Below are 66,241 nucleotides of genomic sequence, written 5' to 3' on the forward strand. Positions count from 1 at the left end.
CGAGGAACGGAAACGGAAACGGAAACGAAAACGAAATGGTCTTCAACTGTTCCGGAACAGAAACGTTATTCTGAAATCCACAAAACCGGTTAATAACGTTTTTTTTCGTTCTCTATATATTTTATCGAATTTCACAAATGTGTAGCCTTTGTCAGGGGAAAAAAAAAGATTACTTCCGGTTGTGCGTTCGCTGCCCGCTAGGCTCAATGCAGGCAGCTGTCACGAATCACTTCCTTTATCCACTACTTAGTCTAGTTATCCACTAGTTATCCACTAGTTAAAGTGATGGTTCGGAGTAGATTCACCCTAGGGTCATTTGAACCGTGATATCCAGCCAAGTAGCCCACCCAAAGTTTTTCCGATCTTGGCTGAACATCAGCTGAGTTACTGAGTTATCCCAAATAGCTTAGTACAAGCGCTAATGGAACCTGGCAGTATCTCCAAAATTACCACACTAAAATCACATGCCATGACACCAAACTTCTACAGTAGTACAAATATGGTCTGTACTCACCAAACGATGCATTTGGAAGTTTGTACATAGTCCAGGAGTTTATTATTATCAACACAAGCCTAATAGCTTCTCTGCTGCTAAAGCTGCGTCAACGTCACTTCCTTGATCTGGGAGCTTCAATGTAAGATGAGGGTTGATCTACTACTGTAGACAACAAAGCAAGGTTGCTCAATTTCTCCATTGATAAAATAAATCCACAACTCTACAACATAACAATTCATAAAAATTCATGTAGAATATAGCATATACTTTGTTGTCTACAGTAGAAGATCAACCCTCATCTTACATTGAAGCTCCCAGATCAAGGAAGTGACGTCGACGCAGCTTTAGCCCCTCTGATTGTTTTTGGATGCTGCCGGTGATTTATTATTTTTGGGCATAGAGCTACGGTGTAAATCAAGGGCAAATACTAATGAGTACGTCTATTCTAAGGTAAAGTCCACACACGTAGACTTGATAGGCCCGCCAAACACTGCCGGAACGATAAGAACGAACGATATTTTACGTTCCGAACCGGTTCAGGAACGATATGTTGGTGGCAGAACGCAAGAACGAAAACGTTAAACATGCCTGAACCGTTCGGAACGGAACGATTGAAAAATAATTTCGTTTTCAAGCCCTGATTTTCACAGAGGGCGCTGTGTTCAAGGCTACGTGAGTAGACACGGTTCATATCTTCTTCATAGAAACCTGTGCTTATTGACCATAAAATCTCACACTGAGACTCTGAAACTGAATAGAAAGAAATAGAAATGGATTCATTAGCCGCTTTCGGACAGACCGTTCTAAGAAAGTAGTTATCAGAACTACCCTCCTCGAATTTCGTTCTGATAACTATCCTTCCCCAGCGGAACTGTTTCAGTCTGCATTCGCACATGAGTCGGGACCTGATAGGGACTGATGCGCCGCGCGCAGCCGTCTGCGTCAGTGACGTGTTAGCCGTTAGCCGTTTAGCACTACATTCAAACACAAAACAAAACGGTAAAAGTAAGGAGAGTAGAAAAAACACCACCAAGAAGCTAATATGGAGAGTGGGGAGGCCACTGTGTTTATGGTCTGCATGATGGTGATATTAATCATGGACAATCACATCAGGCGTCTAATATGGAGGCTGGAAGAGCTCACAGAGAGAGTCAGGAGACGATACTTTTTCATTTCATGAAGGAAGAAAGGAGAGCAGAGCGCTGCAGACAAATGAGACCAGTGTAAGTTTAACTTATTAAACACCCGCCGGTTGTGTCCGTGTATGAGTAAACATTTCAGCCGTGATAGCATGACATGGGGCGTAGCTACCGACCACCACACACCTCCGTCAGATCGTTCTATAGAACCATGAAAAGACCCGACCTTGGAGAAGGAGCTAAATAGTTATAGGAACCAAAGGAGAAAGCCCCGAGTTCCTGTATGTCCGAACACGGGAGAAAACGGCCCCGCGGATTAAAAGGTTATTAGAACTACCAAAGGTTCCTACAGTCCGAAAGCGGCTATTGACAAATGTTGGCCACTCTTCAGCCTGCAGTCATTTCAGGATTATCGCTTTATGCTCAACAATATGTCTTAATCCAAAAGTTGCGAAAAAAAGACATTATTCAGTCTTTAGTTTGGAATGGCGCTCAAATATGTATTTTAAAAACAAACGCTAACAATTGGAATAGGAGCAATCTGCTTTGAACCCTTTATTTCTTGCTGGATACTTCTAAAAAGAAGTTCATTATTATTGAACCAACTGAAACAAATCAAAAGGGACTTGTGCTGAGGAGGACCTGAAAAGAATGACTCTTCAACGTGAGAATTTTGAGACCGCAGAAGCACAAATGTGAATCTCAAAACAAAACACAATGGAAACACTGAACGAAAGCGTGAAATGATGACCGACAAAAAGGAGACAAAGCTGTAAGCTTCCTCACATAAGCTGTGTTTCCTACATTCTTTATCATTTTAGTTGGGCTTGAACACTTTTCTGTAATCTTTTGATTAATTTGTACCAGCTGCTCCTTGTTTTAAGGATTAAACTCAAAATGCTGGGGCTGGAGCCCAGCTGTCATCGGGTGAGAGGCGGGGTGCACCCTGGACAGGTTGCCTGTCCGTCACAGGGCCACACAGAGACACACAACTATACACACTCACTCCAAGGGACAATTTAGAGTCACAACTAACCTAAGATGGTGGGAGGAGAAGAACCCATGCATACATGCAAACTCCACACAGAAAGGCCCCAGCTGGGGGTTGAACCTGTAAGGAGATGGTGCTAACCTCCACACCACTGAGCAGCCCCTGCTATCACTTGTTATCCATAATTACAAAATAAATGATAAAGCAGCTGGTTCCACCGACCACAACACAAGCATGTTTTGTTTGGGTTTGACCTGAAGGGACATCTGCTCAGTAACGTAACGTTGCGGTGCTTCCAGTCCAACCTTCGACATTCCTGCTGTTTGCAAACACCTTCGTGGTTCAAAGAGCTCTCACATCATTAGCAAGGCAGAAGTCTGGAGTCTCAGAAGCAACTGAAGCCGCTAATAGGCCCTCAGGCGAGTCAATAGTGTGCTTGAATACATAAATGATAAATCAGGTTTAATTATTTAAATTTATCTCTAATAATTTATATACAAACTTACATCTAAAGACTCTTAACTTGTCACATTCTCACTTTTCTTTCTAATACAGATCCTCTTTGACAGAACTGATCCCAATTCCAAGTGTTTCCAGAACCCTAAAAGACTTTTTGAACCAACTGGAATAACCCGTGCAGACCTGTGGCACCCTCTAAACTTGGGAACTGGTACTATTATGTGTTTAATCAGGCCTATATGGGTTAAAATAGTCCTACAAAAGTGACAACAGTGCAACAAAACAAGCAAAATTTACACTTTTCATCTTTAAAAAATACTGCTGATGGATGTCAAGGAAACTAATTAAAAGCTATATATAGTTTGAATGCTTAAAAAGCAACAGTTAAGCTCTTTCAGGGTTCAGATTGTCCAAAGTATCTTCACACAAGTAATACAAAGCAGTCAGAAAGACCCAAAGGGGACATCAGGGCTTAGGGTCTCTGTTTTGAAACATTTATGGCTACTGAGGCTCAGAGAGAAACTATATTAACAAAAGAGCTACAGTGAGGAGCATTTACATCCCGCATGTCGGTCCTTATGTTTCAATCAAACTCCTGTCGGCTTTCAATCCGTCACAGTACAAGCATTCTGGTTGGACTTTGATAACATTGTGGTTGAATCTTTTATCGAATCTCATTAAATTCTTTCATCATTTGCAGCTAAAGTCAAAAAAGGATAAGAGAGAAGAAGTGTGTGCTGTTCTTTGGGAAAAAAAGCTACAAATACAAATCAGTGTTAAGATCAATAAAGCTGGACTAACTGTTCCTATTCCTAAAATTACAATATAAACTAGTATTTTCTGACTTTTACAGTTTATGTTTTAGAAATTCAATGACTCATGATCGAGCACTGCAGCGAAGTGATTAATTAATCATTTTTTTCATTACTGTTGGGTCCGCTTTTAATTCCTAAATGTCAAAACTAGCAGGTTTAAGCTCCTCAGATTGTCTGCTTTTGTCTAAAATTTTGAGGTATTAGTCAGAAGCAATGCCAAAGGTGTTCTTGAATTGTAGGAATTTTTCAATACTTTCTGACTTGTTCTTTAAACTACATGTTTAACTCAGTATCAAAGATATTACCCATTTCAAACATCTTGATTTGATATAGTTTCGACCAAAATAAACAAACTAAGTCTGAATATCTTGAGATTCTAGGTTGACACAAAAAAATACTTCGGGCTTACACTGTAACAAGAATTTTAGTCTTTAAAGACTAAACTACTGATCAGGTCAAGGAAAAAATATCTGTAGATTAAAAATGAAAATAATCAAATCTTAAGGTCACAACTGTGATCTTAAAGCAGAACTTGGTAACCTTGAGAAGAAGGACTTTGGTTGAAAATTGGAACAAACTTTGAATGAAAACAAATGACAGGCCCCTCCCACTCCCTCTCTGCTGTGCTTCAGCTGTGCTTCTAAAGCCCCTCCCCCTGTCATGTATACACAGACACACCATGGCAACCCTAGTTGCGTGGGAGTAGATGGCATTTGGTTGGAGACTCCTCCTGGCTCTGATTGGTGGATTAATTTGGGCTTTTCCTGCAAATCACATTAGAAGCACAGGGAGGAACCAGGAGAAGCTGACTGTATTGTTTGTTTACTGACGGGGCAAAGGTACAGTTTCAGCTACTATCAGAACTTGTCAAGTTCTGCTTTAATGAACTCCAAATATAGATTTGAGTGTGGGATTCCTCTGACATTTCTAGTTTTTTGGTACAGAGTGAAGCATCCATTCATCAAAGGCTTTTGCTAATAATAAGAAATCTAACAGGTGTTCAATAAGAGATTCATCAGAGCTGAATCCTTATAAATTCAGGTTTGTTTTTAACAAGAAACCAGAGCCATGATGACATCAGCTACCAGAAAGCAACCAGGACTGGGGTACTCTACACAACCCTTAATAACAACTTAGCAGACACAGCTCAGCTTCCTCTGAGTGTCCCACTGATCCAGTTGAAGTTAAATTCAGGAAATATGCTGAAGTATCTCTCTACAGTGTTTCTGCTGAACTCAATAGGCAACAGGGTGGATCTACCCGCCATCTCACTTAATTTTTTCCCTGTTCAAAATCATACAAATCCCTCGTATCAGCAGTGAGCTGTGGGTGAAGTCCACTCAACCACCAGTATATCTAGATCCAAAGTGATTCCATGTTGTGTAAACAGATTTCTGCGCTTTCTTAGTGTTCTCGATCCCGCCGCCGCACCGGCACTGCAAACAGGGGCAAGGTCCTTGTTGGTGATGTCAGGTCAGGGTCAGAGTTTGTCGTCAGGGGGTCTCTGGCCTTGTTGCCAGTGGACAGATCCTGGCACACCTCGTAGGAACATTTCCTCTTCTGTAGGGCCTCGGCTCTAACAGCCAGAGAGCGGGCACACACTGTCAGAAGCACAATGAGCGTGCCCAGAAGAAGAGACACCATTGGCCAGAGGACGCAGTGCAGCAGGACGCTGGTGTCATGGGAACGGCGCCACAAAACGTCATCGGGCCTGAAATCACAAGAGGAAATGCACGAATAAAAAGCAAGAATTTATCCTGTTCCTTTGTCAATCAATACTTACCAATAATACCAATCATGTCTTTCTGATGACACTTTATCAGTTACTGTCAATGAAACTCAACACTTCCTGGTGATATTCAACATCACAAGTCTGAAAAATACGGAAAGGCAACAAATTCCACACATGGTAACTAATTTGAATTTCGACAGAAACTTGGTTAAAATTGCATCTCTTTTTTTTTTCCCAATGGCTTAGCAGTCATGTTCCATCTCTTTCGAGTCCCTTTACTGAACTTTTACTATGCTAATGGCTTTGGCCTCTGGGCTTGTGACCCTATTAAGACTATGAAAGTCAATGATATTTGTTCCTGCCCTGCATCCAAGACTTTTCCTCTTCAACTGTTAGCAGAGTTGAAATACCCAGCGGTACTTACATGAGTACCCAGTGCTAGACGAAATAATTATGGAGGAATAAATTCTCACCAAGACATCAGTTTGTGAACTGGAACTTCTTCACATCTCAACTTTATTGATTCGTGTCGATCTGTACAGACACAGCCCCATCATCAGCACGTCTCATTGGTTGTCACTGTTGTCACACATATCACGTGCACTGACTACAAATTATCTTACATCTATAAATGTTTCTTATTTCTCTAATACAATTGAGAACATTTTTCTCACATATGTCAACATCAACACATCTGGATTTGGGGTCTTATTCCAGGCATTACTTGAGCTTTGGAAAGCTCAGTGAGCTGCTCCTGCATTCAAACAACCTCCCCAACAGCATGGTACTGCATAAAATGCAAAAATACTATATTTATCCCAAAAGGAAATTGTTTTATGTATAAAAAATTAACAACAGAATACTCCTAGAAACACAGCTTCCAAACTAGTGTGTTTTATCAGAAAATAGCTAATTAAAAACTCATAAGAACATACAAAGAAAGACACATTATGTCCACAGCTACTGCAGCAGGCTGCCACTAGTGGCATTCTACAACTCAAGGGGGAAAACTGTAATAATCACTATTCCTCTTGAAGTCGTTACTAATTACGGCCATCCGACATAACATAACACTAACTTAATGTTAAAATGGTTTAGTTAACTGCAGTCAAACATCTGGGTGCAGATTGGAATCATAGCTAGCATCGCTATTAACAACCACATGAAAAAGCTAATGTTATTTTACTAGAGTTAAGCCACCTGCATTCTGTCAAACTTTTAATACAGCATTAGCATGTTCAATTCAATTCAATTCATTTTTATTTATATAGCGCCAAATACAACAAATGTCATCTCAAGGCACTTAGATAGTAAGTCCAATTCAAGCCAATTGGAATTCAATTAATGTATAAACTATTTGTAATCAATAATAATAAAACAAGTCTAGTCTAACAATAAAGAGCTAACTTACTCATTCCAACAACCCACGTTTTAAGAAATTATAACATTAGCATGGCGTAGCTAACTACAACCCAACCTTGGCAAATGAGTTGAAAACTTAATTTAGTATTATGGGTTAATCAACTATCTGTGTGCAATAGTTTTTGTATTCCAACATTTAAGCATAAAGTTAACAAAGAGTGGCATAGCCATGAGTAGTCAACAATAGCTGATAGCATTAGTTATTAGCAATAGCTATCCCAAATTAGCAGTAAGAACAAACAGTTAGCAAGATAGCAAGAAATTGTGCTAATCATCATATCATCATATATATTGTTCCATATGGTTAACTCAAGATGTTTTAAAAAGAGAAAGAAAAAAAGGAAATTAGTTACCAAGAATAAAACACACATCAGTACATCCACAGACTTAAGCCTGATTTATACTCGGAAACCAGGTCGTCTGCGTGTGTGTCGCAGTTAACGCAGACATGCCCCCGCCCCTACGCAGACACTACGCAGACACTCTGGTGCACCTCCTCAAAATTGTAAAGGGCGGATTATAGTTCTGCGTCTATTGTCTTGACGTGTTGCTTTGCTCTGGTCGCGAACCACTTTTCATGTTATGGTTCTGCAACCTCGGTCTGGAATTTCTCGGGACGCACAGCAGTTTCCCCTCGTGAGAATTTCGGTGGGCGGTGACGAGAACTTCGGGGGCGCCGGCGGAAGTGTTTATTTTTCAAAAAAAAAAAAGTGTATGCAAGATATGGATCTGGAGTTGCTCGACATCGAAGAAGAACAGCTTCTTTTATTGGAGTTGGCGAAAATGCAAAGGAGGAAGCCACACAGACAACCGGAAAGGCACACCGAGGACCAATCACAGCCGCTTTTGTCTGCGCACTTCCGTTGGTGGTCTGCGTGCGTCTGTCGCGTAGTCAGGATTTTTTTGAGGTGCACGAGAACGCGCGCAGAGCCTCTGCGTGGGGGAGTGGTCAAGATTTTGACGCTCGCAGAGGCTCTGCGTCCGAGCGTCAGAGGCTTTGCGTCTGAAGCATAAATCAGCCTTTACTCACCGCAGACAGTGCCGCAGACATCGCCGCAGGGAGGAGAGAAAGGAGGCCTCTGATTGGTCAACTCTACATCCGCTCTACACTATGCGTATTTCCGATTTGCTAACTGGCTGACGCTAACCGTGCTAACCGTGACGATTCTTTCCCTCTCTGCCAGCTCCAGTAGTAGCAATATTTCTTCTATTTCTAGATCGATCAGCTGCATCTCAATCAAAGTGCGTATTCGTCCAGTCGCCATTGTTGTTGAATGACCTCCGTAACCGTAACACCCACAATCCTAGCTTGTTCATGATTGTCCCTCTTGCGTTGTGGCGTGGGATTAACATAGCGCAGACAGCGATTCAAGGCATAAATCAAAAATAACTGCGTCGTGTCTGCGACAAGCTCACTGCGACACACTGCTGCGAAGTATACACGAGCCTTAAGTGGGTTTTTCTTTACTCAAATAAAGTCTATGAACTGTTCCAGTTTCTCCTCTAAATTTCTAAAGAACTGATGTGTAGCATCCACAAGCTCCCTCAGGGCCGTTATTCATGAAACAGAGTTTCCTTACTTTGGTGCAGAGATATAAATAAAATCTGTCAGGGTCACAGGTAAGCACTGTCTGTGAATAATATGAAGATTAAGCTGACACACTAAAGCACATCTTCCGTTTTTCTTTGTCTCATGAGTTTTTGGTCACAGCCTAAAAAAAGACTGACTCTAAGCAGGCCTAAAGTAGACCTCCAAACACTTGTTTTCTGCTCTACCATCACTGCATGGCCACTGCAGTGTTTATTTTCAGTTTTTCACCTTAACATCCTTCTTCTGTCAAGGTCTGTGTCTCCTGCTCACCTCAAGTGATCTCCAGGATCTTCCCTCATCATTCACCATCAGACCTACATTTCTCTCAGATCATGTCACCTGTACACCACAAAGGCTTATTCAAGGTAGTCATATTTCTTATTTCAAATTATGATCTCGTCAGGCATGACTTAGTTATTACACCTCTTTTAAGTTGGTAATTTGTGAAATAAATGGACGCAGACATGCTGACATAAAAGCCAGGCAGAAGTCACCTTAAATTGCACTGGTAACAGCTAAGGGCCGACGCAGAATAATCTCTGGCTCAAAAGACTACCGTTCAAATTATGTCAACTTCTGTAATGAAATACTGAGTTCTTCTGATTGGTGTCAGTCAGAGGAAACTTTGGAAATGCTTAATTTATTTAATAGACACCAGTCCTCAAAGATGAATACATTTACCCAAACAGCTTTCAAGGATTACTCTCCATCTCCTGTTCTGGTCTGACCTTTTTTCTCTGCCATGTTGAGTAAGTATCAAAAGAGGCTAACGTGGTAGATTTGTTCATATTGTACGTTCAGTGAGGCTGGCTGTCAAAAACAACCTAACTAATCCACCTGGGGCCTCACGTATAAACCATACGCACATACAAAAAGGTCACATACAGTCCACACACAGTTCGGGATATGTAAAAAGGAACACGGCGTAAGAATATGCAGGAGGAGCCGCCAAGTCTTGAGCAGTTTTGAAAACACACATACTTTTACTGATTGTTTGATCACTTGATCCTCTTCTTGTTTGCAGCAGGATTTGCTTTTGTTGATGGACACACTGTGAGAGGAGGGGTGTGTTTTTGTCCTTTATGTTGTCATTTTATTTCAGTAACGAAGGCAGAGTTATTGTGTGTATTCACTCATATCTGACCCATTAAGGTTTAATTTAGAAGCGCCCACATGTTGTAACTATAGAATAAATATCACCCCAGCTAATTTTCAAAGCACTCGTTTCTAGATGAGATGTCCTAATGACTATGGTGATTCTCGGATTTCTTCTACCACCTTCGTAAGGTTCACATCTGTGTTCTTCAGTGAAAATGTTAAACAAATCTCAGGTGGATTGCCTTCAAATTGGTTTCAGATATTGTTTTTTTCTCCCACAGGATCTCTACTATATTCACTTTGGTGGTGACTTTCCTAATGGTCTACTCTGTCTTTTAGCGCCATAAGATGATCATTTTAATCTGCTCAATGTTTTGATTTATGACCTAATACCACAGACGTTCACATCGGCCTATTTAGTTCTAATAAGTAAAGCTTAGCATTCTACACGAAATGATGAACATGATAAACATTGTACCTTACAAACTACTGTCACATGAGCATTTATGTTAGCATGGTATTATTGGTATTTGGATGAAATACTCCCTATGGATCCTATAATTTATGCAATTGAATACCTTTGAGATTTAGAAATGGTTCACGTCTAACAGATGTAGACATTCAGCAAGATAAAAGAAAATAAATACATCACCAAACCTGCCTGAAAATCATCACAATTTTAGGTTTTTATCAGTGTCCCAGTAATCCAGTAATCCAGGAATAACTGTTTATTCATCCGTGGATACATCACATACTGCTGCTACTACTGGGTAATTCTGCTTCTTATAAAAGCACCAATTTGGTCACATGTGAACAAATCCAATTCAAGAAAGGGCCATAAAAAGAAAATAAAGCAACCGATAGCTGACATTACAACAGTAAACTCATGAACATCCAGCATACAGCTTTAATTTCTTTCCGTTGCCATACAGGCTTCCAAACAGACTACCAAACAGGCCTAAATGTTGAGGCTAATGTGCCTCTACCAGATTGGTCAAAAAGTTTTCTCTGAAACACTGGAGGTAATTTAAGTGGAGTGGATTTAAACACCAACCAGGTCCGGTAATTCTAAAACCACCCCTCATTTCCCAGACACAATAATCACATCCAAATGGGGCGACTCTGGTTCTCAGCTTTGTGCTGTGCTTTGTTTTTGTGCTTTTTTTATATTATGTGGAGAAAACATGTGGTTTCAAATGCTGCTGATGATATTTTGCATCATTTGGCAATCGATTAAGGAGCTGCAAATCACAGTACTAATTCTTTGTTTTGCAGGGTGCTATGTTTTAATATTTAACACCATTGTATTTATGAGAGAAAGTGTGCTTCAATGAGTACTGCTGTGCAAAGTCACGCTAAAAATACAAAATAAATTTGTGTTTTTCTGTTGGAGAATGATGATGTCAGTGAAGTTTCTAATCTTCAGCAGCAAAAACATTTTTACATTTGTAAAGGGACTATAAGCTCTTGATGTATGAGGAACATAAATTGAGGTCAGGAGTCTGTTCAGTGGGGTCAAATATCAACGGCAGCAAATTAGAAAGCAGAAAAAGCTTTTGTCAAAATGCCGCTCAGTAAGGTCGGACATCTGCAACCTCCTGTGATAACATCGATCTGTCAGTAAGGCAAATTTCACAGCATCACACATCCTCCTGCTTCCAATTTATCTTTATCACACCTGGAAATAGATGTGTGTGTGTGTCTCACCTCCTCTGCTGGTTGAAGAAGCAGATGAAAGACCTGTTGGTGAACTCTTTGGTGAAGAACTCCTCCCACCACAGAACATTGTCTTTGTTCTTCTGGTTGTCTCTCTCACAGGGGGGGACGTATGAGCACTGAGAGACACAGAAAACAGACACTTACAAACCATTTAGATTTAATGTTGATGAAAAAAACGAGGTAAATAACCCGTTTTTGTGGGAATAAACCAATATGGGACTGTGTAGAGAGAAAAAATCCGATGCCACCTTTGCACACTGCTTCATAAGGTCTTTATGTTATGTCATGTTTTTATTCATGTTATACTGACACTGAATGATGTGCAAATTTACAGTTTCTAAAAAAGTGCCACTGATTACCCAGCAGGAGGCACCGTAATGAGGTCAAAACAGGCTGAAAAGTTCAACAGTGATTGGCTCAAAGGGGGTCCATTTTGCAGTCTTCCTCCTCAGTTTTAGTACCAGCAACTGAACACAACTTCTCACACATATTTCATAGCAGGAGGCTGATTGGTGCCTGGCTGATGGATCGAGTAGTTGCTATGACAATGATGTGATTGGTACAGAAGGGAGGGGGAAGAAGAAAAGGATGGGTGGAGGTCTCAGTCATGAAAGAAAATCATTTAAGCCATCTAAGGTTTGGAACTTTGAGCTGTGGCTCAGTGAATATGCTGTAACTACACTACAGTATGACAAAATGTTGAAAAACAATATTCTGGTTGGCTCGCCGGCATGGAGCATTGAGAGCTGCAGCCACACCAGTAAAAAGTTTGTGAACCATACAAAATGTATATGTTTTACCTCTTTAATATGCAAGTTTTTGCAGGAAGGCTCTCTAAAGTGTAACCTGACCCTTCTCTCCAGCCTAGGTATCAGCACCTACAGATGCTGCATCAGCCACTGATTGATTTTCAGAAAAGTACCTCAAACAAATTACTCGGACCTAACACAATATCCTGAGGTGCACTGTTTGGAAGCAATAGCTGTGATAAAGCTGAGGTGTGACACTGGGACCTTGAAAGACTCTGCCTGGTGTCAGTTTCCAAGGCAGCCTCATGACACACCTGAGCCTCATCTATGTGTCTTGGTGGGCGTGCTGTTTTCTTTCAAAGCTTCATTTTTTTCTTCAGGAAACACTGAACTGGTGTGACTGAATAAAATTGCTCTCTCTGACCTGCCAGAGGCTTTGTAACATGTCAACATTCATTTTAATAAACTCCATTTGGACTTTTTCATGTGTCTCTCTCAAACGTGGGGTCTTTTGCTCCCAGAACCTCTTAGAATTGGTGAATGATGTTTAAAGTTTCCCTTCGCTCTTTTTCCACCATTCAATTCAATTCAATTCATTTTTATTTATATAGCGCCAAATACAACAAATGTCATCTCAAGGCACTTAGATAGTAAGTCCAATTCAAGCCAATTGGAATTCAATTAATTAGTAATAATCATAATTCATAAAATAATCCAATTTGTTCATATAGAGCCAATTCAAAAACAATTTCCTAGCTAAGGAAACCAACAGATTGCACTGAAAACTTTTTGTTTTTCGGTCCAATCTCCCGGCCTGAGCGTGCCTGAGGCGACTGTGGAGAGAAACGACTCCCTTTTAACAGGAAGAAACCTCTGGCAGAACCAGACTCAGGAAGGGTGGCCATCCGCCTCCACCAGCTGGGGTTTGAGAAGACAGAAAGGGGGGGAGGGGGCGGCGGCGGCGGCGGCACTGTAACACCATTCAAAGGATATCTGTTGGAACAGGGAAACACGAGTTAATGACCATAATAATATCACATTTACATAAAGAGAGTAAAGTGAGGAAAGGTGTGACAGATGAGGCCCCCCAGCAGTCTAGGCCTATAGCAGCTTAACTATGGGATGTTTCAGGATCACCTGAGCCATCCCTAACTATAAGCTTTATCAAAAAGGAAAGTTTTAAGCCTGGTCTTAAAAGTGGAAAGGGTGTCTGCTTCCCGGACATTTACTGGCAGCTTATTCCACAATAGAGGGGCCTGATAACTGAAGGCTCTGCCTCCCATTCTACTTTTAGAAACTCTGGGAACCTCAAGTAAACCTGCAGTTTGGGAACGAAGTGCTCTGTTAGGAAAATATCTTACAATGAGATCTTTAAGATATGATGGAGCTCGGTCATTAAGAGCTTTATATGTAAGGAGAAGAATCTTAAATTCTATTCTGAATTTAACAGGGAGCCAATGAAGAGAAGCTAAAACTGGAGAAATATGATCTCTCCTGTTAGTTCTCATCAGAACTCTGGCTGCAGCATTTTGGATCAACTGAAGGCTTTTCAGAGAATATGTGGGACAGCCCAATAATAAAGAATTACAGTAGTCCAATCTTGAAGTAACAAATGCATGAATTAGTTTTTCTGCATCACTCTGAGACAAGATGTTCCTGATTTTAACAATATTACGAAGGTGAAAGAAGGCAGTCCTAGAAACCTGTTTTATATGCGAGTCAAATGATAAGTGCTGGTCAAAAATAACTCCAAGGTTCCTCACTGTAGAACTAGAAGCCAAGGAAATACCATCTAGAGTAACTATATAGCTAGACAATTTCTCCCTGAAACGCTCAGGTCCAAAGATAACGACTTCAGTTTTGTCTGAATTTAGAAGCAAACTGCTCAAACTGCTTTCTTTTGGAGTCACCCAAGACCTGCTGTTTTACTCTTTTTCATTCCTTTCATTATTTTTCAAATTTTCTTTGATTTACTATGACTACTATATAAGGCATTAAAGCTGCCGTCTGCAACTTTTTTTTAGTCATATTAGCTTGAACTGTCATGGGATTCTGGAAGTAGAATATTAAATAGGTTGTTTAGGGAAAATAACGAAATCTGTAGCTCCCTCTGAAGCCTGTAATCATGCTTGCAAAAACCGAGCGCTCCCGGCTGTTTTTAACCAATCACGTTAGGGTGGAGGAATCCTACCTGTCAATCACAGCTTGTGCACACGCTGCTGAGTGTGAGTCTGCCCCAGCTTGTGTGCGTTCACACTGGTGTGAACTCACGTGCACAACCTCGTCCACAGAGGGGGAAGGGTTTGGGGGGCGATTCGGAGCTTGGTAGAGGTTGGGGGAGGGACCTGAAAGTTGTATCAGTTTGAATATTCCGACTTTAGACTCAGAATTCTGAAAACCTGCCGACGGCAGCTTTAAAGTACTTGGTCAAGGTTAGGCAATACTTTAGTCATCAAAAGTACTTGGTTGGGTTCAGGTATTGAAAGTACCTAATATTTCATATTAATTTTATGCAATAAGAATATTTGATTAGGAATAGGTGATGCTCTCTCCGGGTCGGGAATGAGATCCTTCCCCAAGTGGAGGAGTTCAAGTATCTCGGGGTCTTGTTCACGAGTGAGGGACGAATGGAACAGGAGATTGACAGACGGATCGGTGCGGCGTCTGCAGTGATGCGGGCTCTGCACCGGCCCGTCGTGGTGAAGAAGGAGCTGAGCCAGAAGGCCAAGCTCTCGATTTACCGGTCAATCTATGTTCCTACCCTCACCTATGGTCACAAGCTGTGGGTAGTGACCGAAAGAACGAGATCGCGAATACAAGCGGCCGAAATGAGTTTCCTCCGCAGGGTGTCTTGGCTCTCCCTTAGATATAGGGTGAGAAGCTCGGTCATCCGGGAGGGGCTCAGAGTAGAACCGCTGCTCCTCTGCATCCAGAGGAGTCAGATGAGGTGGCTCGGGCATCTAGTGAGAATGTCTCCTGGATGCCTCCCCGGTGAGGTGTTCCGGGCCCGTCCCACTGGGAGGAGGCCCCGGGGAAGACCCAGGACACGTTGGAGAGACTATGTTTCTCGGCTGGCCTGGGAACGCCTCGGGGTCCCCCCAGAAGAGCTGGAGGAAGTGGCCGGGGACAGGGACGTCTGGGTCTCTTTGCTCAAGCTGCTACCCCTGCGACCCGATCCCCGGACCAGCGGAAGATGATGGATGGATGGATGGATGGATGGATTAGGAATAGGGGGGAGCCATGGTGAAAAGCACTGTGGATGAGTCGCCAGTCCTTCTGAGTTCACGTAGTAGAGAACAGTAACGCAACAGATTAGCACCTGGAACCTACAAGCTGTTCCATATGACCTTATTACGTAAGATATTTCTAGTCCATCATACTTCCTGCTTCTGAAGAGTGCAGACGTGTCTCTGCTTCCTCCTGCTTCCTCCTGCTGCTTATTGCTTTATTCGCTTTTAAATCATTCTACTTCTTTCCACAAGTCTTGGATATAATATAATTTTATTCTTTTATTCTTTTTCTTTTAATTGTATATTTGTAAACGGTATTAGCCCTCCTGTTTACAAAGAGAATCGGACAGAAAAAATGTCTCCTAACCCTGCAGTATCAGTGAGCTGCACACAGTGTGAGCTACTCTTTGCGAAGGTAGCACAGCTCGAGAAGAGGATTGAAACGCTGCAAGACATTCGTAACGACGAGGAATTTATTGACTCTATTATAGTTCCTGCGCAGGCTGTGGAGCCTTCATGTGCCAAAGGACTAACTCAGATCTTTCTACACAGGATCACAGCTGATGTGGAATCTCACACTGCAGCCCTGGCTGATACACTTCCCTGGATCTGTCCAAATGACACTGGAATATCTGGTGAAGCTTCCAAACCGGACGGTCCGACTGACATCTCACACTGGAACAGTGTTGGTGCCAAACCCAAATCATCAACCCCAGCCAGGATCTGGTCTCATGTTGTCCGTCGCAGAGGTAAATCCAGCACTAAACCTAAACCTCCAGCACTCACTCCGCCACCTGAAGTTCTATTGCACAATAGATACGATCCATTGACTCAAAATAGAGTGTGTGATGATGAATGTAACCCAAACATGAAGACAAACAAAATAAATGGCCCCAAACCTCAGCCTAGGGCTAACCAGATCATCAGGAGAAGCCCAAATCCCACAACCAAGGTGAGGACTACGGAAGTGATCGACACCTCCACACAAAAAGGAATAGACACCATTCTAATCGGGGACTCTATAACACAGCATGTCAGAATGGCAAAGACGGAAAATATAACTTTTTCTGATACATCAGTCAGGGAACTGATAGATATTTTGCCGACCATTCTGTCTACTCATCCAGATGGCACGAGGATCATTGTCCATACAGGGTCTTTTGATATTCTGAGAAGGAAGACTGGCTCTGAGATCTTGAAGAAGGATTTTTCTCTGCTGTTTGAGAGACTGTGTCACTATGGAGCACATAGGGTCTCCATTTCTGGCCCCATTCCTACTGTGGGTAAAGGAATTGAACTTTTCAGCAGACTTCTCGGCCTGAACACATGGTTGTCAAATGCATGCATCGCCCATGGGATTAAGTTCATTGATAACTTTAATATATTTTGGAACTGTAAGGAGCGTTTCAGACCTGATGGCGTGCATCCCAATCGAACTGGATGCAGATTACTTGGTGCACATTTACGTCATGCTGTTGGGACGGCAAACCCAAACATGACTGTACAGATTAGACTGAAGGACACAGCAGCGAGGCAAACAACCCCCAGCCCTCCCCCCTCACCAGACCCTTTACTCCACATCACCCAAGGTCTCAAAAGGATGTCTCTATCCCAGCCAGGACACCAGCGACCACCATCAACCGAGAAACGCAGGGCACCCCCTCCTCCTCCTCTTACATCATCTGTCCTGGCAGAGCAGGACACAAGGGGGGGTGCAGAATGTTCAAGGAGCAGCACAACACCCAGAGTTCAAAACAAAGATAGCACTGTTCAAACCAAAGATACCATGCCATGATGTGTTCAGGGTCCCTGCTATAGAAGTCCGACTTCTGACAGCTGTTCTGAGAACAAGCTGGGGCCCAATAGGATTCCTGTATTAGTTAGTAAAAGAAGGAATCGAAAACAGTCAACCTGCTGGGTGAATTTATCTAATCTGTTATCGGTACCACGTACAACTCAGAATACAACAGAGACCACTGTAAACTCCACAAAGCTAGCCTTACTTAATATTAGATCTCTGTCCAATAAGTCACTGTTAGTTAATGACTTCATAATTTCACACAATTTAGATTTTCTTTTTCTGACAGAAACATGGTTAACAGAGAGCACAAGTGCTACTGTTCTTAATGAAGCAGCTCCCCCAAACTTTAGTTTTATGGATAAATGCCGAAATGGGAGGAAAGGTGGGGGGGAGGCTGCCTTATTTAAAGATACATTCCAGTGTAAAGAGATCTCATTTGGTGATTTCTCTTCTTTTGAATATCTGAGTTTTATTTTAAAGGGTGTTCCTAAAATCCTGTTCTTAATCATTTACAGATCTCCAGGATACTGTGCAAGTTTTATTGATGATTTTTCTGAATTATTGTCTGTTATTTCGACTGATTTAAACCATTTTATCTTGACCAGGGATTTTAACATTCACATGGATAATATGACGGATGGTACTGCCAAAGAATTTTCTTCTGTGCTGGACATGTTTGGTTTGTGGCAACATGTAACAGAACCAACCCACCTTCGAGGTCACATACTGGACCTGGTCATTTCTAAAGGTGTTGATATTTCTTCTGTTGTTGTTACTGATTTGGCCTTGTCTGACCATTTTTGTATTTTATTTGATTTACATATTACTCAGAATGTTCAAACAACCAGCTTCTCAGTTAAGAAGAGGTATATCAATGAGAAAACAAGTGCTCAGTTTAGGGAGGCCATAGTTATGTTACCAACAATGAGCGCAGAGTCGGTTGAAGGAATGCTGGATCATTTTAACTTGAAAATTTTTAATGTAATGAAAGCTGTTGCACCGATAAGAATCAAGAGCACCTTGATCAAACAGAAAACCCCATGGAGAAACACCACTACGGTCAAAAACCTGAAAAGAGAATGCAGGAGAGCTGAACGTAAATGGAGGAAAACAAAGCTTCAGATTCACTATGAGCTGTACAAAGAAAGCCTGCGTAGTTATAACAATGAGCTGTGCAAAGCCAGACAGCTGCATTTATCTGAAATGATTAATAAGAATGTCAACAATTCTCGAACTCAGTTTGCTATGGTTGAAAAACTCACAAATCCTCCTAAACAGTCAAACCCAGACCTCCTCTCCACTGAGAAATGCAACGAATTTGCCCACTTTTTTAGCCAAAAAATCAAAACAATTAGACAAAACATTCACGCAACACAGACAAACAAGAAAACTAATCTGTGTCTAAAACCTAGAAAATAACTCTGACGTTATGTCACAATTTAATATTGTTAATTTAAAAATCCTAGAGGAAACAGTTCCGCAGCTGAAATCAACAACTTGTTCTCTGGACATAATACCATCCGACTTTTTAAAAACTGTTTTTACCTCAGTAGAAAGTGATCTCCTACGAATAGTTAACAGCTCACTGGCATCAGGCATTTTTCCCAAGTCACTAAAAACAGCTGCCATTAAGCCACTCCTAAAGAAGAGAACTCTAGATGCCTCTATGATGAACAACTACAGACCTGTCTCTAACCTCTCTTTTATATCCAAGATTATTGAGAAAGTTGTATTTAACCAGCTCAACGACTTTCTGAAGGAAAGTGGAAGTCTTGATAACTTTCAATCAGGCTTCAGACGTCATCACAGCACTGAAACAGCTCTGGTCAAAGTGTTAAACGACATCAGGTTGAATACTGATTCTGGTAATGTTTCAGTCCTGGTTCTGTTGGACCTCAGCGCTGCGTTTGATACTGTAGATCACAGAATCCTGTTGCACAGGCTGGAAAACTGGGTTGGACTTTCTGGAGCGGTCCTTAACTGGTTCAGGTCCTACTTAGAAGGCCGGAGTTATTTTGTTACTATTGGCAGCTATGAATCTGAGCGAGTGGCCATGACTTGTGGAGTCCCCCAGGGGTCAATTCTTGGACCTCTTCTGTTTAACTTGTATATGCTCCCTTTGGGTCAGATATTGCAGAATTTTAACATCAATTATCACAGTTATGCAGACGATACACAACTTTATGTGTCTCTGTCACCGGACGACTGCAGCCCAGCTGACGTTCTGTGTCAGTGTCTGGAGGAAGTAAACACCTGGATGAGAGAGAATTTTCTACAATTAAATGAAGACAAAACTGAGATCATTCTGTTTGGGAGCAAAGAGAAGAGGGTCAGCGTTGGTAAATATCTTGAGACTCGGGACCTTACAATCACTGACCAAGTTCGTAACCTCGGAGTGCTGATAGACTCAGATCTGACTTTCAGCAGCCACATCAAAGCTGTCACCAAGGCAGCTTTTTACCATCTCAGAAACATCAGCAGAATTAAAGGTTTCCTCTCCCAAAAAGACCAGGAGAAACTCATCCATGCATTCATCTCCAGTAGACTCCATTACTGTAATGCTCTTTTAACTGGACTTCCCAAAAAGAGCATTAAACATCTGCAGCTCATCCAGAACGCTGCTGCTAGAGTTTTAACCCGGACTAAGAGATCTGAACACATCACACCAGTTTCAAAATCTTTACACTGGCTTCCAGTCAGTCATAGAATAGATTTTAAAAGCCTGCTGATGGTTTACAAATCCCAGAATGGTTTAGGCCCAAAATACATCTGTGATATGTTCAGAGAATATAAAGCCAGCAGAGCTCTTAGATCCAAGGACTCAGGTCAGCTGGTCCAGTCCAGAGTCCAGACTAAACATGGAGAAGCAGCATTTAGCTGTTATGCTGCAAATAAGTGGAACAAACTGCCAGTGGAGAATAAACTTTCACCAAATGTAGACATTTTTAAATCCAGGTTAAAAACATTTCTTTTCTCATGTGTCAATGCATGAAATATCTTTTAACTTATCTAGACTGTTGCTTGATTTTAAATTCATTTAAATGATTTTATTTGTTTCTCTTTATATTATTTTATGTATTTTTAATGCTTCTTGCACTCTCTGCTGCAATGCTTTTATTTTATGTAAAGCACTTTGAACTGTTTGTACATGAAATGTGCTATTCAAATAAATTTGATTTGATTTGATTTGATAGTTTCCGCATCAAATTAATTTTTTGTTGTCCTCATCCAAAAGTGCATTAAAAAGCAACCCAGCAGGGTCCTGACCATCAGTCAGTATGTTATAAATTCGGAGTTACAATGGATTCATTTATGATCATCAAGATTAGCTCAAAAAAATGTTCTAAACTGGTCTGAAAGTGGGCTGCACCTATTGATCATTAAAGAAGATTCACTGTGTGGTTTATTCATAGTTCAGTGCACGTCTCTTTCAGAGCTTCGGGAGGTAAAGCATGTTGTAGGGCCGAAATCATTCCTTATGTAACTCCAATAACTTGATTGCAAAAAAAATGTTCGATGCAAATTATCTGCTTCGATGCTTCTTTTAACTCCCACCAACATGCTCTGCTCAGCGGTCGCCCTGTTTCACACGGACAGTTTTTAGTGTTAGCACGATAGTTCCACGTCAATGCTACAGCATCTCAGCAGAAACAACTTGGATTTTGTTCTGTCCGACCCTGAATTCGATAAAGCGGGAATGCGATTCATTACTCAAATTTGTTGCATTTTTTAAAAAATTAAACCAATGAATGGTTCATGTTAAGTCACCTGTCTTTTCTCTCTTTTAAATAGTTATTATTGCAAAAAAAATTCTTAACCGAGTAATCGATGTGATTATCAATGAAATACTCGATTTCCTAAATAATCGTTTGCTGCAGCCTGAGTATGTTGATTAAAACGAAAAGAATAGCGAGTTGCATAAAGGTGTGGTTTAAGTACAGCTGGGTGTTGTGTTTACGTCACTGCCGATCAGAAGTGGAGCAGATAAATACCTGCAACTACAGCAACTGACACAAGACCGAATGCAGAAAGTATTTCTTGTCCATTTGCAGACAAAAATCTAGATTTTGATGATTTTCTTTTTACACAAAAGTCTGTAAACTTCATAATCAGTATAAGAGAAAATGACACAGCTGTATGCATTCTGTAAGCAGCAAAGTGTCTCTATAAAGAAGGATATTATCTGTACAAAAGGCTTGGTGTGACGTCATCTGCTGAGGCCTCTTCTGCTGCTAAGATAATGTACTGAGAGAAGGCAAGAAAAGTCTGCCAGCTGTCTGCCTGGAGAACATCTGGAGTTAAATCTATGAGAAAAACATTTGTCTTATCTCCATTTCTCTAAATCAGCAGTCATGTCCTCATATTTGAAGTAAGAAATGTGACACCAATGAGTTTTAAAGCAGATCCTTGAGCTGATCCGGCTGATCAGACCTGAGCTGGATTTATTTCTGTCTGACTGCACGCTGCCCGGCTCGTTCTCTGTTTCAGGTAATTGTCAGATTACCAAGCAGCCATTCATCCTCAGCACCATTCATCACCCAGCCAATCACACACGCCTCGGCCTGTGACATCAGAGGTAGGCTGCCCTGCTGGATGATTGCGGTTGCTATGCCAACGGACATAGCAACCGCATAGGTTACAATTACATGAGTCTATTCATGTGTGTGTTTCAGTCTGTAATAAACGGGCTAAATGAGATCAATCTGGAGCGTGTGTGCTGACATGTGGAGGGCTTTGAGACGGCGGGCCTGCTGTTTACAGGAAGAGCCGTCACACACAGATCAGGATGTGGTGACAACGTGAAAACAGCAGCAACTCTCAGGTGCGGCTGTCGTTTCAGGGCCTTGAAATACAAGGGACTCACTGATGTTCAGTCTGTCAAGTTAAAAGAGGTCCTATCAATAAGTGCTCCCCTTGCACAATAAATGTCCCCGTCTCTTTTTATATTTGAACTTTTGATAAACAATACTGCTGCATGTATGTGAATGTGTCTTTCTTTCATCCATCAAGCTCTCACAAGTTTATGCTGTTTTCATTTTTTTGTTTTTTAATCATACACTTTAAAACAGCACAGAGAGAAATGTACCACCTAGGAAACAGAACTAACTTATAATTAATTCACAGAAATTCACAGTGTAAAACATTTTTCTAGTACGTCTCAGCTGGATGTGCACAGCTGCTGGTAATCAGTGAATCACAAGCCCCTTTCACACTGCGACCCGCTACCTTAAGCTGGGCATACACTGTGCGATTTCTGGCCCGATTTCGACAAGATTTTCACTCGTGCGACTATTTTGGAGATGGGGCCGAGTTTTGGCTCAATCGTGCGTCTCGCATCGTGTAGTATACATAGGGTAACGACAAACGATTAAGCCCTCCCGACCACCTCCCGATCGATCGGATGAAAATCAAACTTGTTTGAAATCCTGGTCGCTCCTCGTGGCTCTCGCACAGTTGAAGCAGCTGGACGAGACGATTGACCTCATCCTGTCACACTACGCATGCGCAAACATAGGCACGGAAGAGAAAATTGTCAACAGAAGAAGAAAAAGACAACAGAACAGCATGGCAGCGACCGCCGACCGAGTCCGACGTGTCGTGTAGTGTGAGCAGCCAGATCGCATCAGACCATCGGGTCGTACAGTGTGAGAACAGGAATCGTATTATATGTTTTGTGTCTGTCTGCGTCTGGAACTGTATGTAAGCTGCCATTTTGACCAGGACTCCCTGGCAGAAGAGACTCTTAGTCTCAATGGGACAATCCTGGCTAAATAAAGGAAAAATAAAAATAAAATAAATAAAATCGTGAGCTGTGACGTTTTAACCCTTGTGATTCACTCGTACAGTATGAGCAGCAGCTGAATCACGCGATTGAAAAAAATCGCACAGTGTATGCCCAGCTTTAGCGGGTCCAAATTGCACCTTCGACCCGCCTCGAGCAATGTGAACGCTTGGCGTGTTAAGGTGACCCGTGTCGCCTGAAGCCGAGTTCAGGGGGCGTGGCCTAGTGGCAGAGCGTCACACGAAACACATAAAATGCTGGGCGTGTACAATGACGTAGGCACAAGCCATGCGTCGGAGGTAGGGTTAAATACACCTTGAGGACTCGTTTTTGCAATTGTATATGCAGTTCATGGAGATGTTATTTTACGGGGTGTGGATGGTTACAACGTGGGATGCCGCCGAAGAACATATGCGGAGAATACAAGAGCACTATAGTCCCCGAAATGTGGCGGTAAATAACGTCCTCTGCTCGCAGGTTGAGGAGCTCGCGGACCTCCTTGTCTCCCCAGTTGGCCATATTAAAAAATGTCTCGAACTTAATGTAGGCTAAAACAGAGTAAAACTTGTCCTCACCTGTCGCTGTTGTTCTGAATCAGCTGTCCATTCTGTCTTTTAAACTCCTCACGTCACGCAACGCCCACGTCCGACCCGCGTCGATTGCGTTCACATCAAACTCGGCTCCGCAAAAAGACTAGGATCAGGACACGGGTCGAAAGGCGAGTCGAGTTGACGCAGCAGCCGGGTCGGCAGTGTGAACGCAACAGCGGACACACTAAATTCGCGGATTAAATGCGGGTTATTTGGCAGTGTGAAAGGGGCTACAGTGACCTGAATTCAGATAGCCAGCAGTAAATACAGAAGAATTAACCCCTTAAAACGTCTTTCTATGAACTGAAGCTTTGGGTAAAATCTACCCTTTAACATTATGAGTCTGCTGTAATTAACACTGGTTCCAAAACGGCCTAAATTTCCTCCTGCGTAGAAGAAGACTTTGAGCTATAGAGCTCCTTGTAGTAGTCTTCAAAAGTTTCATCAATATCAATAGTAGCAGTTAGTGTCTTGACAGTTGGGGATCTAACAGCTGGAGTGCTGCATGCTGGCTCACTTTGTTTAATATATCTGCCTGGTCCCCTGACTCAAAAAAGGTTGGTCTAGCCTTGAAGAACATAAAATCCATCTTCTGGGATAAGGAGTTGTTATATTGGTATTTTAATTGAGTTAAGTTCCTCAGAAGGTTGTGTGACATGTCTTTTCAGCTGTGTTTTCAATTCAATTAATTTTTTATTTATATAGCGCCAAATACAACAAATGTCATCTCAAGGCACTTAGATAATAAAGTCCAATTCAAGCCAATTGGAATTCAATTCATTGTAATCATAATTATTCATAAAATAATCCAATTCGTTCATATAGAGCCAATTCAAAAACAATTTCCTAGCTAAGGAAACCAACAGATTGCACTGAAAACTTTTTGTTTTTCGGTCCAATCTCCCGGCCTGAGCGTGCCTGAGGCGACTGTGGAGAGAAACGACTCCCTTTTAACAGGAAGAAACCTCTGGCAGAACCAGACTCAGGAAGGGTGGCCATCCGCCTCGACCAGCTGGGGTTTGAGAAGACAGAAAGGGGGGGAGGGTGGGAGGGGGCCTCGGCGGCACTGTAACACCATTCAAAGGATATCTGTTGGAACAGGGAAACACGAGTTAATGACCACAATAATGTCACATACACACAGAGAGAGTAAAGTGAGGAAAGGTGTGACAGATGAGGCCCCCCAGCAGTCTAGGCCTATAGCAGCTTAACTAAGGGATGTTTCAGGATCACCTGAGCCATCCCTAACTATAAGCTTTATAAAAAAGGAAAGTTTTAAGCCTGGTCTTAAAAGTGGAAAGGGTGTCTGCTTCCCGGACATTTACTGGCAGCTTATTCCACAAGAGAGGGGCCTGATAACTGAAGGCTCTGCCTCCCATTCTACTTTTAGAAACTCTGGGAACCTCAAGTAAACCTGCAGTTTGGGAACGAAGTGCTCTGTTAGGAAATACCATCTAGAGTAACTATATAGCTAGACAATTTCTTCCTGAAACGCTCAGGTCCAAAGATAACAACTTCAGTTTTGTCTGAATTTAGAAGCAGACAGTTCTGAGTCATCCAGGTCTTTATGTCTTTAAGACATGCTTGTAGTCTGACCAACCTATTGGGTTCATCTGGTTTTATAGATAAGTACAGCTGAGTATCATCAGCATAGCAATGGAAATTTATGTCATGCTGTCTAATAATGTTACCTAATGGAAGCATGTATAAAGTGAAAAGAATCGGTCCAAGCACAGAACCCTGGGGAACTCCATGACTTACTCTGGTGTGTGAGGTAGATTCTTCATTTATAAGAACAAACTGAAATCTATCAGATAAATATGACTTAAACCAGCCTAATGCAGTTCCTTTAATCCCAATAACATGTTCAAGTCTCTGTAATAAGATACTGTGATCGACCGTATCAAATGCAGCACTGAGATCAAACAGGACAAGCACAGACACAAGTCCGCTATCAGAGGCTAAGAGGAGGTCATTGGTAACTTTCACCAGTGCTGTTTCTGTGCTATGATGCACTCTGAATCCTGACTGAAACTCTTCAAACAGATTATTTCTGTGTAAATGATCCCAAAGCTGAGCTGCAACTATTTTTTCAAGAACTTTAGACATAAAAGGGAGATTGGATATAGGTCTATAATGAGCCAACACCTCTGAATCAAGAGTAGGTTTTTTAAGTAAAGGTTTAATTACAGCAACCTTAAAAGTCTGAGGTACATATCCTGTCAACAAAGACAGATTGATCAAATCCAATATGGAAGTGTCAATTAATGGGAAAACCTCCTTGAACAGTCTGGTTGGGATTGGGTCTAAAACACAAGTTGATGGTTTAGAAGAGACTATTGCTGTTGTTAGTTCAGAGAGATCAACTGGGCAGAAGCCGTCTAAATACAAATCAGGTTCTAAAGATACCTCTAAAGCTGCTGTACTTGATGATACATCACTGATAATAGTGGGAAGGACTCCATCAATCTTCTCTCTGATAGAAACAATTTTATTAATAAAGAAGCTCATGAAATCATCACTGCTGAGAGTTAAAGGAATACCTGGCTCAACAGAGCTCGGACTCTTTGTCAGACTGGCTACAGTGCTGAAAAGAAGCCTGGGATTGTTCTTATTCTCTTCTATCAATGATGAATAATAAGCAGTTCTAGCTTCACGAAGGGCTTTCTTATACGTTATTAAACTATAATTTTACTTTCCAAATCTAACAATTATCTTACAGAATGAAGTGAATTGAACAATGTGCCCCTTAACAACAGTCTTTAGGGCCTCCCAGGCCACACCTGTAAATGCCACTGAGGACCCGTTAGTCTCTTTGTATAGATTTAACTTAGATTTGCCTTTATCCATGCAATATTGGATCTGGATTGTGTAAAAGAGAAGAGTTGTTGGTAAGAACGTCGTCTTTCACTATGGGACTGTATGTCCAAGCACACCCAAGCATGATCAGAAGTAATTATATTACTTGTCGAACATCCAATGGTGGAAATAAGGTGTTTAGATATTAAAAAGGTGAGAAAAAAGTAGGGAGTTTCAGTCCTTAATGTAATTATCCAAGATGACCACTGACAAACTGGTTCACTAATTTAAACACCGGTTGTTGCAGATCATTGTGGAGCAGCATGGAAATGGAAAAGGCTTCTGATCACAAAGCAAAGGAAAAGGAAAATTGAACAGTGGGGATTTTACTATAGGCAACAAATCGATAGCTGTTTATTTCTCTTGTTTTGAACATGAGTTGATGCTGTGAAGAAAATCTCAGCGTAACCTGTGGGACACGTGGCCGCTAAAGTGAGATTTTGCCTGGTATTGCCAATATATTCAATGGATAATTAATAAAAAGCACAGGCCTCAGTGTGCAAACTTTCTGTGTAACAATGAATGTCACAGCAGCCGTGGTGTGCAAAGGCCTTAAAAGTCCTGTTAAATCTGTTAAACAAAGCAGTGAAATGTTGGGTCCATATGTTTAAAGAGTCCATATTTAGCTCATTTCTTGGCTTATAACTTTACCAGGTTTATTCTGACAGGCCAGCTAATCAATATAAATTGGTGGAGAAAAGGCAGCTGCTCATTTTTTGGTAAAGATGTGCTAAACCATCCGCTAGGCAGACACTATACTTCTATACTTACATGTTTCAAGGGGATGGCATGAAGTAAAGAAAGAAAAACCTGGACTCCAAACAAGCTGTTTCAAGTTTTTCAGCAGCAGATCTCTTCTGTGGGAGATCATTTTGTTGTGGACTTTCGGGTTTTTAACTTTGCAGACCGCTGACTGAAAACTGCGTATTACACTAAAGTAAAGGGAGAAACCCAAAGACTCTAAATTGTGTGAGTGTGAGCGCCCAGCCACTGGGAAGTACGAGCCAGTGTGTGCCAGTGCCAAGCCCGGATAAATGGTGAGGGTTGCGCCAGGAAGGGCATCCGGCATAAAACATGTGCCAAAACAATGATGCGAGATCGACTCGCTGTGGCGACCCCTGATAAAGGGAGAGGCCGAAAGAAGAAGAAGGAGAAAGGAAGAAACCCAAAAAAGTGTGATACGGTCTCTTTGAAGCTTCAGTTTACCTGAAAGAGTCTAATTTAAAGCCAGAAATAGAATGAATGTTCTGCAGAATTAGACCTATTTCAGTTAAGGAATTGCCTTGTTTTGCTTCAGTTCAAAGTGACCTGAAATTTTTTTAGCATTTCTTTAACGAGTAAAATAAATTGCAGATTAATTTTCTGTCAACTGTCATTTCATCTCAGGTCCAAACTGTCCCACAGAACAAAGATGAGACATCAGTTTGACAACACGCACACAAACAATTAACTCAGAGTTCAGGAGCATCCATCACGCCTTGACAGGCACAAACACTGTTCGTCCTGATCGGATCAGTCAAGGAGAGAAGTTTCTTGATTGGCCGTTAATGAGGAAGCAAACTTTGTTCTGCTGGAAGTTTTGGAGCGACAGAGTAAGAAAGAGGACACTGAAGTTCTCCTTCACAGCCTCTAAAAAAAACTAAATATTAGAAAAAAAAAACACGTTTTTACGATTGGTTGAGCTGGAAAATGTCATGGAAAAGTGTATCAATAAAAACTGAAAGAGCAGCAGAACAAACTAAATGATGATATACAATTCATTTGTTTACAAGGCCATCAAAACAGGCAGTAATGAGACTAAATGTCCATCAAGGTAAAAATTACAACCAGAGACACAACCGACCTCAACGAAAGACGAAATAACCACAAACAGAAGCAGAATTACGAAATAACAACAAAGAGATACAAAATGATGAGAAAAACACCTTAAAGTTATAGAAGGGACGCTCTGAATGTGAAACTGTGGGTCGATACAGATGGTTTTATCCATTTTTGTTCTTCCTTTAACTTTTTCGGTGCCATTGACGTCTATAGACGTCAATAGACGTCAATTTAAAAAAAAAAAACGTTGACTGCCAAAGACGTCTATAGACGTCAATTGCGTTTTTTAACCGAGCGGGCTGGGGGACAATCTAGCAGAGTTTGTCACTAAATCTTAGGCTTGTAAACACTAAACAGAGAATATACTGGCAAAATTACCCGCAAGGTGGCAGCAGTGCCACTTTGCACAAAAAAAAGAAGCTTGTTTTCTCCGTTTTTTTGGTCAAACAGCTGTTTTTGGTGAAACCAACCTATGTTCTACTGTCTATTACTAAAGGACTGAAAATGGTAGAAACAAACTTTTTTTCCTGATGAAAGAAGAGAGTCTACTCTTTCTTTTGGTAATTTCGGTGTGTACATAGTCATAAGACACACTTTTCTGTGGGTCTTGGAAAATCAGTCAAAATACTGTAAAACACTTGGCAGTATGGGTCTCTCTGCACTGAAAATGGCTGGCAGCCAATGAGTTAATATCAGTAGAGTAATAAAACATTTGTTATATCTCTGTTTCGCCACTTCATCCCACTTTAGTACTTTTTTATTGTGTTTTAGTGCTTTGTTGACCCGCTTGCTGTAGAATTAGGCCGAGAAGAGTCTGGGAAGCCCAAAACTAGAAGCTCACTAAACACAAAAAGTCCCAAATGTCCATTATCAAATTAAAAAAAACAACAAAAAAAATAAGATTTGTTCTGATATTTGTGTTAATGGAGTCTATAGTCTCTATGGGGGAAATAGGGACATATTAACTGTGCAGACATTATGAGAGCACAGTGTTTCTGCCATGCAGCTCTGTAATGAATTTAAACAGATAATCAGGATCTGTGAGAGGATTTTGTTGCCAGTGACCTGCAGCTGCCTTTCTGTCTTACTCAGCTGAACAGATTGACATGAGGCCACGTCTACCTGTCTGCCTCTCTGTGGGTGAACATGACTGGGATGAATCACCAGGTCAGCAGAAAAAGTTCAAACACCTCTGCAGCTCCAGCCCAGCTGCTCAGCGTTAACTTATTTAACAGCTCAAAGGCTGTTTAAATGCACTATCCCACATCCCTGTCCCACTTTACCTGTCAGAAACTCACACCAGGGCTGCTTTTTATTATGCTGACATGTCTCCTTGTGTTGATTCATCACTTCTTAGCTACCAGGAGGGATATGTGAGGGAAAAACCTAAGTCTATTTAAGAGAAAGATAAATTAATAAGGAGAAAGGGGAGACTAAACCTCAGGGCAGGCGATAATGACATCTCATTTGAAAGTTAACAGAGTGTCAGGAGCTGTGCTGCTGCAGCTGTATGTGTGGACAAAGATGTGAAAAACAGTTCAGACAGGTCGCCATCGTGTTCAGGCAGTAAATAAACTGAAGTGGGCACTCGTTGCAGAGAAGTTCTTTATTTGTTCACTAATATTGAGCTTCAAATTGGACTTCTAGCTCTAACAAATAATCAAAATCCAGACTTCAGGGGTGTGACGGTTGACAATGTGCAGGACCTGCAGCTTTTCCATCCTCCTGTGTACATGCACAGTCTCAGTTTGTGCAAAACTGTGACCACGTGCATTATTTGACAGCTGACTGTAACCTCCAGCAAAGAGATGAAAACAGGAAGATATTCTGACACAAACACCTGACTATTTTGGGCTGAAATTGTATTATTTTATAGACACAACATTTTTATTTCATTTAAAAAAAAAAGGATAATTAAATGCACCGTCAAAGCTATTTTGCGGGCAGAAGCAGCTTAAAGTTTTCATGAAGGGAGACCACACCATACCACAAAAAAGTGCTTGTATTGGTGGGTGCCACTGCCCTGATCCAGCTCCACCCACCAATCTGCATCAGCTCTGCTCAACTTTAAACCGTTTCATCACACCTAATATAAGTGCACGTACCTGAGTGCGGGATGAGTCAGCAGAATCTTTAAATTTACTAAAGGAAGTGACTAACTAAAAAAACTACTTTTCCAAGGTTTGTTGGGCCAGATATTTGTTCATATGTGATTCATGATGCAAGACATGTAAAAAACATGAAGTTTGATGTCATGGAACTTTGTCCTTATTCTAACCCTAATATCATACTGAGGTTCAGGGACTAAAAAGACGACAAACCAGCCACAAATAGATGAAAAATGACAACAACAAAATCTTTTCAGACACGAGATTCGTGACTCTATGAATACTTCCAGGTTTGTAATGTTCAAGTTGAAAGCTGGTTCCGGAGACAGTAACTCACAGGCCTGAGATTAACCTGAGGGACACGAATGCAACAGCCTGCCTTCTAATCAAACAGTGTAACCACGTACTAACTTCACTGACCGATGTTTTCTTCACACATATTAAGGTTTCCAGAGCAACTTCAGATGAATTTTTCCTCTGAGAGGCAACGAGTTTCCCCTGGACAGAAGTTCCTGCCTGGACAGGTGGACAGAGTCGGAGATTTAAGAGATCCAAATGTTCCTGAATGAACCTGTAAACTAAATCAGTGTTTCTGACTTTTCTCTTGATAAATTATCAGGTTATGATCAGAGTTCATTGTTAATATCAAAATAGTGCTAAAGGTTGAAGGCTCTGAGGATGAATTAATACAATAAGAGTGTGTGTTTGTGTGTGCTGTTGCCCTCTGGTTACCCGCAGCTCTTGTCATTTACATTTATAACATAATTAAGTCATAAACGAGGAAATTACCCAGCCAGTAATTGGCTGAGTGAAACCACCCACCTGCCTTCATCTCCTCTCTTCCTTCCTCTTTCTCGCCGATGTCACACTGTGTTCGTTTTGCTGTCTCATTATTCAGACGCCACATCAACGTTTTACAGGACTCGTGATTTAGTGCTGATTTGCTCTTTAAATGGCAAAAAACGCCTCAAATTGATCTGCTTTACAGGAGGGAATGCAGACGGCTTCAGCTGCTTCTCAGAATAATCTCAATAAATCTGCAGGGGTTGATGTGGTCACTGATCAATACCTATGGCTCAGTGAATCATTGATCATCAATTCAACATTTTGGAAAATTAAATCCTCCTCCTGTACTACGTTGTGGACACTATTGACCATTATCAGTCAATCTGATGATTTATTCATTAATCTTTTGGTCCAAAATCAAAATGTGACATTTTCAAATGCCACATTTTAAAGGCCGATTTCAGTATTTTTTCAATGAGGCCACACAGAAGGGCAAGAATGAGTCAAGGAAACAAATATAGCATTAAAAGGAGGCCGAAAAGTGCAGAAGAGGGGTCTCTAATGCGGCTGGCATTAAAGGGGCTCTGCAAGACAAAGACAATCGGTTTGGAGGGCTGACTGTATGTTTTCTGCTGGGATGGGGCACCTTTGTGTCACTCCTTTAGATACGTCACTGGTCTGTCTAAATGAGAGGCTGAAATCTACATTTATTCAGTTTATCATCAGTAATGCAGGACAAGAAATGAAACAAGTAATAATTTACGGATGTGAAAAGAACATATTACATGCACTGAAGGAAATAACACCTTGGCCTTTGACAATAACACATTTCTTCCAAATATATTGCAAAATTTAATCAAATTATCTGAAAAGACCCACACCTTTGACAAGAGGTGTGCTGCAACTACACTCAACACCTGCAAAAGCTCTCAACAGATGCAACCACATGTGCTGCGAACAGCATAAATGCCACCAGAAGCTGGGAAACATTTGTTCCTGAACACCTCAAAGGACTAAAAAACACCAGATGAAGTTGGCAAATTCTGCAAGCTGTCACTGTCAGTGAAACAGGAAAGTAATGGAAATGATGTTTTTGGAGCAAGTGTAGCGCCATCTTGTTGTGGTGCAGAGTGTGACGCCACGTGATTTTGGTGGCTTCGAGAATGCTGCATGTTGATATGAGTTAGTGAGTTAGTGAGTAAAACACTCACACCAGCGATGGTTGTGATGGATGTTTAGGAAAAGCTAAGCCAGGGTAGTCACAACTGTATCGCCCCATGATGCTGAAAAGATGCCCCTGACATCAGATGCCATGATGCTGGGAGTTGGGGTGAACACTATGTGCAGGTTTCTGAGCTGCTTGAGGCCATTCACTCCTGTTTTTTGCAGCATTTCGATAAACAATATTATGGAATGGAACGTATATTGAAAAGAAGCAGAGCAAAAACCTCCAGAGAATGTTTAAAGCATCTCAGAAAACTTCTCCAGCCCACGGATCTTTAAAAGATGCTCTGAAGAACAACATCCTCTCAACAGTTCTTCTCGTGGTCTGGAAGATGCTACACAGCCCATAAATCCTCTCAGCTGAAAAAAATCCTGCATCCCTGCACTTTAAATGTTTGATGCAATGACGATAAAGCTTTCTCAGTCTGCTTCCAAGAGTTTTTGAGGTCAGTAGCAACAATAACCATCACGAACATTATTATTTAAATGTGGAGTCGGACAACAGGCAGACGTCAGCGGACTGAAGTTTTTAAATTCAGATGAGAATATGTCAGAGACCAACATAATTACAGCAGCAGCTAAAGCTTCGTGTGACATAAGATACCAATAACAAATTCCTTTGAGAAATGATAATATGTGACGATTCTCTCAACATCTGCAACACAACAATCCGCTGTTACAAATCTGAAATCATGTTGAGTAATCCTCCTCATAAAGCCAACATCTGCACGGCACCATGCACGTGTGGAGATATTACAGACCTCTGCTGAGGCCAAAGCTGCTTTAGTGTGATGGAAAGACTTTAAAGAGGGATTTCAGCACTTGTGAAAAAATGTATGTGCAGCACACACACACACACACACACAAGTTTGGGACATATGACAGCAGAGGAGCACTCTGGGACAACAGTACTGTTAAAGCAGACCCGTGTGGGTCTGTGTGTGCTTAAGTAAAATACATAAACACACACACAGACAATATTCAATCCATTCCAAGTTTAATGGAGTCTGCAACACAAGGCTTGGCTGGATACATTAGCGTGTGTGTGTGTGTGTGAAAGCTGTGAGTTATTATATTGGATGGGAAGCCACAGGAACATTATGAACTCAGACCAATAAAGTGCAAAGTAGGGCTGGGCAATTCATCGTCTCGATCAATTAATCTGCACCAGGACTCTGACTTTTAGCAAGCCTCAGGCTTAAAGGGAAGAGATTGTGTTTTAGGGGTAACCTCTATCCAAATTAAACAAACCTTTAACATGTCTGCAGATAAAAAAAAAACAACTCTGTGCTTTATGGATCAGAGATCTGAAACAAGTCTCTGCACAATCTGAAACACTGTATCAAAAAGAGACATTTCTACTCATTACATTTCAAAGTTAGCCACCGAATAACTCCAGACTGATGTTATTGGATTTTTCTATAGCAGACTTTAAAACAACCTCAGCTGGCCAATGTGCTGTGCAAGATATCCAAGTATGAATATCACTAAAACAGCAAGGGACATGAAAAAACCCCCCACTAAAATATCAAATAAAAAAAGAATAAAATCAATAAACTTCTGTTTTGAGCCTGGATCCGTTTTAAGCCTACAAATGTGCAAAAGCACCTGGTTCATAGACCTGAAGTATGAGCCTATATAAAGTTGTCAGGGCACCATGTTGATAAGACTACTAAAAACATGGCAAAAGATTTTATAAACGATCCTGAAATGGAATGGAAGCCAGTGTAGGGAGGCCAGTACAGTTTATTCCCATCACAACATGGACAGAAACTCCCATCTGACAGACTAGACCCTTTGAAAGTCTATCAGGCATTTTAATTGAGCTACTGCTCGGGAAATATGTCAGACTCCACTGTGATAGGTGGTGAATTTCCCTCTTCCAGCTTGTTAGAGTCAGTTTGTTTCTGAACTGACGAACAGTTGAGCTGGTGGCATATTTGCACCATGTCGAGTGGTGAATTGGACCCATTTTGTAGAGATAAGATGCATGTTCTTCCCTGTGGTTATCCTGTTACAGACATCTTGTTACTGGAACTGTGGAGCATGTGCAGAGCATCTCGGACATACGTATACATTCAGGAGAAATTAGACTCCCAACCATATTTAAGAAATTCGATCAGATTTCAATTAAACTAACATTATCAGACCAGCTTTAGTCGGACTAACACAATATTTTTTCCTACCATTATGTTAAAGGCGGGGTAGGGGATCTTTTTCTGGAGCATTTTTTTACATGTTGCTTGAAATACTCTTCACACCCCCATTGCAACCAATTAATTAAAAGTTTTGACACAAATATGAAACGTTTTAGTGGCCTCTAGAACGTACAATCTAGGAAAAACAGTATCCAATCATTGTGAACGGACCGTTCACAATGATTGGATTCTGATGCCGTCTATCAAAGTGCAATCTGCTCCTCCCTCCCCCTCCCTCTCCCTCCTTCCCCCTGTGCGCGTACCCTGCTCCGTGAACGAAGCTTGGCAGGAAGCTAAACAAGAGCCAGCTTGGCTAGCACCTAGCATTATTAAACGTATAGTTAGCATATACTAAATACTAAATACTAAATACGGCAACAATTGATGCTTGCTGTCAGAACAGCGCTCGTGCACCTTCGTGCTCGTGCGCGTTCATGTACTCTAGAGTTGTGCCTTCGGGGGAAAGTGAAGAAAAGGGTTGGGACTTTTTACCTGTGTATTTTCAAAATGCAGCTTCGCTGGACTCAAAATCCAGGATCTCCTACCCTACCTTTAACGTTTGGATCGGTACATTCAATCCCTTGAAATAGTGTAGTTATAATACACCATAGTCATGTCACATGTTATCAAAATGCATCGAGCTATGCCTTCACCATTTGCTGTGTGTTTTTAATGGCGTAAAATCACAATAGCTTAAAAAGCATATAAACGACAAAGAAAAGCATGCCTGAAGTATTTCCATGAGATCATATTGTATAGACACGAGATAACAATTTTTATCTTCAAATTCTTTTTCACGCCAATTTTATTCCATTAGTACTTTCAAAACAAACCAGCTGCACCAAAGTGCTGCATAAGAAAATAAACAGTCCCAGAGCAATAAAGGAAAACATCCATATAAACCCAGTAAAACGTATTGGGTAGAATCATTAAAACAGGCTAGAAGTTGCAAAGCAATCTATAAAAAGCACATAAAATAATAGATAGGATCAAGGTGTGGAGCTCTACCTGAACTGAATGCCATAGAGAAGAAAAAAGTTTCAAGCAGCCACTGCAAAGTCTGTTTATGTATTTAGATCTAGGAATAAATCAGAATATCCTCTATGTTTACCTTAGTGCTCCAGTGAGAGTATAATGATGTTAAACTTCCTTAAGATAAGCTGGATCCAGACCACTGAGAGCCATAAAAACCAGCAATAAAATGTTCAGGAAGCCAGTGGATAGAGGCCAAAACTGAGGTTATGTAATGATATTTTCTTATTTTGGTTAAACAACAAACAGATGCATTTTGTTCCAGTAGCTGATCTGCACCCACGTACAAGGAATTACAATAACGCAGCCCAGCTGACATCAGGGTATCTGCAACATCTCTACAAGAGAGATCAGGCTTCACCTTGGCCAACAGCCTTAAAAAAGATAACTGAGCAGATCTGAAGATCAATTATATGAAGCCAGAAGATCAAGAAACAGTCAGTAGCTTCAAATAACTCTCGTTACCTGGACAACATCTTTTCAGCACTTTGTTTGAAGACATGTTTATCTCTCACAGGCTGTGACATAAAAATCAGTGACAGACACTTTATTATCATTTCTCTCTGAAGCTGTCCGAAGCCAAGCTGAAAACACATAAAACGATAACAGCTTGTGTTTCATCAGCGACGCTGAAGCTTAAAAAGATGGAGCTGAGACAGAAGCAAAGTCTGATCGTCTTTTAATAAACTGCATATTACCAAAATATCTCTCCAGGGCCGAGTGGATCTGAGATGAAGCGAGGAGGCATGTGTTTGATGACCTCTCTGAAAGTTATTGTAGATCACACACACACACACACGCAGTGACACACACTTCTTGGTCCACCTCGTGTTTATTGAGGTCAGGAGTTCATTTAATTTTTGTAGGAACAAAAGATGAACTGGGGAAAAATAAAGTGACTCCAGTTTTAACACATGGCTGAGCCTGTGTGTGTTTCTGCCTGTTCGACTGTCTTTATGAGGATTAAAGCCAGTCTTGGACCTTGTGAGGACATTTTTATGGTGCCGACTCTGGCGCAAATCTGTTTCAGCTTCAGGTTTGAACTCCAGTGACAGTTTAATGAAGGTCCTCTCAAAGACAGAATAAACAATGTGTATGTTTGCTCTGATCTCAGCCGCGTGTTAGCTGCTTCACACAGGGAATGATAAGCTGTTGTTTCTGATCAGATTAACCCCTCAAACCTGCAGCTCTAACTAAAATGTGACAAAACCATCACATCGATGTGTGCATATACATAAGTATGTCTGCAAAGGTGTGTATTCATGCATTACTATGTAAATTAGTGCAATGTGTTTGCTGGATTCAGCAGGTGTGACATCAAATATCAGAGCTTCTGACTGTTTTCTCATTTAAATCTCTGAAAGTGATATTAAAACAACAAGAATAACAGGAGAGTTGTTTCAAATGTGGGCACAGTTTAGATTATTAAATGCTAAACCTCATTTTCTAGAAAAGAGGTTCAATTTTCTGTAATATGTTCATTTAATTCTAATTTTGATTGAGGTATTTAGTGAAGTAAAGAGAGCAAAGTTTAAAGAATCTACAGGAACAGCGTTCTGGAAGTTTCTCCAACCAGCAGGTTACCTGCTGACAGGTGAGGGTGTCAGGATTGGGTATAACAGCAGCATCCACCAAAGGTTCAGGCTCTCCAACAAGGATGGGTCGTGGCTCACCACTTTGTGCCAAACTCCATCAGAGAATCATCAATAAGTTCAGAAAATGTTTCTCAGAGTCAGACTGTAAAGAACTTTGGTCTTTCAGCATCTACAGAGCAGAATATTGTGAAAAGATTCAGGGAGTCTGGGGAAATCTCAGCGTGGAAAGGCCAAGGACAGAAAGCCTTGCTGGATGAGCTGGGAGCCCTCAGGCAGCACTGCATGAGAAACCGTCATCACGCCACCATGATCCATACAGCCACCATGATCCATACAGCCACATGGGCTCAGGAGGAGCTGGGAGAACCATTTCCACTCAACACGGTCCACGGCCGCATCCAGAACTGTGAGCTGAAGCTGCACCACACCAGGAGGAAGCCATATATCAGCTGTGTGCAGGAACACGGCCCAGTTCTGTTGATACCAGCTCAGCTCAGATGGACAGAAAGACAGGGGACACGTGTTCTGTGGGCAGATGAGTCCACGTTTCAGCTGCTTCTGGGACAAACTGCTGAGAAAGAGCATCCAGGCTGTTCTCAGAGAAAGGTTTAAAGCCAGCGTCTGTGATGGTGTGGGGGGGCATCAGGGTCCATGGCAGGGAGGGCTTCATCTGTGTGAAGGTACCACTGATGCAGAGCTGGATGTTGGAGTTCTGGAGAGACAGATGCTGCCATCAAGGTAGCGTCTTTTCCCGGGAGCTCCGTGGTTATTTCAGCAGGACGACGCCAGACCTCATTCTGCAGGACTTCCTGCAGCTTCATACACACAGAGTGTGTGAGCTCCAACGGCCTGCCTGCAGTCCACATCTGTCCACATCTGTCTCCTGCTGAACATGTACGGAGCATCATGAAGAGGAGAACCAGACAACAACAACCAGGGACTGCTGAGCAGCTGAAATCTGGGATTCAGCAGGAATGGACCCAGATTCCTCTGAAAAACTGCAACAATCAGTGTCCTCAGTTCTCAAAGCGTTAAGAAGGGTCATTAAAGGAAGCTGATGGAACAGGATGGGAAACATGACTCTGGAACAACTTTTACTGAGTTTTGATGCTTCAGATTCTATACAATCAAAATGGTCAGTGGAGACAGACAAATGTTGTATTATTAAATAGTAAATATTGTATTATCAAATACAATTTTTGTGTTCCAGAGTACAGAACATCTCAAAGAACATAGAGCCCTGCAAAGCTGGTCTGATGGCCCCGTAATCTTGTCATTTATACATTAGAAGAACCCTAAATGATGCTCCAAAAGCTGCCTAAAACCAACACCAAAACATGTCCAGAATTACATCTACAATCGCAGCCAAAAACAGTATAAATACAGTTTAAAAAACAGTTTTAAATCAAGTCTGATGTACAGATGTTTTTGAACATTTTAAGAGGAATTGCAAGGTCTACATGACGTAGTAAAACCAACCCAAAACCAGTTCTAACAAGTCCAAAACAGAGTCCGAAACCGGTCTAAGAAAGGATGAGAATATAAGCCAAAAGTGTTTCAAGTTCTTTAGATGCTTGACTGGTGAAAATAAGGTCATGTTGTTTCAGACATCTCAAAACATCACTCAGCTCAGGATACCACTGATGGTACTAATACAAAACATATCCCTTCCTTTTACCACAGTTTGCATGCAGTAAAGAAATAAATAAAATGTATTCATGAACTTGTTTTTGAAAGCATCCTCATCCTCGCTGCACATAAACAGATACCTGGTCTGGAAAAGATCCGTGCTGGTGTTGATCTTAATGTCATGTCACTCATCTGGCCCCCATTAACTAATCACCCCCTACAGACACAACACCAATTAACTCCAAGAGTCTGTCTCTTCATCTGGCTCTCAGCTGTTTTACAGGCACAAAGTCCATTTTAGACAAGACTGCAATTAATGCTCTCTGTCTGTCTGTTGGTGAAAGGTCACCAAGCTCATGAAGAGTTCAAGGTAAATTACATATTTTCATTTCCTGGGTGAACATGGTGTCCATCATTTACAGCAAGAGATAATTCAATCCAGAAACATCAGTATTTACCACATAAACAGCTGTGTTTACAGCTGGGGAGGAGTTACGGTAACTTCTAAGTGAAATTAACTTTTATAAATCTAAGCATAAGGAAGTCTTGTTTTATCAGTTCAACTATCCATTTGAATTTAAGCCTCCATATTGTGTAAAACCCCCTTCTTCCTGTTCCTGGGAGCATATATCAGGACGTCTGAAGTCACCAGCAGGTGTAAAACTCCTTCTTCCTGTTCCTGGGAGCATATATCAGGACGTCTGAAGTCACCAGCAGGTGTAAAACTCCTTCTTCCTGTTCCTGGGAGCATATATCAGGGCGTCTGAAGTCACCAGCAGGTGTAAAACTCCTTCTTCCTGTTCCTGGGAGCATATATCAGGGCGTCTGAAGTCACCAGCAGGTGTAAAACTCCTTCTTCCTGTTCCTGGGAGCATATATCAGGGCGTCTGAGGTCACCAGCAGGTGTAAAACTCCTCCTTCCTGTTCCTGGGAGCATATATCAGGGCGTCTGAAGTAACCAGCAGGTGTAAAACTCCCCAAAAACACAACCCTGGCCTTTTATTAATGCCAGGTTTATTTTAAGTGTTAATTGTTGGTTGTAATAATACTCCAGTAAAAACTGTTTCTGGAGCGGACAAGAACCTATATAAATACATACCTAAGTTCCACTGCAGTGGGAGAGAGAACTGAGAGATTGGCTCTGCATGTGTAAAGACACAACGATCATCTGCTGCTTGAAAAGATGGAGAGAATTTGGCTGAAAGTGTTTAATTAGCTTTTTTGTGTGCAACAAAAACTTAAAAAACTCAAATTTGGTATAAAGCAGCAGTGCTGGCGACTGTGTAAGCAAGTGGGAGCCAATTATTCTCACATTTTCTGGTCATGTGTGAACCTTCAGCCCTTTGGGAATGATGTGCTTTTAACTTTTGAGGTCATACTAAACTATAAGATTCCCTAAGGAAATCCAGGATATTGTTCCTGGGTTTGACACCCAGAAGCCTCTATCTCTTCAAAACTTTTACTATCTCATGTAAAGAGGACATTACTAGATGCTGGTTAGAATGCGACTCTTCCAGAGTAGCTCAGTGGTTGCAATCATTGCATTTCATGTGAAAACCCATTTCCTTAGAGCTAAAGCAGAGACTGGCTGCACAGTGGTGTGGTGGTTGGCATTGTCACCTCACTGCAAGAGGGTTCCTGGTTCTAATCCTAGGCGAGTTCTTTCTGTGTGGAGTTTACATGTTCTCCCTGAGACGGACTGGCAACCCATCCAGGGTGTACCTTGCCCACCCAGTGGCCCCAGATAGGCTCCATTCCCCCCACGAGACCCAGACTTGGATAAATAAAAAACAAAACCAACCAACACAAAAAGATGGGCCAAATGGCCCATCTATAAGTCCAGATATAGATCAAGGTCTTGACTTTCAATAATGTGATAAACTCTATAAAGAGAGAAGTGACTCCGTTATTTTTCTGGTATATTTGTTACATGTTTATTGTCTGAAAAATGTGTTCTTTTTTATGATTTTTCTTTTTCTTCCTTTGTGTGATCCTTTTGTCATTTTGAATTAACACTTTTTATTTGAGTCAACATGCAAAACATGTTCAATTGTTTAAGAAATATTTTTGGAAGAATTTCAAACTATTTTCTTACACTTATTTTGTTGACAAAGCTGGAGTGGAGCCAATAAATCTGTGTTTTTTTCAGGCCTTTATTCAGGCCTTTAAGTGGGCGAAGCAACAAAAGCTTTTTTTTTTGAGGACAGCGTGACATCCATCCTTTCCAGTTCTCAACCTCTACCTCTGTGAGACATTAAAGGATTTCTGAATGAAGCGTGACTCTTCTGCCTCTCTCCCTGTGTCTCCACATCATTGGTCACCATGGCGACTGAGCAACACCGATGACGCGGCGTCTCTGCCCTCTATATTTACTCTGTTGCTGTAGTGAGGGCCCAAGCGAGCACTGAAGGAAAAGAACGGTAAACGTCTGTGTTTATCTGGTGATGTTTATGTGCTTTTGGCTTTAACCCCACACTTCTTCAGCTCCTCGTATGGAGGCTTTACTCCTCTACATAGACAAAAGTATGTGGACACTCCTCTGGTTTCTTTCTGTCCATTAGATTGTAAATCTGACCGCAGGGATTTTCTCCATCCATTAGGTCTAGTTTGAATAAAGGATGAAAGAGTTTGAGGTAGCTTTGAAGCAAAAATCACCAGACAATGCTGTTAGTCAGGGATTTACTACTCAAAGGCATATTTTGTCTTGATGATCACAGAGTAAACTTCTCCAATACAAAGTAGGCTGCACTGAGCGCTGTGCATCACTTGAAATAACTTTAATTACAGCAACATGAGGTGAATAAAGTGAAGGTAAAAATGCTCTTTTCTGGCCCAGTTCCACTGTAAAAATACTTGATGGGTAACAGAATTTCACAGTTTCCATCAGAAACACAGTTAATGTGTTGAAATGATAGGTAACTCTCCAGTTATTCAAAAAGCTTCTTCTCACCTGTAGCTGTGAATTGGCTTGTTGGTGAAAGGTGCGACACAAATAAACTGACACTGAACTCAACAAGCTTGTGGACTGACTGTGTAAGAGAATATTGTTCAGACAGAGTGAACTAAACAAAATGAAAAATGTAAAGCTTTGAGCTAATTCTGAAGCAGACAGAAGAGCAGCACTGATCATAAAATATTTGCACTAATATTTGCAACAAATGTCAAACAGCAGTTGTCTAGATTATCAACCAACCAAACTGGCAGAATGAGAGGGATATTTCTGTCAGTCTGGTAAAAACTGCCATAACAGAAAGCTTTAGGAGGATGTGCTGAGTATTAACTGGTTTGCATCCGTGTTGTTTCCCCTTTTAAAAGATACTGACGGTGTGCAGCTAAAGCTCCAGGTGCAGGTGATCCTCTGACACGAGTACAATATGAGATTAATGATAAAAGGAGTAGATTCAGAGCCAAACCATACACCACAACTGACTATGTTTTTCAACGATGGGCTTTATTTCATGGTAAAAATCCTTTTTATATCTCACCCAGTGACTGCTGGGAGAGGCTCCAGCCCGCCACACAACCATCAATTGAATTAAGCGGGTTTAGAAAATGGATGGATGGATGATCTTTACCAAAGAGAGCAGACATAAAGTTAACATAACTTGTGTACTGAGAAACAAAAGGTCAAACAAAGATCGACAGTCGTCTTACTGTTTGACAGTTTCAATGAAGACCTTTTTGAGTTTGTTCTTTTATTATAAAACAGAGAGACTGGAGGTCATTTGGACATGCAGCCTTCCATATATAATAAAGTTGATAAGTTTAATGGGATATTTATCATCTTCAAATGCATATTGACTATATTACACTCTATGTGTTTTTTATTTTTAATTTCGAACTAAAAAAGTAGCATGAATGTACACAAAAGTAAAAATATATTTGTTAAAGCCTCCTGTTCATCATGAAACAGTGAAAACAGTTGGAGGATAAACTCTATTTGGTTAAAGTGTACATTTTGTGTGATAATAATGGTCATACAGACTGTGTATGAAAATAACCTTTTTTCCAAGATGAAAACATTAAGAGCCAAAGAATAAACTTTCATGTATCCACAGGATGAAGTGGCACCCTGGGCACGTCTACAAATCATCAATCAGCAAAAAGGCTTTTGTAATGGCTTGATTTTATTAACATTCTGGTAATTATGATCTACTTCTTATTACAGTAAAATCTTTTGTTTTGAGCAGCTTAGTAACAAATCATAACTGGAGATGTTCTTTAAACAATAAAAGTTCTTTTAAATCAAGTGCGATGCTGTTAAAATGAATAAAAACAAACATTTTATGTTTTTATGCTGTTGAAACTAAGGTCATCATCTCAAATGAAGACTCAGATAATTGGCTGAGAACTTATCACAGTGCTGTCAAGAAGAAAATATGATTGTTCATCAAAAGCTAGGCTGCTAATTCATTCCAGGTCCAGTCAGAACCAGAGAAATGCGCAGCACACTCATGGATGGGTGGGGTCTCTTTTGTCATGCTTTTGAAATATTTGGCTTCCCATATAGATCAGATGATCTGCTGTGGTTCTGGTGAAGTGTTCTTGGCCACATAATCACAAGAATATGAGATTATGAAACATCAGAAAACCTAAGTTAACATTTTCTGGATAAGTATCCTAAGTGCTGTTTCTTTAAAGTTAGGTTTATGATTCCAAAGTTTTCAAATGTTCAGTAAAGACTAATGAATATGAATCTTAACATCAAACATATTTAACCTGAAGGAGGTCCTCCTGGTCAAATATAATATAATATAATATAATATATTATATACTACAAACAAATGGAGTGACTTCAGTTTATATGTTTTCATTACGTTGCCAAAAACCTGGTTCTCTGGTGTCCGGGGAAAAATAACGGAAATTTCCACTCAACGGTTTACTGAATGACATATTTTCAATGTCCTCTTTGAAGAAATGTTAACTGACTCCACTGAATCTAATCGGACCCAATAGTTCTGCTTGAAAATGAATTGGCGCTGAATAATATATACTCCCACACAGTGGCGTCTGTAGCTTGAGCAAACATTCGGGGCTGTAGCCCAGACATGAAAATAATTTTTAACGGGGGTCCGGGGGTTTCTCCCCCGGGAAAAAAAAATTAAAAAAGGGGATGTTAATTAAAAAAGCCTTGTTGGCTTTTAATCAACAGGACGATTATAGCGAAATATTCTTTTACATTCATCATGACATATCAAATTGCTTTCTTTTTCCTTTTAAATTGGCATTAGGAAAACAAAACAACTTCCCCTTAAATATATGTCTATATATATCGGCATAAAATAAAAGACTCAATACACACAAGTTCCAAAATATCACACCATTAACAACCTCAGTTCACTCTCATAGACTTTTATATCACTACAACTTTCTTTAGCACACCGAGAAACAACAGAAAAATAGTCTCAGAGCAGCTAAAAAGACAAGTTTCTCACCGTTGCTCTCTGTATTTCAAAGTACGCCGATATCGGAGCTTGCAGCGGCTCTACAGGTGACAGGTGAGTGTTAGCCTGTTGGACACAGAGCTAGCATTAGCATGGACGACGGTAAGTGTTAACAAGCCTTTATTTTGATAACTGACTCGTCTTACCGACGTACTTGTCTCCGGACTTCCAATCGGTATGTGCTCTGACTTTCTTTCAGTGTAACTCGGGATTTTTCTCCTTTTTCTGTCCTTTTCACAAGTAGCTGCGCTTTACTTCTCTGGTTAAGGTCAGAAAAAAAAACGTAAAAATCGCGCGCCTGCAGTTCACCTCCGAGCTGAGAGGCTGAACGTGGCCTGCGTAGCCCCTGATTGGCTGTTGAGGCACTCCCTACGTGGGGTCATACGAACTGTGCGGTGCATTCAAATGCAACAGGAACATTAAACTTTACCGATGCAAACATAAAATAAATACTCTCCCGCTTCTTTTATTGGTCTCTATGTCAGTCCAGAGAGATTCGGGGCTGAAGCCCCGAATGACCAGGTCTCTCGACACCCCTGCTCCCACATATATTTTGTAAGGAAGAAATACACATCCTCGCAAAGACAGGTTTATAGACTCTGGATTAGGCTGCGGTTCATCTGAAAGGTGGCTTTAAGTCAGGGCTGTGGAGAGGCCAGTCTAGTTCTACCATATCAAAGCTGGAAAACCATTTCTTTACACCAGGTACACTCAGACCTTTAACACTAATAACTGCTACTATATTTTTCCTTTTAAACACCTCAACATTTTTTTTCTTCATGCATCCCACCTTTCAGACCAGATTCATTTCAGTCCTCAAGCTGCCGAACTCTAAAGCTATCACGACCTCAAACTCTGAATGCACCGTAACACATCCAGCTATAGCTCTACTATCCGATGAATAATGGAAAAGTCCTCAAGTTGCCTCTTTAAGGGCTACCGCTGGAGACAAGGAGAGTCTTCAGAAGGGTTTTTCAGGACAGTGAAACTCTGTTTAAGTGGCTCTTCTCTAATCATAGGAGGAACTTTTCCCCCAGTAATTAATTTCTGTCATTCCTGGTTTAAGTGTTTGTCCTCGTGAAAGGTGGACAGACTTTATGCAGCACATTAGCATCCTGCTTTACTCATGACTGACTGCATTTAAAACTGGTGGACCTGTAGACAATTTCAAACAACTTGACAAAATCTATTAGCTTCACAGCACAGAATTGAGCATCTAATTACTGAAATCCATGTAAAAGGGCATTGTCTTGTTTATGGTTCCAGCCTTTAAAAAACAAATCAAAAGGTCCAACTTTTCTCAAAACTGTAAAAACTACAAGATCACACAGCTGTGAAGAGTTTACCATCAGCTGTTTGTTCATGCTGCTGTGAGTCCTTCATTCGAACACTGAGGGTCTAAGTGGTGTGTTGTGTCTCTGGATCTATTTCTGTTCAGCTCAGGCCTTCAGACAGCTGTGATACAAAACTAATCAGACTCAAACACTCCTGATGCTCATGTGGAAAAAAAAGCAGCCATGATTGCAGCTGCGCTTCCATTTTTATCGTTGAACGTGCCAGCAGTTTACATTTCACATTGCCTCGTGTCATGTTTCTTCTGTGCTTTTGTGGAAATTCATGAAGTGAACTCATCTTTACATATAAGCTCTCAGTAATTAATTCATCTTGGATGTTCTTTGTTTTCAGTGTATTCATGGTGTATTTAAAAAATAATGGTAAAATCATGTCTTACTGCAACTCACTGCTACTCTTCATAGTAATCACTTACAATTAGGATCCACCGATTCGATATTTGGATGGGATATCTGTACCGATATCGCAGAAAATTCGAGATCGGGTATCGGTGACAATGGGCCGATCCATATCGGCCGATTATTTATTTAATTTTTTTTTATATACTTATTTTTCCCCCTTGTTCTGTACAGTACTTACAATCCATTCATTACTTATATTCATTGTGTTATGCATTAGTAGTTTTATTAATGATCTGAGGCTTGGTAGCCTTCATATCTGTCTGACCAACTACTTGCCACTGACAAAAATAAAACAAATAAACAAAAATCTTTTCTCTCAACTAATTCAAAACCATCCCATGATGGGAAATGGTATTCTCTTTAAGTTATTTGAGGCTATTTAAAATCATTTCAGCTTCTCTTAAACATATGATAATGACTCCAAACTTTGCCGATTTTTCTGCTGCAGGATGTAAGATTTGCATTAAGATGGCAACTATGTGTCTCGCATCATAAACAGGATAAAGTTAGTGGGATGAAACAAACTATTCACAACAAAAGTATTTGGTGAATGTGACACTTGTATGAGCCTGTAAGACAAAGTTAGGAGATGGATACACATTTTTTAGAGTTAAAATTGGCAGCAAAGTGGCACCCCGATAGAAATATGTAGTGCAAAACTTCAAAAGGAAAACATGCTTACTATATAACAGTATGAAAGCCAATAACTCCAAAAGAAAAAGTTCAATCAAATAAATAAATAAATGACACCATAAGCTAGAAATAGTAAATATCAGAATAATTAGCCTCCATAATTATTGTCTGGAGAATTAAATAGAACAGCTTGAATCATGAATCAATCAAGACCTTTAGGTAAGATACAATATTATTAAGATTTTAAGCCAAAAAAATGGTATCAGCTTTTTGAAAATAATTAATTAACAGACGGTTGATGCTCTAGTTTCAACATGTGTTGAGTGCAGTACGAACAGAAACATCTGCATGTCCACTGGCCGTGGACAGATGATTGTTTCGGTACATTTTCGTCTCTTAACACGACACAGAACAGTTTTACGTACCTTTGGGTTGAGGACCAGCTGCTGCTCATCAAAGTGCAGAAGCGCCACAGTGTTGGACTCTGAGTTGTTGACGAAGATCTGCAGGCAGGGATAGAGGGATGTCCCCTTACAGTCTGTTCCGCAGGTAAACACACACTCAAACATCTCCTCAGGATGCAACACTGACACCAACTGGAGGAAGAAGACAAATGGATAAATGGGAGCACTGCACATTAACATCCTGACCCCCCCTGCACTGGAGTTCGATCTTTTCCCCATGCAACACAGTGTCACATTACAACAGCGAGGCGAGTCTTCAGTACAAACTGTACTAGTTACAGGACTTTCACCCAGGAGACAGGGGTTCATGTCAGCTGGTACCATCATGTTTTCAGACTTAATTTCCCTTTCAGGCTGTGTGCAACCCTATTTAAAACTCACTATCATTATGAGTGGCAGCATTACACTTTGATTTATTGCTTTTGCGGTTTAGAAAACTAAATTACTTGGACAAACGTAGGAAAAGATCATAGTTTGTGTTTATATAGATTTTTTTGAGACTGTATTTTGCACTATGGACTAACAAAGTAATTGCGAAATGAGAAAATAGTGCAAAAGTATTTGCTAGTTTCCCATTTTTCCTGTGATAAAGATACTTAAACTAGACTTCCACTGAAAAGGTGGGCAGGACGACCGTCATTCAGTTTTACAAATAAATAAAAAAACTCACAATTTTCAAAATTACAAGGGACCAAAAAACATAAAGCAAATCAGAGCAAACATATATAGCAACAATATATTGGTAGAAACGTACTGCTCACAAAATACTCAATTACTGTGATATGTTTATCAGCAAACTGTCAAATGTGGGACGCTTTTGAATTTCCCCATATTGAAATACCTGCAGTAAGATCTTTGTGCAGACTATAACCTCTACAGTGAAGCAGCAAATGTGTAAAGAAAGGATTAAACAGTGTATTTAACTGCGCTAGGAATCCTGATGCTAGCATGTCTTGTTAGCTGGCTTATCTATTCTAGTTATCAAGAAAATAGTTTAATGAGCATATTATTAGCTAGCATTAGTTTGCAGGTTAGAATAAAACACACAAAACACATTTTCCAGCTGCGTGAAAATTTAGTGTCCTGAAAGCTAGTTTTAGCTAACAGCAGCTCTTGGTTAGATTAAAGAATTTACACTCCAACATCTGCAACTAGTTTTCTACAAAATAAATTCAATTGAGCTAAATATATTGATAAGTGATTTTCTTAAAGCTTTTTTTCTCTTGTGACATGAAAAAATAGAAAACAGAGAGTATAAACATGAACAGGTAAGCTAACTTGCTAAACAGGTTTGTACCAGTGCATACTAATATGCTCATCATTATATGTCAAAGAAGCTTATAACCAGTACTAGCCTAATTCTTTCAGTGTGATTCTATGCAGTAACCAGTTCTTAACTTATTTTAGAAAGTTCTAGTTTTAATATAAGTTTGTTAAACATTTGAAATCGAGTTGAGGGCTGCGTTTTCAACAAACTGACAGAGCTAACATAAAACCATTACCAGCTTTGAGTGCTTAATGTTAAAAGTTAAAAGAAACTTCACATGTAATTTGTGAAAAACAAACAGTCACATAGCAATACTGAGTTGGAAAACAAAAAACTTGATAAAAATGGTCATGACCGTTAGCTAATATTCAGTTAAATGGAAATATTTGTTAGTGCCTGCTGCAATGCTTTTATTTTATGTAAAGCACTTTGAATTGTTTTGTACATGAAATGAGCTATACAAATAAATTTGATTTGATTTGATTTGAAATATGTGTTCTCAAAATGTTGTTAAATGTGTGTGGACACAATAACTGCAGAGTTAGCTTGGAGAGAAATGTCTCAAATGTGAATGAGGATTGATGACCACTCATTAGAGAACTGAAAGTGGAACCAGCTGGATGGAAACGAATAACAATACATGAGATATAAGTAATCTGTGCTGATTTGATCAAAGTCGGACGTCATCACTCAAGAGTTCAGAGATCTGCAATAATACCAAGTATTGTGAGTTATGTTTTATCAAGCAATGAATTCATTTTGACAGAGTTGACCTGCTCTCTAACTTTGGAATGAAATCTAAAAGGCAACAAAACAAAAGCCCTCCACTCCCCATAAGGCATTAACATTCTTCCAAGATGATGCAATTAGCTAACAGCCAAATCAATCAGGTTGGTTTTAATTCCTCATCCACAGTAAACAGCAAGGAGCGTGCTCTGGAAGCCTGTAATTTATTTTTTAATGAATACTCCCAGTGGTTTCTAAATGCTGCACAAACTGTTTCAATGATCCACGGTGAAAAGTGACGCAGCATGAGGGGACCGAAGGAGCTTTAGGTAGACAAATCCACTTTGCATCGATAACCAAAAACATTAGAATAACTAAATCAGAAATGGCCTGAGGGTGGTTGAGCTGTTGCAATATCAAACAACTTTCTGTCCAAATTAAAGGTCACAAGAGGAAAAGAGAGCTGGTGTGATGTAACTGGAAGGCATTTTAAAACTTAACATAGAATATCATATGCATGTTGGTAGCGTTGCATCAACAGTGAGGTGCAGTTTCACTGGTAGATGACTGACATGGGTGTGATTGATCCTGTCAGATTGGATCAGTCAGGTTGGTGTGATCACCTTCACCGACCATCAGCAGGATGAAAACTCTGAGACTGATGGAGCTGATCTGTGTTGGGGTTTGTCCTGATTTATTCCTAAACACTTTAACCTTCTGTTTTTTTTTTTTTTTTACCAGATAATCTCAATCTAACTCCCAAATCCCGTTGTACTGATTTTGACTTTAGCTTTTCCCCGACATGCTGCAAATCACCAGTATCTACAGCGAAATACATGTTTACGTGTACAGGTTCAAGTAATCATGGTAGCAGTGTGTTGTATGTGTGCAACATCACATGTGATTATTTATCGATCAATTAGGACGTCACAGTACAACAAAGACAGGTTCAATCACAGCGTTACAGTCTAATTCTGCTTCCCATCTCTGTGTTGCAACAACTTTGGAGAACATTTTTATGGTCAGTTAACTTTAATTAATCATTTAGTCTATAAAACGGCAAATAATTGTGTCCTCAAGTTAATTCCTTATATTTAAGACTACAAAATATTCAGTTTACACGCATGAAACCTAAAAACTACTACTTCTTTCTACTACTACTAGAAACAAATAATATAGGACACTTTTGCTTGATTAATTAACCATTGATCTAAATAATTGTTCCACTATCAAACACTGTTTCTTGCTGACAAGAATATCCTAATACACAAATATTAGCTGAAGTAATGTTATACTTCTTGACGGTAAAACCCATGTTTTATGTTTGTTTAAGCCTTCATTTTCATTTTGTCACAACCAGCCACCATCAATCTTAATAACTGAATTTAAAGGTAAAAAAACAAAAACATTAAAGTGAACTTAATAGAATTCAGCATATTTTCAAGTGTTGTCATGATCAATGTAGTTTAATAACCTACATAAAACACGGTCATTAATGCAGATAAAATCATTCTGAAATGTATTACTGCTCTACTGTAGTATTCTGTAGTACTCTGAAATAGGCTGCACTACTTTTTATACCGTAAAAAAGTATCTTTGATTACTAGACCTAATATATTAAATTCCTACTTTAAATATTAGTATTTATTATATATTGTGCTCTGAATAATGATAGAATAAAGTAATTTTATATGTACAATTGGAGGTGCACGACGATGAAATTTGCATTAAAACGTACCTACTAAGATTATCTAAGATACACAACTAATGCCAAAAATACAACAAATCTTAGTAATACTGATTAAAACTACTTCTATCAGCACCCCAAATGTGCTAAACCACTGGAATAACTTACACTAGTATTAATGTTATGGAAAAAAATCCTAAAAATGACAATTAAAGTGTCAATTTTGACAAAAAAAAAAAACTGAGAGAACTAACATTTGTACTACAGCTACATCTAGTCTACGGACACCGGCGGCAGCTCGGAGCTCGCAGCCGGGCTCACCGTGCAGTTGGCCGGTTTGCTCTGGAGGTTCTGCAGCGTCGGGCTGAGCCAGCAGAAACCCAGGATGAAGAGGCTGAGGATCCCGCAGGCGATCAGGAACAAGCCCAGCCGGATGCTTTTGTCCTCGGCCTCGGAATACTCGTACGACACCCGGATCTTTGCCATGGCAGCCCAGCGGAGACCTCCGCCGGCATGGAGAGGAGGAACGGAGGAGGTGGATGGACGGATGGAGGGAGGAGGAGGCGGAGGAGGAGGAGGCGGCGACGCTGTTCGCCTGCTGCTGAGAAACTGTTGAGTTTAATCACCGACTGCTTTCTGTCTCTGAATCCGTTTCATCTCCCTTCGCCTTCACGTACGCGCTCTCTCTTCATCCTTCACTTCCTCTCCACGTCTCCATCCTCCGTCTTGCATCGCGCGCTGCATCCGTTTATCCTCTGGTTTCCAGAACCTGCCCTCCTTAACCTCCCATCCCCATCGTTTCTCTTCTTCTCTGCTAAGTTGAATTCTGTTTGCTGTAAAAGCGACACAGCTGAAACTTCATCCAAAAATCCCCACAGTCCAGCTGCCAGAAGTATGTGGACATCAAAAAACTCTGATGCTTCATGCCTTCCAAGTCAAAAGAAAACAAAAGTTTTCTCTCAGTTTCTTTTTGTTCGTGTGTTGAGAGCTGTCTGATTTTGTATTGTATGTTTCCATCATGTGTGATAAAAATACAACCTGCGAATCGATCAATTTTCATGTTTTTTTCATCCTTTAATGAGTTTAAACTCTACTTGTTACAAAGAAATGTTAGTGAAGACACTGTTTATGAGGTGCAGGAGTTCATCTCTTGTTGTAAAAACTAAAATGATATTTGTAAATGTTGATGGAAAGACTGAATATCATAGAAGTTGTGTTGAAATTCAAAGCATCCATGTACAGCTGATAGTGGACATTAAAAATCACCTGGAATTTGTCAGGATCAATATTGTACTGGTGGTAGTTGGATTAATGTAATCCAGTAATCGTGGGCAGAAACCAGTCGAAACAGGACATCATTTTTTTTAAATCAGTGACTCAGTTTCTAAATCTCCACCCTGGGGACCCTCAGTTTCCTGCTCCAACACACCTGATTCAATAAACAGGCCAACTTGTCATCAAGCTCTGCAGAAGCCTGATAATGACCTACTTATTGAATCAGGTGAGTTGGAGCAGGAAATAACTAAAACATGCAGAGAAGATATAGTTCCCGACACCTCAGTGTGAAACAGTGCAAGAGCCCAGAAAGTAACACCGAGACTCTGCTCAGCACCACCAACTCCCCTGACGTGACTGCAAGCCAGCAGCTGTTCCCAGTGGGATGTTTTCTCACTGCTGCGTAAAAGCAGCTTTCAAACTCAGAGGATGTATCACTGCCGAAAACCTCCTGCTCTTCTTCTGTTAATTCCTCACTGGATGAAAACTTCTGTGTCCAAATGTGTTAAATCTTAACTGAACCATGCCCATGACTGACTGTGAGCCCGTCTTCTTCCACCGTCTGTTTCCAACGGTGAACAGGGACACGCAGGGTTTCATCCAGTTTTTACACAGTGAACAAAGCAGCTGTGAATGTACCAGAACATCGATCTGTGCTGTCCAAGCTCTCGCCTTTTTTTAAACAAACTTTGCCCTGCATGTTTCCAACCTGGTGCATATTTCTGCTCCTCAGAACTGGCGTTTTCATTTAATCTGGCAAAACTGATTGACAGAGCCAGCCTTCTTTATCAGTTTGCTCAGTTTCTTCGAGTCTCCGGCTCTGATGCTGCTGCACCAACAGATGGCTGCAAAGCAAGTTGAACTTCTCCAAAATAGACTTGTAGCAGATGTGCAACATTTTGGTGCAGACATTAAAGGACCACAGCTTCCTGAAGACGTAAAGTCTGCTCTGCCATGTCTTGCCGAGAGCTTCAGCCTCTTTTTCCTGGATGGAGACAGGCTTTGACTCATTCCTGGTCCTCCTAAAATCCACAATCATCTCTTGTTTGGTTTGTGTTTAAGATGAGGTGATTGTTCCCTCACTATGCATAGCTGGGATTCTCCAGCAAAGGCTCTTCAAAACCAGAGTCTGTGTTGTTCTTCGACTCCTCATCTTTGTTTGCCGTGTTGTTTTTCTGAATGGGTATCGATTCAGGTAGTCTGCGTGGTTACAAATATTTGGGCTGTGTGTGGTCAATACAGATGAACTCTGTGAGGATGAAGAAATGTACGCCAGACAAACTTCTTTTTGCATGGAGACAGCAGATAGAAACAAATTAACTTTTTATAAATCTGATTGAAAATGTTTATGTAATTCTGGAGTAACACCCAATTTCAGTTGATGCTGATGGGAATATCACAAGTTAAAATGACTTTGTGATGATGAAAAACCAGAGAGTAACTCAAACTGCTTTGAGAAATTTCACACTGAATCACAACTGTCGATCTCACAGTGTGAGGGATAACCCAAATCTTCAGGATGACCACACATTGCAGCTTGTGGCAGTGTGACACACTTCTATGGTTTCATCGTCTCTCCAGGCTGAGCGATGCTCGGTTGCTCTGGATGCCTGACGATTCAATCCAGATTGGAGTTTTATTCTGCTGCTGGCTGCCCGTTGTTCTCTCACCGTTACATGCTGCATGAGATAAGCCTCTTAGTGAAAGGGGAACACGTCACTCTGGTTCAGAAATATCCTCTGCTCCTGGACACCTGGTTTGCTTTCTGCATACAAAGAAGCTGTACATGATTTAATTGGTGACAGGTGATGAGAAAATGATCAAGATTCTCCATAATATGAATCATTTTCCCTGCTTAATCGATCAAAACATGACAAATGAGCGTATATGATGGATGGAAGTTGTGGATGTCTAATGATGCTTGGTTTAAACTTTAGGAATATACTCTATGAACATGATGATTACAGTAATTTTGTTTACAATTGTCATCATAGCTTGACTCAACTTTGTACGCAACTATGCCGACTGATTCCTACATTTACCTTGACTTTACATATACAGACAGTATAAACCAAAGACATTTATATATGATATTTTCTCATCAACTTAATTTAATTTGTTGATATCATTCCATTTTTGAATTTCAGGCATTTGCATTTCAAATGAGTGAGAAAATCATTGAACTGTTTAAAAACAACTGGAAGGGATCTGCATATTTCTCCCTCTGCAGAGCAGAATATCATTAAAGCATTCAGGGAATCTGGAGGAGTTTCAGTGTAAAGGACGAGGGAGCGAGCCTAAGCTGGACCCCCGTGACCTCTGACCCCTCAGACGGCGCTGCATCAAGAACCCTCATTCATCAGCAGCTGATAGAAGCACACGGACAAGGGATTACTGTGGGAAACCTTTGTCCAGCACTACGATCCAGAGTTCCATTCACAGACTTTACTGTGCAGAGAAGAAGCCTGATGTTAGCCTGGTCCAGAGGCGGCGTCCACTTCTCTGGGCTCGGAGGCGTCTGGGATGGAGCGTCACACGGTGGAAACGTGTGCTGTGGTCAGAGCCATCAGTATGGTTTAGGTTTAGGCTGCCCCTCCTCCAAAAAAGCCCAGTCTGCTCTGATTGGTCCTCTCCCGTGGCCTGATCAAGCACCGCCTACAATCAGAATCAGCTGGACAAAAATGTTTCATTGGTTAATACTCGGACTGAAGGATGACTCGTGGAAATGTTTGAATTCTTTTTCAAGCAATTACAAACTCCACATTCTTCTTTATTGGCTAAGGTTATATTTTTGGTCATCGCTGATATTGGTGTGCAGGTGACGTAACATTTAAGGTTCTGAATAGAAAAAAAAGAGAATTAATGAGAACTTAAATCCCTCAAACGTTTAAAAAAAGAAGGATAAAACAAAGAGATTCAAGAGAAAAGCGTTGCAGTGATGACACAAGCTGTCACCATTTTCATTTCATGAGCCGTGAGTGCCGTTTGATTGCTGTTAAAGATGCAACGAGCCATCCAAAACGGTCTCCAAGGGCCAAACAATCAATGAACCGACTGAGAAGTATTGATTTCTGTTCCTTTCAGCCAGCAGAGAGGAGTCCGGAGGGTGTAAAAAAAATAAACAGCCCCTCCAGATGAAAGAGGGAAGACAACACCGACATGCAGAGGCTGTTTAAGTGGTCAGCCTGACCTTTGGTCTGCAACAGCTCCTAAGTTACACATGTGCTGCAAACTTCACCAACTGTGTCAAACAGCGATTGAGGACATCACATTTCCTGGTGTTTATTGGCAGAGTTGAGATGTGTGGATTTTACCACTGTAACTCAACCCAAATAAATAGACAAAAGACAAAGGTAAGTAAATTAATCACAAGTGAAGAGAATGATGAGAAGACCAAGAAGTGACAAAAAGAAAAACTGCAAAGATGCACTAAATGAACACAAACGGATGCAGAATGGTTTCAAGTCCCTGCATCCAACAGATCAGTCTGTCAAAAACTATTTCTCCAGCTAAACTCAGACAAAACTGAAATCATTGTCTGTGGCCTACAGAGACAAAGAGAAAGTGTTATCAGTCACCTTGAGACTCTCTCTCTAAAACCTAATAATCAGGTTAGAAATCTCGGGGTAATATTGGACTCAGACCTGAACTTTAACAGCCACATTAAATCAATAACATCAGCAGCTTTTTAACATCTAAAAAACATTGCCAGAATCAAAGGAATAGTGTCTAAACCAGACTTAGAGAGACTGATCCATGCGTTTGTCTCCAACAGGTTAGACTGCTGTAACGGCCTGCTCACTGGGCTCTAAACGGGCTGTAAGACAGCTGCAGTACATCCAGAACGCTGCTGCTCGAGTCCTGACTAGAACCAGGAAATACGACCATATTAGTCCAGTGCTCAGGTCTCTGCACTGGCTTCCTGTCGCTCAGAGAATAGACTTTAAAACAGCTCTGCTTGTGTACAAGTCTCTTCATGGTCAAGCACCAAAGTACATCTCTGACATGTTAGAGCCATATGAACCAACTCGGGCTCTGAGAACCTCAGGGAGGGGTCTCCTGCTGGTGCCCAGAGTCAGGACTAAACAAGGTGAGGCTGCGTTTCAGTTTTATGCTCCTAAAATCTGGAACAGTCTTCCAGAAGATGTGAGACAGGCCTCAGCTCTGACAATGTTTAAATCCAGGCTGAAAACTGTTCTATTTAGCTGTGCATATGACACCTGAAAGTATTTTATCTGCACTCTTCGCTTTTGATTTAATGAGTGATTATTTTTATGGAATGATTTTATTTGCCTTCTTGTGATTTTATGTAGCTGTAAAGCACTTTGAATTGCCTTGTGTACGAATCATGCTCTACAAATGAACCAACATACAAAAATCGTGAAGACAGAGATCCACTTTGACTGCAAAGTGACAACACGACACAGAAACTGATAAACAAAGACACCAAATGAGCAAAAAAATGAAGCGGCAGGAAGCACAACAGAACTGAAATGAGTTAAAACACCACTAAGAGAGAGATTCAAAACAATGTAAACACAATTAGATGTAAAAAGACCACAAAGATGCAGAAAATACCAGCCAGGGGGTACATAACGACCACAATGACTTCATGGACAGATATAGCTCAGGAGGAAGAGCGGCTGTCTGATGGTCCCTCTGATGCGTTCATTGGTGTGTGGATGTGCATGAAAAGGGAAAATAAAGCACTGCATAGCCTATAGACTGAGTGTGTAAATGGGTGAATGTAGCTTTTAATGTAAAAGCTCTGAGAGTGGTCAGTAGGACTGAAAAAGCCCTGCGTGAATGCAGTTAATTTACAGATCAAAGGAAACCAAGGTACACGAGATGTAAAGCAAACAATACAATGTCACATGAAAGGTAAAGAGACAACCAATAAGATGCAAGAGAAGACATTCAAGCATATGCAGAAATAACAAAGAAACATAACTGAAGAGACAAACATGGAAACAAAGAACATCAAGAGAAGTGCAAAACAAGAGTAAGGAGACCCAAAATGACCAGTGTTAGGATGCTTCCTCAGAGGCTGAAGCCATAATTTACTTCAATGCTTTATGGTACCTGACCAAGTTAAATGAGATGCGATGTAAAGACGACCAGGAAGACAAAACGACCTAAATAAAAAAAATTTATTTCAAAGTCTCACTGTATTCAATATGATTTGTTAGATTTTTTTCTGCAGAGCATGCATGGCCCCTCTGATGGACTGGTGACCCGTCCAGCCCGAACCATGGCCATGAGAAGAGGGCTTTCAACTGAATTCCAGTTTAGGAAAGTATCACAATGCGATGTAAAAAATAACTGCAGTCAAATGCAAACTGACTGCAAAGAAAAGGAACACAAAGAAACAAAAATGACTAATAAATGTAAATGAACCTACAAGTGATGTAAAGCAATCACAAAATCAGATAACCGCACTGAGACCCAAAATGACCACGAACATAAAACCACCTTAAAGTCACAAAGCGACGACTACCATGAGATACAGCCTGGAAGAAATGAGAAGACAGACAACATGACCACGGAGAGGTAACGCAAAATGGTAACATCATTCTGTAAGCCAACCAAAACAGACAAAGAGATGGGAAAGAGAAACTATGGCAGTCAGATGGACAATGACCATAAAGACGCAGGGAAACAAGAGAGATGATAAAAACCTGAGGGAGAGACACAAGCTCAAAGAGATGCAAGACATCTGCAAAGGGAATCATAAGAAGGATTTTTCTCAAACAATTGGAGAACATTTCAAGTATCTACAAAGAGACAAAACAAGGTGCAAATGAGCCAGACAGACAAACAAACAAACAAACAAACAGGACAGCCATGAAGCTACTCCAGAGTTTCTGTAGATCCCCGAGTGCCTCAGAGCTCCACTGACGGCCTCTGTTAACACACATTGGGACTTGTTGTCATTACTGTGAACACACACAGTCTAACACAACCTCCTGCTGCCATGAATAACCCCGAAGGAGCCAAATGTGATTAATCCGCCCATGAAAATAGTCCCCAGTTTAGTCCGATTTAAACTACAGCTGATCGACAGTTTTAGGTAATTACTGATCAGCTGTGCCATTCATGTAGATATGTTAACAATAAGTAACACACACAGAAGGACAGCAGGGTGAAGTCGAGGAGTTAAGTGTCCAAATCGAGTTGGTTTGTGATGGTGCAAATTTATCGTTTTGCCTTTTAAAAGCAGAGCGGAGCAGTAAACTTCCCACAGAGGGTTCATCAGCCCTCTGCAGCTGCAGAGGCAAATATCACAGTCACCTTTCAGATAATGATATCCTTCAACCTCTGCTGGGTGTGCCGCGTTCTCTCTTTCCACTTCGGCCTGTTGCATAAATGGGAAACACTGAAAGGCCCCAGAGTAAAGGCTCAGCATTATGCATTGGTAATCAGGGAGGCATGTGGCAGGATTATCATCATCTCTGCAGATCAAAAGATTACAAATGATAACGGACATCAGAGTGGAAGAACATGGGCCACATGTCTCTGCAGAGCAGTCTGAAGCAGAACCATCACAGACTGAATGGACGGGCCTCACGTCTGAGGTTGGAACTATGGATCCCAGAACAAAAACTAAAAAAAAAAAGTGAGACACATTAGGCTGCAGCCTGGACAGCTGGTATCCTCTGTGCATGAGATTTTCAGGAAAAAAAAAAGGCCATGTCTTACTGAAACTGACATTCGGATGATGCGATTAGCCAGCACAATGTTTACCCCTGCTGTCCTGAAACAACACAGACACGGAGCTGCTGCAAAGAGCTGCTGCACAGGAAGCATTTGGCTGAAACTCCCACCATTAACAGCAAACGACAGCCTGGAAAAATCTGTCATCACCGAGGCGACAGCCGCCTCTCTGAGTGAAGCTCAGGGCTTCAGTCTGCAGATTTCAGGCAACATGCTGATTTTAACACTTTATTATGTCTCACGCTGAACACAGCATAGTTATTAACCCGTCAAACGTGACAAGCTAAAGACATTTCAGCATCTCTGAACATGAACGCTGTGTCCTTTGGTTTCTGTCCTGTGGGCTTTGTGTGATTTATTCCTTTTAAACTACATTATCACTCTTATACCGTGTGTTTGTGGGCACCTGAAGTTTCCATTTCTGTTGTGTGATATTTATTTGAAATGCATTTAAAAACGTCTCCATCAGTTGTGGTGGAAATTTCTGTTAGTCTGCACCAATGTTTATAATGCTTCGTGAAGGGGAGTAACAGCACCAAGCTGCAGCTCTGAAGAAGTCTGAACTTACACGAGTACTTGTACAAAGGTGGGCAATGTGCATGGGACAAACAAGATTCTTACCTGCTGACTTAACCACCTGATGCAATCAGGAAACTTCCCTTGTAGAAATCATGTGTAAATCACGAGGCACCCATTGTTTGTAAGACGGAGAAAAACAACCCAGCACATTAAGGAGGAGCAATACATTTTCCATTACACAGTGCCAAATAAAACCGCGTAAAGATGCATAAATCTTTAGGTAAATCTCGAATTGACCTTAATCTGCAATTTATCTGGTGGTTAGCAGGTTTTTTGGTTGCCAAAAAAGGTGTTTGTGTCGACGTCAACGAGAAAAGGACTCGTCCCATGATCATAAGAGCTTGAATAATCGCAACTGGACTTCTTCTCCTTGGATCTTGAAGAAGATTCCCCTCTCATCCAAAAGTTTGCTTCAGTTCTGAACTAGATGATGGGGAGTATCAGCTGATAACCAGAGAGGATTGTCACATTCACACCTTGGATCTTTTGACCAAAATTAGCCCTTTCAGGCAGGTAGACAATTCAGAAGTGATAATGACTCCTACGACGTGCACATTGGTCAGGGGGTTCAGTGACACATGTGACTGTGACGACCGTCTCTGGTTATAGAACACGCTGCACACCATGCTGAGATATGCCAAGTTTTCAGCTAACAGCTCTTTGGGAATCACCTTGTTGCTGCAGAAATCCTGTTTTCTGTCTGTCAGACTGTGTTATCTTTGCTGTTTTTCACAGATGCAGCTAAAGAAATGGGAACAAACGATGTGTCTCTGTGACAGGCTGCTGGGAACAAAGTGCCTAAAGATCCAGTTTAAAATGGCTTCTTTGCTCAGTTGTCTGTTCTGTGTGGCCACAACACTGGTTCATCCCTTGAGTTAGGAGCCTTTTTTCTGCCTGAATGGTTCATAGGTCAGAGTTAATTGGCTTAACAAAGAAAAAACACATTCCTCTGAAGATGCTCAGGTACCAGGACTGGGCTGAAGATTCAATTCAAATTCAAAAATACTTTATTTATCCCAGAGGGAAATTAAACGTTGATGTAACTCAATTAAATCAAGGAGTTATTATAGATGCCGATGGCTGTGGGCAGGAAAGATTTCCTGTAGCGGTCCGTTTTGCATCCAAACTGAAGAAGCTTTTGACTGAAGAGACTCTGTTTTCCAATAACAGTCTCATGAAGAGGATGTTCAGGGTTGTCCATAATTCTCTTGATTTTATGCAAAATCCTTCTTTGCATTATTGTCTCCAGAGGTTCCACAGTCGTCCCCAGAACAGAACCAGCCTTCCTTATCAGGTTGTTGAGTCTTTTTAGGTCCCTGGTTCTGATGCTGCTGCCCCAACAGATGACGCAAGAGGAAATTACGCTCTCAACAACAGACTTGTAGAAGGAAGAAGAGGTAGATGAGGAAAGGAGCAGAAAATGTCCAAAGAAAAACTCTGAAAGACATTCAGGAAGCTGGAGAACCGTTGATCAGGACCAGAAATAATGTCTGGATCAAGGCTTCTGCACAGTTCAGAGAAGGACGCATATGTTGTTGCTTTTTATACAACTTAAGACTCAAGATGCTGGTAATACTCTGAAAACACACAAACAGGCTCTTGTTGATTCCTTTTATAACTTTCGCATGAAGGACCATGTTCCAGCAGATTGGCATCTACAGATATAAGTGGCACATTTGCAGAGTGAATCAGCAGACATGTTTGTGTGGTCATGATACATTTCTGGTCACAGAGGCTTGGACACTCGTGGACATACAAACTATAACACCTCTCTCAGACGATCTTTAAAAACATCTTGTTGTATTAAAAACTGACCTCAGAATATTTACTGAAATCTTTCCAAGCCTCTGAGGCAGATTGAAACATGCCGTGTTGGGAAGTTTTCTGGCAAGGTTTGTTTTCTTGTATTCTTGGATGGAAAAATCAAGTCAAACACACACAAAATTGTTCTGAGTGATGGCAGGAGAAGTCTCTGGCTTAAAGAGGATGATGTGAATCATACACTTGTCTTTAGCTGGTAGAGATTTTGAGCCCAGGATATAAGAGAGCACTTTCCACCACCATCAAAACAGAAACGATGGAAAAATCTTTTATCAGACGAGTGTTTTGTTCCTCTTGTAGGGTTCCAGCAACTGACTCCTTCCTGTGATTTTTTTCCCTCGTCTGCATTTAATCCTTCTTAACTTTTCACTCATTTATATGTTAAGATTTACCTGGTTTTATTTTAAAAGTTTGTGGGTTGAGCAGACATAAAACCACCATCATTTGTAGCATCTAATTCAGATTTTACAGCCAACCCAACATGGAGATTTATTGTTCATTTGTTATTTAACTAACTGGACATGTTTTCAACAATCAATGAAGGATCAATCACAAAAAAGTCCTCGTTGAAGACCTGATTAAATTCAACGACTCTTGAGCCATCCTCTGCATTTCATTGTCAACAGAGTTCATAAACTTGGGGGGCTTGAGGTGATCAATGCAGAGAGTTGTTAAAACAAAGAGAATTCAACACCAACAGGAGTTTCTGCTGCATATAAAAAACACACGACGGTTTTCTGCCTCACCAGATCCACAACACTGAGTTACGACCTCGTTCCAAGTTAATGTAGCGTGACTCCAAAAAAAAAAAAAAAAAAAAAAAAAAAAAAAAAAAAAAAAAAAAAAGAAGAGTTTGATGCTGTTTTATGGCTCTGATTGTTTTTCTGCTTTAGTAAAAGAAATGAGCTAATTACCAAATAAAGTGAGGTTTTAAATTCCCACATTCGCCCACTCACTTTCACACTCCGCTACTTTTTTAGATGAGTTTGTTACACGACTGTTGTTCAGGCAACTATTTAAAAAAATGAGAGGCATGCCTGACTTTCTGATTTTCTAAGTAGTCTTAAAATGTATATTTATATCTTCACACATTGAACTTAAAGGAGAAAAAAACTAACTGAATTTTGTCTCGTTGGTTTCACATTGAAATTTCCGATGAGTTTAATTTGTTTTGAAGCATCCTCTGAGGTTTTAATCTCCAGTGCGATTCTTTTTTCACTCAGTCTTTACTGATCACACCTTCCTGCTTGGTGTTTGTTCACATTGTTTAGTGTGAGTTTACCTCCTCTGCAGCGGTTTGTCCTGCAGGTCTGAGTCTCCACTGAGCTTCATTTTCTTCAGTCACACATTCAGCTGCTGGAATATCAATTAATGACAAATGTCTTCATGTCAAACATGAGTCATAGAAGCAGATCTGTGACCAAACAATCTGACTGGTGTCTCTCAGATTTATTGAGGGATTAAAGGTACCAATTATAGTTTCTACAGTCCAACTTATCTCTTGTGTGCCGATCTTCCTTTGGACCACAGCCCCCTCCTGTGGACAAACACTAAAACCCAACCAAGTTAGTCATCAAAATGAGTCGTGCTTGGGATGAAAAACTTATTAACCTTTAAACTGTTCTGCAGACTGATGTTAAACTCTTAACCAACAGCTGGAACAGTTTACGGTAACACAAAAGTGTTAGATGAAGTGATGGATTAAACACTAATCTTTTAAGATTCAAGAGGGTTTATTTGCAATTTGTGCAAGCACAGAAGCAGTGCAAAGCTCCTGAAGTCAGCAGTGAGAGAAGCAAAAAAAATCTTTAAAAAAAATATTGTCAATAAAAGAACGCTAATGAAGGTGTGCAGACAATAAGCAAAGCTGATCGTTTGTGCTTTTCTAAAGGGATATTGCACATTTTGCCTTGTTTATAAAGCACTTTTCAAGCAAATGAGGAGGATTTATGAAACCAATTCACACAGAGGTTTTAAAAAAGTTAATATAATCAAACATTAATAGGATAAAAGAGATAAAGAAATAATGCAGGCTGCAAGAATAAGTGTACACAATGACAAAATAAGATCACGATAACCAATCAAAAACAACCAGAAACACAGACAAAAGACAATAAAAACACTTGGTGAACAGATTTTCGTCTATTCTCTTACAAGTGAGTTGCCCAACTGTGGAGTTCAGTATCTTCACCCAGAATATTTAATCATTTCAGGATGTTAGGGATTGAAGCCCCAACCTTCTGATTAAAGAATGAACCCTCCACCATCAGGAAATGAAGCCATCAAACCTTTGAGCAAGATTTACTTTTTAAAGCAAGTGAATTTGATCAAATTGTTCTGTGAACCAGAAGTAAACAGGGACACAAACGCAGGACTCCAATTCTAAAAGAAAACAAGTATTAGAAATATTTAGAAAAGGTTCATTCAAATGAGGCCAACATGTTTAACTCACATATACCGCAGGGCTGAATAAAGTCCTCAGTTAAAGACGTAAGAACAACAGAAATGCTGTGTGAAGATAAAAAGATGAGTGGGTTTAATGAAGCGCAGTCCTTAAACTGAGCCATCAGGTGGGCTCAATCAGGTAAATGAGACTGCGACGGGGCAGAAAGTGAGAGCTAATTAGAGTTAAGGAAGGAGAACTTTGTCTTAATTAGCTGATTTATTGTATTCTTACATCGAGCAGAAAGGAAAGCTGCCTGCTTGTTAGAAAAACATGCATACCCCTCATCTTATCTGCATGATTTCAGCTTCCTCTTCTTCTCATCCTGCCTTCAACCTGGGAATAATTCACAAGCAAATAGTTTGAAGTATGTTTCAGTACCACAACTGGCGGGGCACTTTGATCCTACACTGTGAAATTAATTAAAAGTGAACACATACTTTGTCCCATATTTAATGTTCATCTCACAGATAATTAAATTGTTAGGCTGCAACAACACAATGGTTTGATGATGCTGCAGAGCAAAGATCTGCTGTGTCTCCTGAAGACACCATCAGGGACAGAAAGGTCCTGAAATCTATCCAACAGCTGAACTCATAACGTTCAGAAGAACAAAAGATTTTCTATCATAAAAGATACAAACCAGTTAAGATCAGTTGCAGACATGACACCATGCTTTATAGGTGACATATTATGCCCCCTTTATTTTTCTAGGTCTTATTGAGATGCATGAGACAGACTTTGGTCAGAATACCTGTTGGTTTAAGCACAGCAGGTCTCTGTCTCTGCCCTGTTTTCACAGTCTGACTGGTTTGACTGTTGCCAGGAAGAAAATAATCTGGCAACTTAAAAAAAGAAAAAAAAAAGAAAAGGGAATTGTGTTTAAACTTTGAAAAAATAAGAAATTTAGCTGGAAGAAGCTGTAACATTGGAATAAAAGTTATAAAAAGCAGAGACAAAAGGCAGTGGATGAAAACTGAAAGAAAGTCTGATGAAGCTGTGCTGGTAGCCTCAATAAGTGCTCCTGCTGTGACCTTTAATGTAATTCTAATATACATATTCATGTGGTGTTGCTCATGTGGTATAACATCTTTATCTTCTTTCTTTCAGGTGGATTTAATATTCAGTTCAAGGTAAACACAAGAAACTTGTGCTAAAGAAAAAAAATGGACCAGACTCAGTGAATAATTCCCTATACTCCCTATATAGATCAGTGAGCAGTGCTGACCAACATGTCATTCCCACATCAGGTGGGAACCTCCTTTCATCAGAGTTTCATCTAGTTGGGCCCATGACACCTCCAGGAGGCTAGACAATGATCACTAGCGTCCCAGAGTCACCCCCCTAATGCCAGCCAACACTGCTCCTCACACCACAACAACCATCTTTTTTTTTTTTTTTTTCCACAACCACAAGCTACCCCAGCCTCCCACCAACTGCACACCAGTCACAGCGGGGTGGGGATACAAACCCTGGTTCGGGTAGGGGATAGAAATAGAAGAGGTAAAGATTAGTAGGAATGGGATTCAAACCCTGGTTCAGGTAGGGGGTAATGAAAGTATAGAGGCTGCCAGAGGTGGAGGCAGGACAAGACACACTAGCAGATTCAGCAGACAAACTCACCTAAACGGTCCTACAATCACTAAAAATGCCAAAAAAAAAACAAAGCCATACAAGCCAACTTACCTAAAATGGCCGCCTGGTTTCAAAAAGCTCACATGGGCCACACCCTGCACTTAAATATCCTTAGATATTTCTTCTTTGCTTCTTCAAAGAGTCTGTTTTCCCTAAGTGCTCCCCCTGCTGGGCCCCCAGCTACTATTGCTTCTTCTAATCCAAATCCACTGACTGGACTTTACTGCCTCATCTGACACTTCCTTCACTATTTTCCTCACACTCTGTCCACTTACACCCAACTCCCTCAACAATGAGACAACAGACTTTGCAACAAATCCTCTACATCCTACTTCCACTGGACATATCCTAACTTTCCATCCTCACTGCTCTGCTTCTGCCCCTGGCTGCAGACCTCCACTGTCAGGTCCCTACCTCTACTGTCAGGCCCGAAAATGCACGACGTACATTTCAAAATAAAACTGCAGACCTCCCCTGTCAGGTCCCTCCACTGTCAGGCCCGGAAATGCACGACGTACATTTCAAAATAAAACTGCAGACCTCCCCTGTCAGGTCCTTACCTCCACTGTAAGGCCCGGTTTTCCTCACAAATGAATTAATTAGTAAACAGTATAACCCATAAAATCTAACAATTCCCGGTCTATTGTATATATTGTTTTTATTTGTATAGTAAACTATTGTTTGGTCAGTGCACATTTTCTCTTAAGCTATTACTCATATTCATAAGCCAACATCTCATAAGATGCCATATCTACAGTATAATCCAAGTCAAATTATTAAGTGATCAATGAGAAAACATAAAAAAACACACCAAGTCACAACATGATCAAATATTCTGTAGACCTTTACTCAGTGAGACATTCACAATAGGCCAAAACTTTTTGTTTTTGTCTAATACTACTTCTTTTGAATCACCAAAAAACTTGAAGTGCA

General features: G+C 40.7%; 1 protein-coding gene across 2 annotated transcripts; it reads right to left on the reverse strand.

Moving 5' to 3' along the window:
• Window positions 1-639: 639 nt before the first annotated feature.
• LOC142385618 (calcium-activated potassium channel subunit beta-4-like) lies at window positions 640-51,662 on the reverse strand. 2 transcript variants are annotated; one of them, XM_075472298.1, is made up of 4 exons: window positions 51,163-51,662; window positions 47,123-47,200; window positions 11,451-11,578; window positions 640-5,611 (listed from the first exon to the last, which is right to left on the reverse strand). In XM_075472298.1, exons 1-4 carry the CDS (start codon window positions 51,325-51,327, stop codon window positions 5,305-5,307), a joined length of 678 nt encoding a protein of 225 aa, XP_075328413.1. In that variant the 5' UTR covers window positions 51,328-51,662; the 3' UTR covers window positions 640-5,304. The 2 variants fall into 2 exon arrangements, with proteins under 2 accessions (XP_075328413.1, XP_075328412.1); XM_075472297.1 differs by having other exon boundaries at window positions 47,123-47,293; window positions 51,163-51,660.
• Between the last annotated feature and the right edge of the window lie 14,579 nt (window positions 51,663-66,241).

This window comes from Odontesthes bonariensis, chromosome 8, assembly GCF_027942865.1.
Source record: "Odontesthes bonariensis isolate fOdoBon6 chromosome 8, fOdoBon6.hap1, whole genome shotgun sequence".
In the NCBI taxonomy this organism is placed as follows: domain Eukaryota; kingdom Metazoa; phylum Chordata; class Actinopteri; order Atheriniformes; family Atherinopsidae; genus Odontesthes; species Odontesthes bonariensis.

Coding starts and splice junctions, on each gene's coding strand:
- LOC142385618 (XM_075472297.1), bottom strand. CDS start 51,327: ATGGCAAAGATCCGGGTGTCGTACGAGTATTCCGAGGCCGAGGACAAA. Junction 47,294..51,162: donor GCAAACCGGCCAACTGCACG/GTGAGCCCGGCT, acceptor TTCTTCCTCCAG/TTGGTGTCAGTGTTGCATCC. Junction 5,612..11,450: donor TTCTTCAACCAGCAGAGGAG/GTGAGACACACA, acceptor TTGTGATTTCAG/GCCCGATGACGTTTTGTGGC.